Here is a 72,089-nt window from a genome sequence, read left to right as displayed (position 1 = left end):
TCTGTCTCTTCCTGGATAATTGCTCATCCCGGTAAGTCATCTCTCCAAGGATCGAGCAGCTCAGCTTTCCTTCTCTTTTTCTTTCCGTCCCCTCTGCCCGCTCCCTCGTTCCCCGGATCCATCCGATGTCCAGCCGGCCGTAAATCCCGCCAGCCGTGCTGTTTAATGTAACACCGCTAAAGCGAAACGTGTTGGGGTGGGTGGGGGCGCTCGGCCTGACAGAAACTCTACGCCTTTTTTACGAGCCCCACGTGTGACTCTGCGTACGATAGTTTTTCTTCCATGTTAACTACTTTAGACATGTAAAGTTTAACAAGAGCCATAAAGAGAAATCCATTTGTGAGAGCTCAGGAGCTCGAGACCTGAGCTTCGGCATATGTAATTCAATCTCGCTCGCAGAGACATCAACACCAGCTCAGGCTAAAGGAACACATGTACTGATGAGAGGACTGCAGGAATTGCAGAAAACAGAACATCAAGGAGACTACGGCAAATTAGACTTCATATTTCTTTAGACTTTTGCATTGGTTATCTAAGGTCTGATTGTCTTCTTTCAGCCCTACAGATATAGAGCTTTTTGGACAACACACTCCCCTCGGAGGTTATATAATGCCTCTGTTTTGAAACCTAGTGAGCTGCCTTACTGTCTACTGCCTACAGAGACACTAGGGTTGAATCAATACTGAAATTGTGGCTTCAGTACAGTACCATCCTCTGGTCCCATGGTATCGATACTGAATTAAGACCTTAGACAACAAATAAACAGTCTCAGCTGACTGATTAACTGCAAAAAGTGCCAATAAATTCAGTAATTCAATGTTAGTGTTTCATGATTTCTTTTTAAAGAATGAAAATAAGTGTTAAGTTGACAATTAGAATAATATATGTGTATTTAAATTTTTCCTACAGAATGTTGTTTTTTAATCAAAAAAGAAAATGTAAACTGTGAAATAAATGCAAATGTAATGTTTTCAGTGTTGTATACTGGGGCACAATAATATTTGCAAAAAATGTATATTATTATTTGCAATATTTAATGTTGTTGCACTTCAATGATAATTCAATCCCACCATATAAAGAGTACAATATATGTTACTTTTGTTAAACCTAACTACTGTTCGAAAGTTTGGGGTTGGTACATTTTTTTTTTTTTTTTATTTACAAAGTATATATATTTTGCAAGCCTCTTTCAAATTATACTTAACAAGGCTGCATGTATTCGATCAAAAGCACCAAAAAAACTGTGCATATGTGTTTGTGTGAGTGTGCCCCGATAGCCACTATGATCTGAGGCTCGTTATGCACAGCCTAGCATGCTGGGTAGCGGTAAACAGCCTGTGATTACCAAGAGAGCAGGTGATGTGTAACAAATAACTTTTATGCACACATCCCCATTTATACGTTTACATGCACACAGGCCGGTGCAAAAACCTGTGTCACTCTGTTTTAAAGCGAGGGAGGAGAGCTATAAAAGAGAACGCTATAAAGAATACTCATGACTGAAACTCGTTCGGCGATGACAGTACGTAACAAGCTGCCAACCGACGCAGATTTCCAATATAATATACTTATCTCCTGTTACACTTACTAAAGACTTGCACACATATTGGGACAGTTTTGGATATGTAAGATGTGTTTAATTGATTCCCGACAAAGAGCTTACGCATAATGTTTTGAGTCGGCAGCCGTTTATGCTTGCTTATGTTTACTGCTCCTCCCGTAAAATTTTGTCTCGATGAGGCTTATGTCTGCTTAGTTTAGAGATGCATAAACCATGATACCTGTCTTATGACATAAGCTGTTGAGAACTGTGAGAACTGTTTGTTTTACTGACTTTCCTACCTTTTTTCCAAGAATGTACCGGGCCGAGAAGCTCCCAAACACAAATTTGGTTTTTTTGATCTCTGACGCCAAGAGTTCCTGTCTGTCCTGCGATCCCAAACCACTGAGACAAGCTGAACAGCCCTGTATCCTTCAAATGATTCACTCGTGTTCAATCAGTAGAGCATGGTGCTTGAAACAACAGAGTCATGGGTTTGATTCTTAAAGGAATAGTGCACCCAAATATGAAAATTACCCCATTATTTACTCACCCTCAAGCCATCCTAGTTGTATATGACTTTCAGACAAGCCATTAGAGATCGACTGAGTGGTTACTATGTCTAAGTACCCACCCAAGAAATGGGTCCCAAACAGAGGAAACATTTTTTTATTTAATTAGTCCTCAAGTATCTAAGCCTGTCCAACCCTTTTTTTTGCAGCTTTGGCTATTGTCCTTATTGATGTTTTTCAGCTACTGGTCCTGATCCATGTGTGCTGACCCAGAACCCTCGGTACAGGAAAGGACCGGACGTCTGCTTTGACAACAACGCAGATGTAAGTTATAACCAAAATGGGTATTTCTCAACAAATGCATCTTCATCATTCACTGCTTGCTTTTCTTCTTTTTTTAACTAACATCCATTTCCTTTCTGTTTGCACATTGAATGCTCATTGGTTGCTCATCATGCCCGTCACTGTTAGGATGAGCCTTTGTGTCCAATCAGTGGCTCTTCTTCATTGACCTATTACCCATCCATCATTTTGCTGCTGTTTCTGCTTTGTGTTTGATGGTCAGTTTCATCGTTTTGTGTGCTGCCATTTATATTTCGAACTATTTCTTTGAATCGTTCTTAACTCTTTATTGAATTAATTGTAGCATGCTGGACTTTATCTGGTTGTCATGTCATATAAGGGTCTAGATGTAGGTTAAAATACTGTTTATTCATTGCCTCAGTATGGATCTAGAGGCAGGACGCCACTGCTTTCCTCCTGCTGTGAAAGTAGGAAGTGCATTTTCAGCTAGTTCCCTGAGAGATTTTCTGTGGAATAAACATAGGAAACTCCAGATGTGTTTCCATCCTAAGGTTGATGATAAGCCCCTATGCCTCTCAAACCTGGGGCATCCCAGGACTTTCATTGGCAAGCCGTTCACGCACATACTGTAGCACGCAAGTTTCAGAAGACCAGAACATAGACCATCAGTCAGAGTCGTGCATTATATCTACAGCAAGAGTTTTTGCATGCTTGTCATTGATTTGATTTATTCCTTTTCACTTCAACCAAAACATGTTTTGATATTCACAATATATTTTTCATTTCACATATATCAGACTTTCTTTTGATTGAGTTGCATTCTTTATGGATCTTCTTCCTGCTGGAAAAAACAACTTCTGATAGTTGTATATATATATATATCTTTAAACAAAAAGACAAGAAAATTACTAACTTAAAATAAAATAAAAACAACTTAAATATAGACCTTTAACAAAATTTCAAAGATAGTAAAATAACACTGGTTCAACAACATCATCAGCATGTGTTATGTTAGTGTTATTTGTATACCATTGCATTATTTATTAATGAGCTTTTTATTTTTATATTTTCAGCTTTCGTTTTAATTTAGTAATTTTAATATTTTTGTTTAGTGATTTTTTTTTCTTCATTTTTTATTATTATTATTATTGATTTTTTTAATTATTTTAATATTTCTATTTAGCTTTAATACATTTTTTGTATCTGTTTTAATTTTAGTATTTTTACTTCAACGTTCGTCAATTTTGAGCTAAAGCAACATAAAAAAACTATTAAAAATAAAACAATAAAAACAACATAAAACAAAAATTATTAGAAATTTTAGAACTTTTACTTCTATTGTTTATATTTAATTGTATTTCAGCCTTAATGCGATTTTAGTTTTTGTTAACAATACAACACTTGTTAATTAAACCAGAAACAAACCAGATGCGATGTTTAAAAAAAAAAAACTGGTATAAACCCTTAAGGTCTTTGCACACCGAGTCTGAAATTTTCACAGGTTAAAAAATAAATACAACCTCACGTTGTGTCAATCACATTTACTCACTGCCCTCGAAACATTCGTCTGTCATAAAAAAAAATTGGATCAGGTTCTATTTTCTGCGTTTTTGCATCCATAGCAAGCATTTTGATAGGAAAGTATGCCGAATACAAAAGAAAAAATAAAATAAAAATATGAACATTTCAGACTCTGTGTGCAAGGACTTTTAAGCTGCTTTGTCTGAACTGAACTGTCTGGCCTGACTGTTTTATGTAGGTGTGTTTATATGAGGTTGAAATCACTAACGTCTCTGTATTGACCGCAGGAGGACGCGTCTGACTGTGGTGGTGGCTGCAGTTTGAGTCCGTCTCTCTGGCCGATGTTGGCTCTTCAGCTCCTTCTACTCTGGCTGCTTACTGGAACCAGAACCTGTTTGTCCTGACCAGAGCATATCTACAGACTAGAAACAACAACTACTAACTGAACTGCTTATTATACAGACCACAACATAACCACACTTCGACTATATGACCTAAGATTGTTTGTTTGTTTGTTAGTCAGCCCAAAACAATACGACTAATGCAGATTCAAACTCTACTGTAAAATTGACACGACTCTTCAATTCACTGCCAAATACTGCCCTCTCAGACCAACCCGAAAAAGCAACACAGTCAGACACGAGAGACATATATACACTTATCTTTTTGACTTTTTATCACAGGAACCACGTTATGACCACAGAAATGGTTCATGCAAAATGTTTAGTGCCGCACATATAATGTGTCAACAGTGTGGTCAGAGACGGCTTGCAGCACCAGCCCGGATCTGAAGCAGGGTTTAATGGGACAGGAAAGACTGTTCAGCTCTGGAGCTCATTATGAATTCTGCTGGAAGTGAGCTTTGCAGCAGTAGTAGGTCAGTGATGCCACACCCAAGCCCTTTAGGCCCATCAAGGGCTGTTTTTCTTGTTTTATGTTCTTTGATTTGTCTGGTATGTGCAGTAGGGGAAATCTCATGAAGAAATCTGTAAGTCATATTTCACCTCAACATTAAAAGATATGAATATAGTATATACAGTACCATTGAAAAGTTTGGGGTTGGTAAGAATTCTGTAATGCTTTTGAAATAGGTCTTTTATGTTCACCAAGACTGCGTTTATTATTAAGAATACGGCAAAATGTTCTTACAATTAAAAAATAAACTGTTTGTATTTTAATGTTTTTAAATGTAATTAAATGTCAGAATGTTACAATTATTTTTTGCCATTGTAAAAGTGTTTACTGTTATGTTTGATTAATGCATGCTTGCTGAATAATATTTAAGTAATATTTTATCGCATAATATTACATTATCTAAAATAATGTAATATTTATAAAAATATTAAAAAAAGATTTTTTAAAAATCTTACCGACCCCAAAGTTTTAAATAGTGGTGTTGTGTGTATGCTTATGTGTAAATTATTTACAATTTAAATATATCATTATTTATTATATTTCAGATATTTTTTGCTTTTCACATTAGAATAAATAGCAAGGTTTTGGGAGAAAATCATTGCCATGAAAATAAAGTCAGTATAGACTTTCTTTATACAGAAAAAAATGTGTGTGTGTGTGTAATTTTTTTTTTTTTTGAGGTGACATATGACCTGGACATTTCTTTTGAGTTCATTTGAGATTCACCCAATGTGATTTTATCAAATTGTATCGTTATTTTTGCTAGGTCTTTGGGCTTGGCATTCTTTTGTTGCTGATTATAAACATCCCAGAGATCCCCTGATAACTCGAACATCTGAGGTAACTGTAAGCATCTGATATAAACGTTCGAAAAAACTGCCATGTTGAATGTCACGATTCAAGGAAAATTTCATATCAAATCCCATATGATTGCATCATCTGATGCGAAATGCAGACGACCCTAAAGCCTGAACAGGCTCCAATTAGTATAGCGAAGCCTTTTTTGACATGTAGAAAGTCACACGCTTGTGTCCAAGTGTCCAGTTGAATGTGCTTTGTACCCTCCCCATCCCGTCTGCAGGGCCCCTGCTATCAGACGATTGCGTGTTTTACTGTATGTCGTCCAGATATTTCATCTGTCAGATTGTGTTCCAGCACGACAGACATGATATCACAAGCGTGTCAGATATTACATCCACATGTTGAACCACTATGCGAAAACACAGCACATGACAGGTTATAAAAATGCTCAACCCTGGAGAATCGTGCATTTATGATGGTTGAATGTATGTTTGTTTTATTTATTTATTTGATAGAAGGTCCGTGCATGAGATTAGACGATATCAATCAAAACTATTGCCAACGGGGGAACATTTCCGTGTTCCTTTGAATGTTCTGGAAGAAGAACAAAAACCAATGGCAATGCCTAGAGCTATGAAAAATGAAATATGTATCCATCACAATCCAAAGGCCAAGTATCCAGGAATAAAATAACATGCTTCTCTCATCGTTTCAGAGAAGTTTTAACATTTGACGGCTTAAAGGCTTTGTCTATTTTAAAATATAAACGTACAATCAGTGTTTGCATGAGTTCTATGGCTTGATATTCATGCAAAAAATAAATTCTGATGGCTTTATTAGAGTGTATGGAGCTTTATAGTTTTTTTGTTAACGATTTTTTGATGAGGAGGCTGTTAAAGTGATGTAATTACAGTGATGATATTAAGTGCAACTGAAATTAAAGGCGTAAGGTTTAATGTCATAGTGATTGCCAAATGATAATGAAATGTAAAGAAACGCACAATATAGATTTAAAGTAAAGTGTGTTTAGTTTACTGGATGTCCGCAAAATATTGCTCGCGCCTGTGCGTCCATGTCAGGCTTTTTCCCTCAGAATGAGATTAATTTTTCTTTCTGTCTTCACTGATGTAGCATTGAGTTACAGACCTAAATATGCAGTGCATTTATGAATCATTACAAACGTTTTTGGACTCCTCGGAGGCTTTCGGGGTCTGGATTTCTCATCTCAGGCCTGGGGTGGAGGCTGTAGGACGTAACATTTAAATACCTCACTAAACGACGACGTGAGATGTGATTTGATCCAAGAGAGCTGAACTAACTCCCCTCTTTACAAACTATACTGGGTTTAAAATGCCAGCAAAATGTATACAAACCCCACAGAGACCGCTTCACCGTTTGAACGCAAATTGATCCCATGCCATGTCTGACAAAAAACGTCCGCAAAACATGAAACAGGTTAATGACATGATTATTCTAAAACTAAAAACTTGAAATCTGGCAGTGCCTACACGGTTAGTCAAGAACAGCGAATTACCTAAAAGTAGCATTCATCTGGGGATTTTATTGGCTCGCTTCAAAACAAAGTGTTTTCATATGTTATCCATCATGATGGAGTACAAGATTTTTTTTTTTCAACTACACATTTTTTTTTTCTGACACGCTCTTAAAAATAAAGGTTTAAAAATTTGAATAAAATCATAAAGCATTTTTGGTTCTTCAGACTACTTTTCAGTAAATAGTTCTCAAAGGAATTGTTCACCCAAAAATTAGAACCTGGTCGGCGCCGATAGAGTCGACATACAGCGCAGCTGCGCTCACGGCGACCTGAGTTCGATTACCGTCTCGAGGTCCTTTGCCAATCTTGCTCCCCTCTCTCCACCCAATGCTTTCCTGTTGTCACTCTACTCAAACCTCAGGCCATCCAAGAACGAGATGAGTTTGGATCCAATAGATCCTCTGCAGTGAATGGGTGCCATCAGAATGAGAGTTCAAACAGCTGATAAAAACATCACAATAATCCACACAAATGATAATGCTTCTTCCAGTGAAAAAGTCTGTTCGCTGTTGTCCTCTCACATCAAAATGAAGCATGTTTGTTTCTAACTGTTTTAGATTTGTAAACAGATTTTTCACTGGAGAAAGCAATGTTATGGATAGAGAACTCCTTTACAAACACAGCTTTCCGCTTCACAAGATGTTATATGATGGACTGGAGTCATAACTTGTGGATTATTGTGATGTTTTTATCAGCTGTCTGAACTCTCATTCTGACGGCACCCATTCACTGCAGAGGATGTAATGGTGAGTAAGTGATGTAATGCTAAATTTGGACAAATTGTTCAGAGGATGAAAAACTCATCTACATCTTGGAAATAACGAAGTGCCAGTAATTTTCACTATTTATTTTTTTTTGGATGCACTTTTCCTTTAAAAGAACCATTTTTTTGTTAGTGTGAAGAATATTTTAATCATCTAAAGAAACTTTTTCCTCTATAAAGAACCTTTTATGGAATGGAAAGGTCTCATGGATGTTAACGCTTATAGATACCGATAAAGAACCTTTATTTTTAAGAGTATATTGTAGATCAATTGATTAAGAAGTAGTGAAAAAAATACACTCCAAAATCTAAATCATGAATCCAAAAAGTTAAAATCAATACAATCGTTTTCATAAAAAGCATTCCATAAGAGGGGACAGACATTTTTAAGTGTGTTCAGGTTTGCATGGTGCTCCCGCGATGCTCTTTGACATTTCGACCCTCGCATGAAAGGTTAGACGTGTACAGACGTGCCCCCCCTCCCCCTCATGTAAAGAGGAATCGGATGCGTGTATTTATTGTATGTTTTCTGAATGCTGCTCTCAGCTGTTGTGCTGCCTCAGGGCTGCCATGTGTCTGTATTTACTGGTGTTGGTGCTCGGTGTGCTGGAAAGTTTTCACTGAGGTTGCGCTTCTTTTCCTGAGTGTGTATCGAAGTCACTCTTTGATTCGTGTGTGTTCATTGGTGGGGAGGGGTGTAAGGGGTGTGGTATGTGCCTCAAAGCCCTGCCCACCTCACTATATATATATATATATATATATATATATATAATATTCTTTTGTGGAACTTGACACGCCTGAAACGATTTTGTATACATTTGTACAATAATGTTGTTCAAGAAAATAAAACAAAAAAGTTTGTAAAGTTTACAAATGTGTAATTCTTGTGCAAATACAATATATTCACAATAAAAGTTTATCATTACTACCTATGGGTTTAATATTGTAATTTGATTGTTTGTTCATCTATCTATCGATCTATCTGTGTTGTTCTATCTATTGTAAGTGGTGCTAGTGGAGCACTCTAGCAATCCAAACCCAGGCATATCTTTAAATCTGAGTGTTGGTTTATATCAATCATACTGGCAAGCAACCATTTATCAAGACCTACATCTCTGCATCCAAACATCGTATATAGGTTGGCTCTTTTGACTCATACTAGGAAACAGAACTTCCAATATGCTACACATTCAAGCAGTGAATATCTACATACTAATAGTGATTAACTAAGTGCTAAAACAAGATAAAAATCCCAGCTAATACTTAAAACCCTAACAACATGTTAAATCCTATTGGCATTGCAAAACATGCTAAGAACATGTTAAAACATCCTAAAACATGTTAGTATCAAGTTAACATCATGTTAACAGTGTTAGCATTATGGTAAAGACAGTAGCATCTTGCTTAAATGCTGTTAAAAGTATTAGCATCATGTTAATCATGTTAACTTCATTTTAACATGTTATTCATGTTAGCATCTTGTTAAAAACATGCTAGCATAATGCTAGCAACATGTTAACCAAGTTAAATTCATGTTAACAACATGCTCATGTTAGCTGCCTACTGCATCTTCTAAAAATATACATATCTAGTTCTCTCTATCATTCTATCTATTTTTTATATATACAAATAAATCAATACTGTTATTCAAGAATGTGTTGAACTGATCAAACGTGGTGGTAAGACACTTGCATTGTTATACACAAATTATGAAGTGTTTAAAATAAAAGCTGTTCTTTTAAACTTTCTGTGTATCAAAGAATCCTGAAAAAAATCATTCATTTCACAAAAAATATTAAGCAGCACAACTGTTTTCAACATTAGTAACAATAATAAGACTGGAGTAATGGCTGCTTGGAAAAAAGAAAAAAAAAGCATTGGTATAAAATTTCCATTTTACTTTTTTTTTTTCTTTCAAAAACATTTTTAAATTTATATAACGCATACACGCACGCACGCAAGCACACACACTTTACTTAAATGATTTTAGCAAATGGCTGCAATATAACAACGAGTGAAAAATTTAAGGGGGTCTGAATACTTTCCGTACCCACTGTATATATATTCCTGATTAGATCTCCCAATTTCATTCAGGAGGTCTTTACCTTTTTCAGTAAAATCCATTTAAGCAAATATATTTTCATTTTAAATTTTGTTATGTTAGTTTTCACATAATATGTTTTCAATTTTTGTGTCAGCCACTCAAGGAATGCCCACCCAGGAAATGTGACCTCTTAAAAGTTAGCACAACCATGAAACATTTCCTGCTGACTCTGCCCATCTTACGAACAGACGGAGTCAGAGAACGCACCCACACGACCACTGAGAGGACATCCCCGCCGGCAGATGAAACGGCGTTTGATTGAGGATGACGGAGCGTGGACCTTGGTCCAGATTTTGGGAGAGCGAATCTTCTGGAGCTCTTTCCTGGCTTCTTGATGGCTTTTAACAGGCTATCTATGACGACAGGCCCAGGCTGTTATTTCCGACCCATTGAGCAGAAGAGGTCCAGATGCATGTGCGTCTGTGTGCGCGCCACACTCCGGCTTTTAAGAGACTATCGTTTAGTTTCTTCAGTGGTGTTTGGAGAGCGGTTTACTGGATGTGCAGGATGCTTTTAGGGCCGGCGGATGGGTTTGAGATGGTTATCTGGGGCGTGGGGTCACCGTAATCAGATATGCCTTGTCGTCGATGCACAGCTTGTGACCCGGGGCGCAGTTACCATCTCAAAACAAGCAAGCCATGGACCAATAACAAACACGATGTGATACGAGAGACACTCCATTGCTTTGCTACCCGGTATAGATATGACCTCACGACTCTATCCTCTGCAAAAACCTGAGCAGAGATAATCAAAGTCTAAATAATAACAGTATTCATTACACTTCAAGGATACTGGGAGGTTGTAGAAACTGTCAGAGGGTTGAACAGAGATCCATGTAAAGTTTAGGTTATCCGCTGGGATTTAGAAAATTGTGTATATTTATATATATACATATATATTCAAAAACCCTGTCCTTTGTGAGTATCTATGAATATACACATACATATATTTAGGTTTAGTCTAAGCACTGTGTTTCAGTCATTACACAATGGCTGGACATGTGTGATTTGTTTGTAATAGAATCATCAGTCGTGTGGTTTGAGGTGTGCTATTATTTTTCTAAGCGATCGAACTTGCAATATTCGCTTGGCTGACAAACAATCTGTTAGAATTATATTGCAAAGGCATCTGAGGGATCAGATTAACATTAGGCCCTCTAATGTGAGCCAGTACTGAGGTCTTATGTGGGGCCACAGAGGCCTCTGGGGCCCCAACTAGTCTCAGCAACCAATTATAGGACTCGTGGCAGGTCTTGCAGTGGTCACATATGTTGTTCAGATTCATTTTTTTATTTATTAGGTATTATTTGTGAGAAAACGTGCAGATATTTTCAGAAATAGTGCTAGTAAATTAACTTATTTTTCCTAAATCAAATCAATACATGGTGTGACCATCATTTGCCTTTCAAACAGCTTTTACAGATACTTTTTTTTAAGACACGAATGCTTTTATTCACCAAGGATGCATTAACCTGATCAAAAGTGACAGTAAATACATTTATGTTTAAAGAAAATTGAGTGTTTAACTGGTTTTAACATTGCTAATAATAAGAAATATTTCTTGAGCAGCAAATCAGCACATTAGAATGATTTCTGAAGGATCGTGTGACACTGAAGACTGGAGTAATGATGCTCAAAATTCAGCTTTGCATCACAGGAATAAATCATATTTTTAAATATATTCAAATTGAAAACCGTTATTTTTAATTGTAATAATATTTCACAATATTACTGCTTAAACTGCATTTTTGACCAATTAAATGTTGCCTTGATGAGCATAAGAGACTTCTTTTAAAACATTAAAATCTACTGACCCCAAATGTTTGACCCATAGTGTCCACTTGCGCACAGTTTACAGGGAAGTTGTCACAATAGATTTAATTGTAATGCAGTACAAGTACCCAATTGTCTACCTATATACTTAAGATGACTTGTTTAATTTACAGCTGGTCTCTTATTTTAATGCTGTTTTTATTCATATTTGATGCAGGAGGTGTAGTAGCTGCTAGTAAAGAAGGTTATACAACCACACATACTCGCACACAGCGCCAGACTAACTCTCTGGATTCACCTCTGACCTCTGTGCACTGAAACTTAATTGGTCAGTGCTGGTTTGAGATTTGTTTCTGTAAGGAGTGTGAGGGTCACAGATTAGTTCCTGTCTCTTAATAAAGCACAGATTGTGCTTTGAGAGAGTAACAAGTTCGCCCAAGGACACAAGGAATGGTGTGTTCACCTCTAGGTAAGCAATTTTTGAACATTTTGTGTTCAATATTTTGCATCCATTTTGTAAAATATAAGTTTACATTCTTGCGTTATAGGACTGCATGTAACATTTTTGGATTAGTGGAGTCATTGTTTAAATAAAGTGTTGTATGTTTAATTTTGTGTTTTTGAGCAAGAAGAGAGGAACAAAGCAGATTTTACAGCATTGTGGTGGAGAATGTAGGTTGTGTCAAGTATGAAGAAGATACTAGTCAACATTTGAAGTGGATCAAAACCTTTCATCAAAGTTGTCCTAACACCTAAAACCAAAATGTGTTGTTCTTGTCTTGGGACAAATTTGATGAACTTTTTTGATCCACTTCGAATGTTGACTACTGTATACTGCTTTACCAAATAAGTTGTACACAAATATTTTATTTATTTATTTTAATGTTTAGATTTGCAATAATCAGAATTTTTTATATTAGATCTATATTTTATTATATTAGATTATTGCTATTATTATTATTTAGTGCTGTCAAACGATTAATTGCGATTAATCGCATCCAAAATAAGTTTTTGTTTACATAATGTGTACTGTGTATATTTATTATGCATATATAAATATACACACACACACATGCATGTATATATTTAAGAAAAATGTTACATTTATATATTCAATATATTGATATATTATATAAATTATATGAGTATAAATATAATATATACATGTAAATATTTTCAAAATATATGCTGTATGTGTGTGTCTTTATATACAGTGGTGTGAAAAAGTTTTTGCCCCCTTCCTGTTTTTTTAATTGTTTGCATATGTCACACTTAAAAGATTCAGATCATCAAACTAATTTTAATATTACACAAAGATAACCTGAGTAAATACAAACTGCAGTTTTGAAATTATGATTTCATTTATTAAGGGAAAAAAGCTATATATATATATATATATATATATATATATATATATATATATATATATTATATACATAATAAATATATACAATACACACACACATATTATGTAAACAAAAACTGAAAACGTTGAGATTAATCGTGTGACAGCACTAAATTTATTATATTAGATGATATTTTTATATTATATTATTTTTTTTTAGATCACATAAAACACTTACTTTTTTGAGTTGTGCAATTAATGATTTGTGATAATTATTTCAGATAATAGCCTTATCACAAAAAGAACATGTTGTGATGCCACATTTACTTCATATATTTGATTTTGAGTGTGTTTTTTAACATTTTATTTATTTGTATTTATTTACATGTTATTGTCGAATGATCGGTTATCAGCCGAAACGTGAAATAATTATTGGCCTATAGGTACTGGACAAAATACTATTAAACTGTTCTGATGCACATTTAACAACTTGAATACATTAATAATGGCAGTCGAACACTTGAACCGTGACCTCTGCCAGACTCATCTGCAAGCAATAAATGCAAGAGTGCATGAAACTAGCTGCAAGTCTTCAGCGTCTTAATAGTGCAGCTTTAACTCTGGCAAATATCAATGTGGTGCTTTATTAAACAAAACAACAGGGCCCAGTCTTTGTCCTTAGGTAATTTCCGTGCCTCAGTGGCTAATTGTAAAGATCTGTGTAACCACTCAAACTGAACAGCCTTGTTGCACAGAGAGAAGAGAATTAGTTCTAATTTAGGTGTAATTAAATATTGATGAGTATATGTTGTATTCTATGTGCTGTGTTAAAGCAAGAGCCAGCGTTCATGACTGCCAGACCTTTCAGATCATTAGGAGCAACATGTTATTCTCATTACTGAGCTGTATGGTAATTAGTCATTAATATGTAAAGGGCCTGTAACGATCCTCTGGAGCTTTTTTAATGGTAGAATGAGTAAGACAGCAACGTAGAACAAGTCAAATAAACATGCACACTCAATGTGCAAGCAGCCCCTCTTTTCTAGATCTAGTAGACATGCAATAAGCATAACTTCAATTGGCAGTTGCGCAGGGCATGCGCTCATGTGTAAAATCGATCGGAGAACAGAGGCTGAAATATGATTGCGTAATCATCTGCTCTTACCTCATTGACTGTTACGTTTCATTCTCTTTGACTCATTAAATTGCCAAGACCCATATAAGCCATAGGATGGATTTGTAGCCATTACATCTACATTACAAATCCCAAAGTTCTCCTTTATTAGTCTTCTTGTTGCTGTCAAGAGTAATGACATTCCACCATGGGAATTTCTAGCAATCAGGAAAGGGAAACCAGGGCCTCCGTGCCAACCTGGGGAATATTTGATAAAATGGTGCACAATTTAAAACAACAGATTGCAATTTGGTTTTAAAATGCAGAAGATTAGAGAAGTTCTTGCCAACAAGATGACATGAAATTCCTTTTATGAAATTCAACTACATTTTTTAGGTTGGTTTAATGTGATTTAAGTTAAAACAACTTGTACAACCAAGTTGATTATACTTAACATTTTAAGGACGCAACTGAACTTAAGTTTTTAAGTTAAAATAGGGAGAATTCCCAATGGAAAAAAATGAATAATAAATGATAAAAAGTACTTCTGCTTTAAAATGAATAGTTATTCATTTTAATTAAGCTTCCAGTCATTGTGAATATAGTCTTAGATTCGAGTGCATTTAACATTTGGGATGTATTTTCCGCAATATTAATTTGTTATTAATTCATTTTCAAATAAATGTGTTTGTGATATAGTCAAGATCTATATAGTTATATTGAATTAAATAGAACATTTTCTAAACAATAATCTTCTTTTGTGTTCCTTAGGCGAAATAAATTCAGTTTTTGAACAACATGAATGATGGCACGATTTTCAGTTTTTGATTAATTAATTAATTAATTAATTTGTCCAGGTATACCAAAAATGTTAAAAAAGAGAGAGAGAGAGATAAATAAAAAGAAAAGAAAGAAAGAAAGAAAGAAAGAAAGAAAACAAAAACGTGAAAACATGTATCGGTATGTTATTCAATTTAAAAAAAAAACAATTAACAAAAAAAAAAATATATAGTTTAAAACATTATTTATTTACAAAATATTTTAACCCCAAATTTATTCTGTAATTTAAAGGTGCAGTAGGAGATCTTGGAAAATGCTAACTTTAGCCTAAGAAAGAAAGAAAGAAAGAAAGAAAGAAAGAAAGAAAACAAAAACGTGAAAACATGTATCGGTATGTTATTCAATTAAAAAAAAAACAATTAACAAAAAAAAAACAATAAAAAAAATATATAGTTTAAAACATTATTTATTTACAAAATATTTTTTCTGTTTATTCTGTAATTTAAAGGTGCAGTAGGAGATCTTGGAAAATGCTAACTTTAGCCTGATAGCACTGAAAGCGAACATCCCGTCCAAAGCCCGTCCAAAGCCACACCCCCTGATCGCATATAGGCACACAGATCAGATGGTCAGAGACAACATTACTACCAGAGTTGGGTATAATGCATTACACAGTAACGCACTGTTTTCTAATTACTTTTCCTGGTAACATTACAATTTTAAAGAAGTAATTAGTAATTTGTAGTGGATTACTTTTTTTGAGTAACTTACCCAACACTGATTACTACAATATATCATGTGTTATTCACATGGAAATTTAACATTTATTCTGTCTGCGCGAACAGGGTGCGCAGAGGTATGCTAATACTTATGTTGACAGGCAGGTAGGAAAGTCAATCAAAACGCTGATTGGATGAACATTTCTTGGTCCTATGCCTTCCACAGAACATATAAATACAGATAAATACATTTAGACCACTTAATGATTGCTATCGGGATGTGAAGAGACTTTCAACCAGCATAACAAAAAATGTTTCTGAAGACAATCACCTATTGCACCTTTAATTATTATTAATTTCATCATGCATTTAGATATCAATACACATAGAGTGGTCACAGTTATGCTCAATAAAAAAAAATTCAGTTTAATTTATTTGTATGTATAATACATTGGTTCCATAGGATTTATATATACATATCTTACATATACATGTTTTATACATACATATACTTATAGCTGTTCCACAGGTTTTTCCCCAAAATCTATGCAGTAAAAAAATTCCACGCATTCTGTTTGAGGCTAGTCAGTGGTGTGAGTTGGCATTCTCCATTTCTTTGGTCTGTCAGAGCCCAGCTGTGCGCACAGGTCCCGGTGCAGAAGTTCACCGGTGTTCCCCTCAGGCTGGCTCCTTGATTCAAGTCGACCAGGACCTTCTGACTTGTGTGCAGCTGCCTGTAATGGACCCTCCAAATCTGGCTACTATCAAAGGACTAATTAGGGGGATGCATATTGACAGGTGCTTAGGGGGTAGAGAGAGACTGGTGTGTGTGTTTATTGTATGTTTGGGTGCAAGCTGAGGTGGCTGGGGCTTTGTTTCTTTAAAGATTTAAAATGTAGCATTTTTTATCATTTCAAATGTACCCCAGACTATCCCCAAATGGGATGCATTCAAACATTTGCAGTCACCATGTGAAAGATACAAGCTTTATGACCGCCTCATTAGTGTTTGCATTTACCCAGGCTTCTCTGGATTGCCATAAGTGATTGAAACACTTTATTCTAATAGGTCTATTATAGACACAGTAAAGAAAGAACAACATGTTTGTACACTGCGCATACATGAGCAAGCTCACTCTGTCCTTCTCGCATAGTTTCTCATTCTAAGTCAATATTGTTTTGTACTTTCACATGTATGTTATTCAATGTGGCCGTATAATAAATCAGTCACCATTTTGAATGTTTTGTGATTTGAGAAACAACTTTAAAACTTTGTCACACTTTAAAACAGTTGGTCTGTTTTAGAGCAGGTCTGCTGAATAATTTATTTATTTATTTATTTATTTATTTATTTATTTGGTGAGACTTCAGCCATTTTACCTGCTGTTTTTTTGGCTATACCACATAAAAGTGTTTTTTTTTTAACTGATCTGAGAAACAAATAACCTTAGTCCCCAGTCATTACACTTTAAAACGGTCTGATCTGTTTTAGATCAGTCTGCCGAATCCTCACACCTGAGAACAGGTTTCCAAATAAATGTTCCATTGTAACCATTGTTTTGTGTTTTGTGTTTTGTTGTGTTTTGTTTTGTGTTTTGTGTTTTGTGTTTTGTGTTTTGTGTTTTGTGTTTTGTGTTTTCTGATTTGTTTTCTGTAGATCTATGAGATTTGTTCACCTGTTTCCCCTACTGTTTTTCATCTACCTACAGAAAGTCATAAGATATTTTTTAATTGCTGTTTTGTGTTTTGTGTTTTGTGTTTTGTGTTTTGTGTTTTGTGTTTTGTGTTTTGTGTTTTGTGTTTTGTGTTTTGTGTTTTGTGTTTTGTGTTTTGTGTTTTGTGTTTTGTGTTTTGTGTTTTGTGTTTTGTGTTTTGTGTTTTGTGTTTTGTGTTTTGTGTTTTGTGTTTTGTGTTTTGTGTTTTGTGTTTTGTGTTTTGTGTTTGTGTTTTGTTGTGTTTTGTTTTGTGTTTTGTGTTTTGTGTTTTCTGTTTTGTGTTTTGTGTTTTGTGTTTTCTGATTTGTTTTCTGTAGATCTATGAGATTTGTTCACCTGTTTCCCCTACTGTTTTTCAACTACCTACAGAAAGTCATAAGATATTTTTTAATTGCATTAATTGAAATAAATATGATATTTTGTTGGAAATTGTTTTCCCATGGCAATTTTTGAATGAAAAGTTATGAAGGTTATTTCCTCATTTTTCTTCATGAAGCTTTCTAGTCATTTTAGGAGCAACAAAGGTAAATTGTAATGTTGTTTGATCTTTTGTGTTTATATTAGTGTATAAGTTTTTTATTTGTGTAAGTTCTTGGGATGTTTGTTAGGTCATGTGACGTGAATAATCTATGGTAAAGGATGCCACTTCCTAACACTACTTGACACAAACACAATAGCTTTGTCATGAGACCGTTCTGTCGACTCTACATACAATGTATTATGGCTTTCGTGTGGTAACACCCATAAATATTTGACCTGACGTGCACATTTTTGCCATGTGAAGTAAATGTACGTGACTTTGAGAAAGTTCTGGAGACTTCTTGTCCAAAAGAAAGCACAATACTGTTTATAAAGTAAAACAAAAAACATCCTAAACTTTGCTTTGGTGAAACTACTTCAAAATGACCAAATTCATTGTAACTGAAACAAACTCACTATTCACTGTTCATAATGTTTATAAATGTTTATTATTATTAAACTTCCTCTAATAGACTGATTCCTACACTCTTAAAAATAAAGGTGCTTCACGATGCTGTAGAAGAACCTTTTGTCTAAATGGTTCCATAAAGAACCTTTAACATCTGAAGAACCTTTCTGTTTCACAAAAGGTTCTTTGTGGCGAAAGAAGGTTCTTCAGATTATAAAAAGGTAAGAAAGAGATGGTTCTTTAAAGAACCTTTGACTGAATGGTTCTTTGTGGAACCAAAAATGGTTCTTCTATGGCATCGCTTGAAGAACCTTTTGAAGCACCTTTATTTTTAAGAGTGTATATCCATTTCAAAACGTTTTTTGTTAAAAAATGAAAGAGGCATGTGGTTTTTAAAAAGTACTTTATGTTTAAATATGGTTTTGTCGTCAATCACGATAAGTCAGTTTACAGATTTCTACTAATTTATCAAGTTATTTTCTGTCTTTTTTCACAGGGATGTGCATCACAAGGAAGAGTGTCAACTCTCAGCTATCTCTAATCCAGAGTGAGAGTCACACACAGGAAGTGTGTGTTTATTTGGAGAGGACTCTTCTGTTTACTGTGCCTGGAAGCTTCACCATGCTCAAATGCAGCTGTATGCTTTGTTTGTAAGTGACTGCATATTATTGTATCATTTTTGTGTTCCACATACCTGTTCAACGTTTTGAGTATGTGGGGGGAGGCGAAACTGAAGTGTGTCTGCATGTATTTTAGGAGGGGTTGCCAGGATATTGTGAGTTCTTGGAGGTCAGAAACGGGTTCAGGTAATTTGCTGCAGCTGAAGCTAAAACGTGCAGCAGATCTGAATGACAAATCTCTACAAAGCTGCAGGAAATCTATTAGCACCCTCAGGAACTAACCTCCTATGCTTTTTTATGCTTGAAAATTGCTCTGTCTGTCTCTCTCCATGTGTCATAATTTCCATCTCTCCATCTTAGTTTTCCACATGGGGCACTTTGCTCTTAATACCATCATCATTCTGTCTGTAAAGACTGTCTGCCTTGTTTTCTACTCCTCCTTATTACAGCAGCGTTGTGTGTGTGTAGCATTGACTTCAGATGGCACTCTTTCTGACCGTTCGCAGACCATCTGATAAATGTTACACACATAATATACATCCTCAAAATGGAAAGTTTGATCTGATTAGCTAACATTATGTAATTTCCAGAATCCACAGTGCTGGTTTTTATCAGTCTGCTGTGTTTCTAATTACTAAACTGCTACGCTGGATTTGAAAGTTTGCAAGGTTTATGTCACCCAATTATACATATATTTAGCAGGTCTGTGCACAACCCAGAATTGAATTGAAAATGCCTTTCAATTTCCAAATCAGTTTCTCAATTTGAATTCAATTTCTGAAGTGGCATACAGTCTTCACTTTTAATAGTTGCTTATTAGCATGCATATTACTTGCATATTGGCTGTTTATTAGTACTTATAAAGCACATAATGCCATATGCATGACCATATTCTAGATCTTTACTAGACAACTTACAACTTACTATCAATAAGCAGTAATTAGGAGTTTATTACTAAGTGAAAACTCTTAGTTAATAGTGAATGTATAGTGAATGTATAAAAGATGAACAGATGGATGAATGGATTGATAGAATGATAGATGATAAATGGATGGATTGATGACAGATGGATGGATGGATGGATGGATGAATGGTTTAATAGATGATAGTTAGATGGATGGATAGAATGATAGATGTTAAATGGATGGATGGATAGAATGATAGATGATAAAAGGAAGGATGGATGGATTAATAGATGGGTGGATGGATGGATTGATACATGATACGGATGGATGGATAGAATAATAGATGGATGGATGGATTGATACATGATATGGATGGATGGATAGAATGATAGATGATAAACGGATGGATGGATGGATTAATAGATAGGTGAATGGATGGATGACAGACAGACAGACAGATAGATAGACAGATAGATAGATAGATAGATAGATAGATAGATAGATAGATAGATAGATAGATAGATAGATAGATAGATAGATAGACTTTTTGTCTAAATGGTTCCATAAAGAACCTTTAACATCTGAAGAACCTTTCTGTTTCACAAAAGGTTCTTTGTGGCGAAAGAAGGTTCTTCAGATTATAAAAAGGTAAGAAAGAGATGGTTCTTTAAAGAACCTTTGACTGAATGGTTCTTTGTGGAACCAAAAATGGTTCTTCTATGGCATCGCTTGAAGAACCTTTTGAAGCACCTTTATTTTTAAGAGTGTATATCCATTTCAAAACGTTTTTTGTTAAAAAATGAAAGAGGCATGTGGTTTTTAAAAAGTACTTTATGTTTAAATATGGTTTTGTCGTCAATCACGATAAGTCAGTTTACAGATTTCTACTAATTTATCAAGTTATTTTCTGTCTTTTTTCACAGGGATGTGCATCACAAGGAAGAGTGTCAACTCTCAGCTATCTCTAATCCAGAGTGAGAGTCACACACAGGAAGTGTGTGTTTATTTGGAGAGGACTCTTCTGTTTACTGTGCCTGGAAGCTTCACCATGCTCAAATGCAGCTGTATGCTTTGTTTGTAAGTGACTGCATATTATTGTATCATTTTTGTGTTCCACATACCTGTTCAACGTTTTGAGTATGTGGGGGGAGGCGAAACTGAAGTGTGTCTGCATGTATTTTAGGAGGGGTTGCCAGGATATTGTGAGTTCTTGGAGGTCAGAAACGGGTTCAGGTAATTTGCTGCAGCTGAAGCTAAAACGTGCAGCAGATCTGAATGACAAATCTCTACAAAGCTGCAGGAAATCTATTAGCACCCTCAGGAACTAACCTCCTATGCTTTTTTATGCTTGAAAATTGCTCTGTCTGTCTCTCTCCATGTGTCATAATTTCCATCTCTCCATCTTAGTTTTCCACATGGGGCACTTTGCTCTTAATACCATCATCATTCTGTCTGTAAAGACTGTCTGCCTTGTTTTCTACTCCTCCTTATTACAGCAGCGTTGTGTGTGTGTAGCATTGACTTCAGATGGCACTCTTTCTGACCGTTCGCAGACCATCTGATAAATGTTACACACATAATATACATCCTCAAAATGGAAAGTTTGATCTGATTAGCTAACATTATGTAATTTCCAGAATCCACAGTGCTGGTTTTTATCAGTCTGCTGTGTTTCTAATTACTAAACTGCTACGCTGGATTTGAAAGTTTGCAAGGTTTATGTCACCCAATTATACATATATTTAGCAGGTCTGTGCACAACCCAGAATTTAATTGAAAATGCCTTTCAATTTCCAAATCAGTTTCTCAATTTGAATTCAATTTCTGAAGTGGCATACAGTCTTCACTTTTAATAGTTGCTTATTAGCATGCATATTACTTGCATATTGGCTGTTTATTAGTACTTATAAAGCACATAATGCCATATGCATGACCATATTCTAGATCTTTACTAGACAACTTACAACTTACTATCAATAAGCAGTAATTAGGAGTTTATTACTAAGTGAAAACTCTTAGTTAATAGTGAATGTATAGTGAATGTATAAAAGATGAACAGATGGATGAATGGATTGATAGAATGATAGATGATAAATGGATGGATTGATGACAGATGGATGGATGGATGGATGGATGAATGGTTTAATAGATGATAGTTAGATGGATGGATAGAATGATAGATGTTAAATGGATGGATGGATAGAATGATAGATGATAAAAGGAAGGATGGATGGATTAATAGATGGGTGGATGGATGGATTGATACATGATACGGATGGATGGATAGAATAATAGATGGATGGATGGATTGATACATGATATGGATGGATGGATAGAATGATAGATGATAAACGGATGGATGGATGGATTAATAGATAGGTGAATGGATGGATGACAGACAGACAGACAGATAGATAGACAGATAGATAGATAGATAGATAGATAGATAGATAGATAGATAGATAGATAGATAGATAGATAGATAGATAGATAGATAGATAGATAGAATAAGTGTGCTTGTAAATATGTGTGTTTATGTGCACAGCAGCAATAACACATCCCTGTGTTGACTGAAAGGTAAATTAGTCTGTTGTCTGTAGCTCTTTACATCTTTACCACATCAGCACCACACTGAATGACTCATTATATGTTTGTGTTCACTGCACATGGTCTTCATTAGACACCAGACACACACTAGAGTGAATTAGTCTGTTGTTTTGTTTATTTGTGGGAACAAGGGCTAAACACATAGACCAAACCACATGTGGCAAAATCGCTGTTTGTGTTCCGATCCAGATATCAAGCCTGTTGCAACTTCAGCAGATTATGAATATGATTCATGCGATTCACTTTCACAAAGTAGCATGTTATGTGGGAATCACAGCTGTACCTTTGTGCAGTCATAATGAAATAACAGATTCCACATGGACAATTTATGAACGTTCCCTTTAATTAAGGATCGTTTTCAAAACGTCTTCTGAAAGTGACCTTTAGATGTGTGGTTCTGACCACCCTGAACACATGAAATTCACTGCACTTACTCACTGATGTGGCTGTGAAGCAAATTCCTTGTTAAATTCCCAATCTGATCAATGTCTTTTCTCATCCTATAAATGTCCTTTAATGAATGTTTCTTAATTTATTGCCAATCTCCGCATATGTGTTGCACACAATTTTTGCAAACTTAGACGCAACTAAGTGGCCTGGTTGACCACAGATCTCATAATTCTGACTTCAACAGTGGGATTCTTCTGATGTCAGCTTGTGCAATCTACATGCATCTGCTCTTAGTTATGGTGGTTCGAAGCCTCTTTACGCAGACCAAGGGCTCCTGACATGTTGATCCATGTTGCTACATTGTTTTTGTGTAGTAGAGAGTCACTCAGATGTTAGCAGAGAAGGAGATAGACAGCACTTCAGGAAGAGCAGACGAGTGAAGGAACATTCATACTGACAGTGATTTGCAGCAGAGAAGCATCTAGAAGTCATTCATCTTGGCATGATGCGATAGTTGAGGATGTTAACTTGAACAAATAAGTAACTTGGAGCAGCAAATACTAGTAAGGGTGAAGTTAGTGGAGCTCAAATTATATATACATACAGTATGCATATATGTATAAATGAGATGATGAGAGGAGAATTGCATTTTTGCTCTCATCATCTCATATATATAATCATCTCATATTGTCAGCAATAAGACAGAGTTTGCACTGTAATCATTCCTTTGATTGATCAGAATATGTCTGGGACATGTTTCACCCCAAAATCAAATGTAATCAATGAAAATGTATCTTTTTTTTTTTTTTGTATATATATATATATATACAGGTGCATCTCAATAAATTAGAATGTCGTGGAAAAGTTCATTTATTTCAGTAATTCAACTCAAATTGTGAAACTCGTGTATTAAATAAATTCAATGCACACAGACTGAAGTAGTTTAAGTCTTTGGTTCTTTTAATTGTGATGATTTTGGCTCACATTTAACAAAAACCCACCAATTCACTATCTCAACAAATTAGAATATGGTGACATGCCAATCAGCTAATCAACTCAAAACACCTGCAAAGGTTTCCTGAGCCTTCAAAATGGTCTCTCAGTTTGATTCACTAGGCTACACAATCATGGGGAAGACTGCTGATCTGACAGTTGTCCAGAAGACAATCATTGACACCAGTGTTCGAACTATACCGTGGACTTCGGGGGAGCCCACTTTTCTTTTTTTTTATAACGGGGGGGTTTTGATTTGTGCGCTTGCGCGTGCCTCAAAAGAATGACTTACAAAGATACATAACAGCTACAAGTGTATGCACTACTTGCTTTATGCAAGCACTATATAGGATAAATCACTATACAGGATTTACCCTATTATACTTTATCGACACGAATTGATAGGTGAAACAACAAACAGCCACCCACAAATAGTCTATAAACAAAGCATCAGGCTGTCTTTGAGTTTACACGAACAACGGGTAAAGTTACTCGTCGTCAGGCTACAGAAGAATACCATAATTACTCCATTCAATTAGGGCTAAGACATCGAGAGTCACGCAGACCTATAACACCCCAGCCACAACACATAATTGCGAATTACATGCCTTACCTTAACACAGAATCGACCACAGAGTCCAACGTTAATATTTTTTCTACAAATCTTTGAGTTAACATGTACTAAACATGAGTGGAATTTGCACCGCTGCGTCCCCACACATTGAAGGTCATGACAAGAATAACATGTATAGTTATATTTATTATTCCGTACCACCTCAGCAGTGCCACAAACTGATCACCTCCATGCCACGCCGAATTGAGGCAGTAATTAAAGCAAAAGGAGCTCCTACCAAGTATTGAGTACATGTACAGTAAATGAACATACTTGCCAACAATTCACTAAAAATGTTTTTTATTGATCTTATGAAGTATTCTAATTTGTTGAGATAGTGAATTGGTGGGTTTTTGTTAAATGTGAGCCAAAATCATCACAATTAAAAGAACCAAAGACTTAAACTACTTCAGTCTGTGTGCATTGAATTTATTTAATACACGAGTTTCACAATTTGAGTTGAATTACTGAAATAAATGAACTTTTCCACGACATTCTAATTTATTGAGATGCACCTGTATATATATTATTACAATTTAAATCTACTGTTTTCTATTCTATTTCAGAATGTAAATTCCAGCCCAAGAAATATGTCTCATTCTTATTTTTATAATTGTTGAAAACAGTTCTGCGGATTGAATATAAAGTTTAAAAGTGCAGAATTATTTACAATATGTTTTATTTATTTTATTTGTGTGTGTGAGAGAGAGAGAGAGAGAGAGAGACAATATTTTAATACACGAGTTTCACAATTTGAGTTGAATTACTGAAATAAATGAACTTTTCCACGACATTCTAATTTATTGAGATGCACCTGTATATATATTATTACAATTTAAATCTACTGTTTTCTATTCTATTTCAGAATGTAAATTCCAGCCCAAGAAATATGTCTCATTCTTATTTTTATAATTGTTGAAAACAGTTCTGCGGATTGAATATAAAGTTTAAAAGTGCAGAATTATTTACAATATGTTTTATTTATTTTATTTGTGTGTGTGAGAGAGAGAGAGAGAGAGACAATATGAAGGTTTTATTGTCACTTTTGATAAATTCAGTGCATCTTTGTTAAAGTTTTTTTTCCCCAAAAAATATTTATTGACTTCAGCCTTTTGAATGTGTATATATACTTATATTGCAGTATTTAATTATTAAATTAATTATTAAATGACAGTAAATAGTGGAAATATTAAAAGGATCGCCTAATAATTGGGGAGTAATTGAAAAAAAAATGTCCTGACACATTCCGTAATGAAAATTTTGTGGTGAAATTAATGTGTTTAATTGTCTTGAAAATGTTATCAAAACGTAAAAAAAAGCTTAATGACCCTAAAATAGTCTTCATTGTCATTATGCAAAATATAATTTTGTGTGTTTTTTCTGTTAATTCTATGGGTCAAATGTAATCTGGATATGTCGTGAGATTCACCCAGAGGTGTGGAGAGATGTGAGGACAGGATGTGGAATGACACGGCTGGAAACAGTGTTAGATACACGCACACAGTGACTGATTGCTCCCATGAGGCCGTCAGGCATGTCGTTTGGCATTTGTAGTTTGTACCTCCATCATCAGAGGAAGGAGAAGCAATACGATCACAGAGTCACGGAGGACATTCAAACACTACTGCTATTAACTAAACTAATACAAACACAGCGCGCTTAAACAACCAGCCATACACAAACATGCCAAACTGAGTGAAAAATTGATATCCAAACATGAAAAGCTCAAATCCATCCAAGCAAAACAGCCTGGGATACCTGTTTAAAAATGAACGCACCACAAATAAACAGATGGAGAGTATTTCCATCACGGAGCACAATAGAAGAGCTCTTTCTGTTCCAAGAGAAGAGGAGAGCATCTTGAGTGTAGTGCTGTTTAATAAACAACTCGTGCTTCCAACCTGCTCTCATCCCTCTCTTCCATCTGAAATGCGTGGCATGGGAAGATGAGTTATGTTCATCATGACATCAGTATTGTAAGCTTCTGATTACAATGAGTAGATGAGCGCCATCTCTCAACAGAAAGTAGTTGCTCATTTAAAACTTCATATGTTGTGTAGTTCTGAGAATTTTCACAGATGTAGGACTTTAATGTGCTGCTTGCTGGTATGAATCCATAAAACTAATTGCAAGAATAACAGCTGAAAGGATCATATAAATACATTATAGATTATAAGTACTTCAGACTTAGCATGATAACCAATTTCTGCTGCATTTCCTTAGTATTTATTTAGTTGGTTTAAAGTTTTAACGTTAGTTTCTTTCTTTTTCTTTCTTTCTTTCTTTTTCTTTCTTTCTTTCTTTCTTTCTTTCTTTCTTTCTTTCTTTCTTTCTTTCTTTCTTTCTATCTATGTTCCATAAAAAGCACAGAAATAGGTGTGTGTGTGTGTGTGTGTGTGTGTGCATGTTAATGTGGTTTATGAGGACACACATTTGTATAATAACATGGGTATGACATAGGTATTACAACGAGAAGGTGATTTATGAGGACATTTTCAGTGTCCCCGTAATTCAAAAGGCTTATAAATAATTCAGAATGAGTTTTTTTGAAAATCTAAAAATGCAGAAAGTTTCCTGTGAGGGGTAGGTTTAGGGGTAGGGTTGGTTTAGGGCAATAGAATATACGGTCTGTACAGTATAAAAACCATTACGCCTATGGAGAGTCCCCATAAACACAAACCTGCGTGTGTGCGTGTGTGTGATCTATCTATCTATCTATCTATCTATCTATCTATCTATCTATCTATCTATCTATCTATCTATCTATCTATCTATCTATCTATTTGATGCATATTTCTTTGGCTATATCAATAATGAATTACAAAACTGTCAGTTATTTATTTTTATTGCTTATTCATTTATTCAGTAGCCTAGATTATGTCCTACAAAAACGCAGTCGTTTGGCTAATATCAATAATCAATTGTATCTGTACACTAAACTGTGGAAACTGTATTATCTATAATATTTTGTCATAAACTAAGATTGGCATGGTAGATTTTTATACAGTAAAATGACAGCATGTTTGTGAATGATAACGTGAAAGTGATTAAAAATGTCTTGCCCGAGTTCATGACTAAAAGGGTTGTCGATAACCAAATGTAAAATAAGCCATTGCGTCTTACGAACTAAAACAACGTGAGTGGCCCAGAGTTGATCGATTCACAACTTTCCTCGCGAACACCCTCAGGGAGGTCAGTCAGCATCACACAGCTGTGTTGACATCTCCTCAACACTTTCCATCCGCTCCAATAAATTACACAGGCAACAAATATAAACAATTTGCATTGATTTTACTTCCCGGATCGGTTCAACAGCCTCGGTGTCTATCAGGAAACGCGATAATATTATGTGGCGGAATGGACAGTGGCGAGGGGACTTTAAATGGGCTGAGGGAAAGGGGAGGGAGCGCGTGAGGTAGAGTCCCTCAGCTCGCGCTCATCCTCAGTCAGTCCACTGCGCGCTCGCTCACTGTCCGCGAGAGTCAGCTGCAGCCACTTAGAGACTATCTCTGACAAATAGCCTTATTCAAAGGAGGAAAACGCCAAGACTTCTGACATCTCTTGTGTATTTTGAGAGGGGGGTCACATACAACTATCCAAAGCGACATGTGGATTTACAAAATTCTGCTCTGTGTGGCCGTTTTGGTTTACTCAGGTAAGTTTTTTCCTTCAGTCAGAGAAAGCGTCTTACTGGGTCTCATGTATCATAGTTTACAGTAATAACTGTATTATGTTTTACAGCAATAGCAATAACTGTAATTCATGGTTTTAGGGAGGAAACTGAGGTTACCATGGTTCATTTTTTGTAACCGTGTTCTGGAGATGCCCAACACTGTCTCTGCTCGAGCTTACGCGATACTGTTTATGGGTCATTCCTGTTGGTGCCTTTTGAGATTTGAAAAATTAACAAAGTATCTTTGTTTCATGAAAGTAACACATTCAAGTTTTTGAAAGTCGTCATGCAGATTATGTTCACTGACTTGTATCTACTAAGTAATACACCATTTCAAACAAATGAATGCTGAGTCTGCTGGCACAAATGTCCACCCTGCAATGGACAAATAAATAACAGCATAATAGACTTCTAATGTAAACTTTGTTTTACAAGCTATTGTTTGATAAAACTTTAATAATATATCATTAAAATGTGTTTATTTCCTCAAAATCACTGTTTGCTTACAAGATAAAGATTATTTACAATATGCATATATCTAATAACTGTGGATAACATTATGTAAATATGTAAATTGTTACTGCATTATCATTGAGTATATGTATAGGATATTTAAAGTCTGCATGAAATCAAAATAAACTCTGTTTACATTGTTAGCACACATTACTAGCCTTGTGGTGAACAATTATATGTGCAATTAAATCTACAAAAATAAAAATTCTTTGTAATCTTTAGTCAAAATCTGAAATTTGCTTGACATGGCATTCCTTTTCTCATGATGTCAGTTTGACGGCTTGGACTGAACATCCTTAACAACTTCCCTCCTCCAATCTTTAGTCTGTTGTGAGCTATATATATTGAGGAGGTGTGCTAAAATCAGGCCCGCCTTCTTTTTTATTATTCAATATTCTTATTTTACTGTGAAGTACAACACAATATAAAAAAAATAAATCAGTTGCAACTTCCAGTTCACACAGACTTTAAAGTTTCTCTATGTTTCTTCTTTTGTATAGTTTTTTTCCCACCAATAAAAGTACAACAGTTCCAAAAGAAGCCAAGTCACATCTCTGCAAACACAGACAAGCAAAGTGAAACGAACAGAAAACATGTTGTTGGACTATATATCAGCAATATTGGAACATCCCTCAGCCAATCAAATTTGAAGACCAGTGCTAACTATACATAATTTTTTCATCCTTATTAATCTCATAAATTTCAATTGTTTCATTTTTCAGCTATTGAAATACATTGGACATGCCATCAAATTGTAGTTCTTGACTCAAATTACACATGTATCAAAAGCGTCACAGTTCCCAAACATTGTATGAAGTTTCACTACGGAAAACTTCACAGATGTTGACATTCATGGTGAGTGGGCTGTTTCTTTGCAAAACATCTGGATAAATGCGTCACCGACAGTGTGGATGGAGCCGAAGGGAGAGATGAAGTGTTGGAGTGTGGCACTATGAAACCCTTCTTTTGAAATCAAAACCGCTTTATTGCACAGAGCCTATTAATTATTCTGCGTTTAGTCATTTAGTTTCTAATCTGCAGTACTTCTGTGACATTGAAGTATCATGTAGCTCGTTGGTTGCGCAAAGTTTAGAACAGCTTAGTTTGTATTGATTTTATAGTAATACATTCTGTATAATGGGGCGTAACAACCTTTGTTCAGATATTTGGGCCAAGGAGATGTTTAGAAAACCTTTCTAACCTATCCAACCCTCGGTGCTTGTTGTTCTGTTCAGACTTACGTTCTAATAATATTCAGAGTTAGTCAAGAGCTGGAGTCTTTTCAAAGAGCATGACTGTTGGCTTTGGGTCAGTTTTAGAGCTTAGACGGGGTGTAATGTTCCTTGGTTGGTCTACTATCAGAATTTAGGGCTTGTTTCACACACAAAAAACATGCCTGATCTCATAATGTGGTTTGTGGCTGTGAAATTGGTGCTTTCTAACCATGTGCTTGACAGATAACTCAATTCTTATGACTGCAGCTGGCATGGATGGGCTCTGGTGGGGATTTGAGAAGGTTTGGTGCTGCACACAAGGATCAGAGCCAGATTTCTTTGGCCTTCGGAATTCTCTCCACCACCTCATCAAAGCAGACCGTGATTGATGCCTTTGCATCCTGCTATATACATAAAGCTAATTTATTGCTCCACTGCTTTTAATAGCAAATTATTTTTTCCCCCTTACTGTTACATAGAGCTTAGACGGGGTGTAATGTTCCTTGGTTGGTCTACTATCAGAATTTAGGGCTTGTTTCACACACACAAAACATGCCTGATCTCATAATGTGGTTTGTGGCTGTGAAATTGGTGCTTTCTAACCATGTGCTTGACAGATAACTCAATTCTTATGACTGCAGCTTGCATGGATGGGCTCTGGTGGGGATTTGAGAAGGTTTGGTGCTGCACACAAGGATCAGAGCCAGATTTCTTTGGCCTTCGGAATTCTCTCCACCACCTCACCAAAGCAGACCATGATTGATGCCTTTGCATCCTGCTATATACATAAAGCTAATTTATTGCTCCACTGCTTTTAATAGCAAATTATTTTTTCCCCCTTACTGTTACGACTCAATAAGGTTATGATCCAATAAGTATTCTACCCACCCCATAACTGACTAGTCGATGTGTGACCTTACTAGTAGTAAGTTGTTGCACAACTAGGGTCTTTGTGAGTGTAATAGCTGTGTTTCATTTGAAGGCAGAATTTTCTGGAAAAACTGACTAAAAGTTTAGTCTGACCAGGACAGAGGGTTTCCTTAAAGGGATAGATTACCCAAAAATGAAGACTGCACCATCATTTACTCACCCTCACGTCTTTCCAAATATCTATGACGTTCTTTCTTCTATGGTACTCAAAAGAGGATATTTGGAAAATATGTGTATATATATATATATATATATATATATATATATATATATATACACTGTATATATAAAAATCTATTTAGTGGGTTTTTTAGTTTCTGAATCTGACTTTTGCACATATATATTATGTAACCTAAGGTGTGTCTGAATGTGTGTTGTCCTTTAGACTTCATGAGAGAATGCATCATTGGCAATGGACTCAACTACAAAGGAAAGAGATCGGTGACCAAGAGTGGAGCCCAGTGCCAACTCTGGAATTCCAAAACGCCGCATGAACACAAGTAAGTGCTTACTCATCCTCTTTAACTCCCATTCTTGGTTTGGTCTCTCTCTCTCTCTCTATGGGCAATTAAACTCAATTACCCACTATGTGCATTTTTGTGGCTATCAAAAGTCTTGTGGAGTGTAGATAGCTGTTAACATCTCCTTGGTATGTTTCAGTTTATTTATTTATGCACATATTACGCTATTAGATAGCTAATGGCAAAACAGACTCTGTGAGTCGTAAAAATCCCCATTAGTCTCTAATGATGATGAATGTGCAGCTTTATGCATGTTGTCTCATTGGCTTTGATTCGTTAGAGGGTTCTTGCTGAGTCTAAGTGTGACAGTCAGTGCAACTCAATGATTCTCAGAAGTGGAGCGCCGACGGAGACAATTAGGTCAATGACAGGAACGCCAATGAGCGGCCGGCACATTTCCAAACAATTGCTTCCGTTCTTGCATGACCAAAAATAGATGTTTGTTTACAATTATGCCTATGCATAAATACTCCAGGGCACGTTTACCCCAAAATATACATTTTTGTATACACTTACATCTAAAAATAAACACCAAGAAGCCATATGAAGCCTGGAACAGATGTCATGTTTAGAGGATTTGAGGGTTTGTGCGTAAGTGGGAGTTTGACAGAAAGCAGCACAAAGCTAAGATAAGATACCTAATGCAGAACACATCTTTGAGTTCATTACGGCTACAGGAATTCATTAGGGACACCACATGGTGCTTCGATTTACTTCCTGTACTGCAAGTCGATACGATAGATCTGCCCTATTTTTTGGCCTTTACAGAAGTTTTATGCACTTTTCTTAAATCCTGAAAATGTAATTACCTTTCAGAGACATTGAACCCTTACCACCAACTTTCCCGCTCTAGGTATTTCCCTCTCTCTCTCTCCCCTCTTTTTTCTTCAACTCTTTTTTATCTCTCTAATAGACATCAGTTCAGTTGTAAAGCCAGCTTTTGATATGCTTGCCTCTGAAACATCACAGGCATGCTTTATCGGCTCAAAAAAAACAATGGACCTGAACGTTCTGAAATACCACACAGGCCTGTAGGTCAGCTAATTTGTCACAGATTGCATTTTTATCTGTATTCATCAATCATCATGAACTTGGTTGATTTGTATTGTGAATGCCAGAGGCAATTACACAAACGATAATTACCTTTTGGCTTAATGCAATGATTTATTAATGGTTTACAAATATTTGCATGGCAAGGGTAAAATACTTTTTGAAACATCTCAGAGTTTTACCATAAAGAAATAGTACATAAAAAAATAGGTTTTAAATAAATATTCCAGTCATAATTGTGACCTGTATTGGACTATATGGAATGGGTCATCCCATCATGGTGGTCACCATGTCATATATACTAACTCCTAACTTTATTGCAATAACCCACTAATTTGAGAAGATTTTGGTTTCAGAATAAATGGATTATTAGATGAAAGATAAATGTGTAGTTCTGTAATGGCATTGGTAGCCAAAAACATTTGTTTTTGTGTGATGCTGCTTTCATAACGTTCAAATAGCCAAAGTAAAACGCTAATAAAACAACAATGCTCATAATGAGCGTATTCTAACTCAAGCACTGTGCAGTTTTTGACCTTGTCTGACCAAAGGCTTTACACTACCCCATCCGCTTGCCAAAATCATCATTTAACTACATTCATTTGTTGTTTTAAGATTCAACCTTTGTACTTTTTCCATAAGTAATAAGAAAAAAATGAAGATGCAACAATTTCCCCAGAGCTACATGCACGCTAAGCTCTTGCATCACAATGAAATGCAGAGTAGCAGCTGTGTTCTGATGTTAAAGATATTGTTAGTCATGCCACTCTTATTAATATATATAAGTTATTGAGATCTCCTGTTACACTTGGCTGGAAGTTACAACTGTGTCATATGACATCCAGTTAAATTTGTGATTCTTAGTTCAGTTATAGTATCAGATGTTATTGTAATAAAAAGACAAAAAAGCGAATAATTGCAAAGGATTGCTAACATCAATAAAAGAGAATTAAACCTCACTCTGCAGCTAAAAATGTCAAGTAATGTGTCAAAGAGTAACAGTATGTTGTTCAAGAAATTTGGAGCAATTTTGCTTGTGTATGATTCACAAACATCACTTCTGTTTCATGTTTTCTTCTCACTCCATTAGTTTCTTACCCCTGAGGCACAAGCACAGAGATCTACGGGAGAATTTATGTCGTAATCCAGACAACACCACAACAGGTCCTTGGTGCTTTACCACAGACCCCAAAATACGGCACCAGGACTGCAGCATCCCACAATGCTCGGAAGGTGAGTCCAAGACCAGCAACCTTTTGTATTTTATTGTTCACAGTATGCTCTTTTATAGCTTTTAATTGTTTTTTTTAGATATTTGTACTAAAATGATTTAGTACAACTGACTGTTGACATAATGTAAGAATATAGAGCTATGAAATGAATGTCAGTATTATTAAGATCATTTGGTCTTTAAGATATGAATTGCTGAAATTTGAAAATCGTTGAAAATTTCAAATTTAAATCTCAGACATTTAATGGTAAACAGTTTCTTGGCAAAACTGAGCATGTTTTTTCATTTGTTCTCAGTTGACTGTTTTGGAGAAACAATTTTGATGTTAAAACGATCTCACTTGTGATATCTCTTTTTTAAGCTGTTTAATATGAGCACTTGGTTTGCATTGATTTTCAGTCCTTTAAAAACACCTTTTTAATGTGAATTGTTCATTTATTAGATTCAAGACTTTATCTATTGATGGAGAATGAAAGTGCTTGATTGTTGGGGTGACTGGAGATTTTTGTTAATAGGAGATCACATTGAGTCGCATGCATAAAAAGGGGTTTTCTGCAGAGATAGCGATCAGGCCAACAAAGAGATCCTCTTGTCTATTCGAAGAGTTGCATGATGAAATATGGCTGGGAGGGTTTGTTAATAAATTAGTGTCCCATAATCAAAAACACACACAAACACAAGGAAGGAAAATCATGCTTTCATGAGAGTGGCTGACATTAACATCTGCTTCTACTACAGCAATCTGCTCCTTATACTGTGTGTACTGTACAACTAATAACACGATTTAGAGAGATGACTCTAGCTGAGTGACTATGACTCTCTGACCCCGATCTGCTGTGATATTTGGTTTGATCCTACAGTGACTAAGCTCTTTACTAAGTACTGTAATAATTACATGTTGCTTTAACCTTTGATCGTACAAAATCTTTTAGAAGCTGCAACTTACATTTGGGGTTAAAAGCAAGGCCTAATGGGTGGTACGTCTGCTTAGTAAATTGAAGCATCAGATGATTTATTTTTAGACAATCTGAGGGTCACATGTGGCTCCGTAATTGCTTGTCTTCTTGATAAATGCGATTACAATCCCTGCAGTCATTAATCGTTAGTGATTAGTCTATGCGTAACAAACATGTACACTAATTTACTACCAGGATTCGGCCACAGTTGCAGTCGTCTAACCGTTTAACATGACAGCCAAGGTTGAACCCTGTTGAACTTGAGTCATCCTCTACAAGCATGCTAATGTCGCTCAGCTGGACTCTTTTGGGCCTTGTCCTGGTTAAAATTCTTACCAGCCATGTTCGTTATCCATAGTGGAATGTATGACGTGTAATGGAGAAAGTTACCGTGGACCATTGGACCACACGGAGAGCGGCCGGGAATGCCAGCGCTGGGACCTTGATGAACCACATAAACACCTATTCCACCTTAAAAGGTATGAGACCTACCAGAAAATGCAAACAGTAAGGGACAACTTCAGTCAGACTGACTTCAAGTTAGGATTTTCAATCAATTTGAGAGGCTTGGCTAATATGGCATACTTAGAAAAATGCAAATCTTTTTCGTTCGCCTGTTGGGTACTACTGATGATGTCTAAAATCATGCGGTTTGTTGCAAAAAGGTGTGCAGTTACTTTTCTAAGTGATGAAAGTTATGGTTTTGCACCTGGAAGACACAAAATCCATAGACTTACATTAAAAGGATAGTTTACCTAAAAATGAAAATCATGTCATCATTTACTCGCCCTCAAGTTGTTCCAAACCTGTATGAGTTTCTATCTTCTGTGGAACACAAAAGAAGATATTTTGAAGAATGTTGGTCACCAAACACTTTCTGGTCCCCATTAACTGTCATAGCATTTTTTTTCTCCATATTTTGAAAGTCAATGGAGACCAACAACTGTTTGTTTGCCCACATTCTTCAAAATATATTTTTTTGTATCTTTTAGGTTTGGAACAACATGAGGTTGAGTAAACAAAATAATTTTCATTTTTGGTGAACTATCCCTTTAAAGAGGAACCTGAGACTAATCTAAAATATTATAGGAACTTTGGGGGTGGCCTGATTTGAGTTGAGACCCAAAAACCTTCTAGAACTCCCTAGCAACTACATAGCAACAAACTAACAACCAATCAGAACATGTTAACAAGCCCATAGTAATGCTGGAAACCCTGAAATCCACTCAAAACACTTGCGTGAGTTTTGCATGGCAAACTTCACTCACATTTTCTTCAGATGTTAAGGTGATTAAGTTTCAAAGAAAGTATCAGATATCATTTGAAAAACTAGTCAGTGCTTTGATAATGCTTTGCTAAAGAAAGCTGGGGTCATGAGTGGATCATTGGCCTCATGTCATTTAACATTAATTGTGGAAAACAACTTAATCTGTCTGAAATCACAATGTGTGCAGGCATCTTAAAGTGATGGCCAACAGCAGTCATGAAAAATTACACTTTGTTTTGGAAAACATCATCTGTTTTGTTCATGTTGGACAAAAATATGTTTTAAAGTTCCTTGCACATCTTTACTTAATTACACACCTACTCTGTGGAGAATCGCAACTGAAAGAGTTGACCACATTGCTACCTGATGTACATGCACTTTCCATTCAATGGCATTTTCGTTTGGCATAACCTTTCCAGTGGCCCATTTACATCTTTAGTTCTGGGAAACAAAAATATCGTTAATCTTGAAATAAATGTCCGTTTGTTTTGAATACTCTCCCTTAAGAGTCTCTAAACACACAAAGTCTATTTTTTTAATATGTCAGATTGCATACATGGTAAATGCTTTTGAATTTAGCCTAATCCGGAATGGCATTTGTGAGCAACTTTTAAAAATATTAGAAAAATCAATACCGTTTTTTCCCACTTGACCTCATGGGAACTGTGTCATGCCCCAGTTTGATATAAATCACTAAATCAAATGACTGCTTTGTGTGAACCTACCAAAGAGGCAAATTGTCTATGATGTCTTCAAGCAACCATAAAAACCCTTTGAATATTACAAGACAGAAGCTCTTCACCCTTTACATGACGAGTGATTATAGACAAAGTTAGTGTAAATACAACATTAAAACCAATTCAATAAATCAAATAGTTATTTAAGATTGACTTTAATTTATCTAAAAATGTATTTAATAGGAAATGAGCATGCAGAATTAAATACTGGGCATCAGCCAATATACACTATTGTTTAAATATTTAATTAATATTGTAAAATATTTTTACAATTAAAAATAATTGTTTTCTGTTTGCTTTTAACATACATCATCATGTGATGCTTCTTGACACATCATCAGTGTACTATACTACTATTCAAAATGTACTAATATGAAGAGCAGAAGCTGGTTTGCGCCCGGCCGGATGTGCCTTTATGCTTTCTGGTGCTTACGTCACCCTGCTCGTGACATCTCGATGCTCCATTGGACGGATTTGACACGTGCTTCAGAACGCGGTCACGCAAGGGCGTTCCCAAAGCGTCTCGACGCAGCTCGAGTTCCTGAAGGGGAACTAAAAATTGAAAGAAAAAAAAAGTGACCTGTATAACTATGAGTCTTCACATGTATGCAGAGTGATGAGCTTCTGTCTTGTGCGCTTTACCTAAGAGGTCCTGTTGTACCAGTAGCAGAGAGCATGTTGTGTATTTTCTGGAGGTTATTAGAATTTTATCCCACCTATAAATCAAAGTTTCCGTAGAACAATGATAGTTGATATGTGGCGTGTTAAGTGTGTTCGTTTTGCCCTTCCTATGACAGATACCCTGATAAAGGTCTAAAGGACAACTACTGCAGGAACCCAGACGGGCGCCAGAGACCCTGGTGTTTCACCACCGATCCGAGCACTCCATGGGAGTACTGTAACATCAAACAGTGCGGTGAGTGTGCGCGTCTGCATCTAATGTGTAAGATGAAGAGACAGAGAGAAGAACAAAAAGAAGCCAGAGAGAAAGAGAATGAAAAGAGGCAGAGTTTGCCAAATTTACAACTTCCTCTTCCTGTAGCCCTGGCTCCCCTTTCGTTTGGGACCCTCACAGGAATGTTGTTTGTAACCGGGAAAGAGAGAGAGGAGGGTCCACCTATAAAACTCTCTCTCCTCTCTTTCTCTTTCCTCAGTTCTTGCCCCGTCTTTTCAGTACTGTGCCTCCGTGTTTATTTTCCCTCATCAGTGCAGTAGAGCGTTGCCTTATCTGCATGAGAGAAATGTGCTTGAGTTTCAAGTGCTATGTAAACCTTCCACGCTAAAGACAAAACACGCATGTGGGTTTCAAACCCCCAGTTCACTCACACACAAGCGCCCAAAAACCTATTATTATAATGACACCCTCACCCCTCCTCCTTGCGCTGCCTCCGTTTATTTTCATTAGCGAGGTGACGGCATGTTGGTTCAAGTGGGAAGCGAAGCATAAACTCAGGCGTCCGACGATCGCGCTCTTCACCATTCTAGACCAAGCCACGGGGGTTGCATTTGTATTTCAGAGCTATTTGGCAAGTCTGTGTCGTAACCTTGAGCAAACTCCTGTGACGGATTGTCAAAGATCACCGTCTTGGGAGGAACTTTTCACCACGCTCTTTCCTGTTTGGCAGAACGCCGCTTCTTTTCAAACACCTCAGCATCTCAATAAGCATGTCACTCGTTTTTCACCTGTGGAAACCATCATAGGTGCATCTGGTTTTACAAGAAGTGGCTTTCATCCTCTTGCAGAAGGAACATTATACATAACAAGACTATTTGATACTCTATAAATCTAAACATGCTCTTAAAAGAGACAATACTGCTCTAACTTAACAATGTACGAACATAATCCCAGGTTCTCTCAAAGGTATGAATAGACATTGTTCCAGTAATGTTAATAGAATGGTTGTTCAAATCTTATCTGGTCTTTAATAACGTTAAAACATTAGCACAAATTATTATACATCATTTATACATAATTCATGAAAAAAAATTTTTTCCTGAAATGTTTTATTTGGATGTTCGTCTAGCATTTTTTAAATGTTACTCTATTGTTACTACTTTACTAGTTTCAAAACATGTTCAAAATGTTCAGAAATGTTCAACATTCAAAAAGTCATGTTCCCCGTTTCTTTATTGTCTTTGCAGACCTTCGCATAAACATGAAAAAAAAAACGGTTTTAAAACATTTAAAAAAATAGACATTCTGAGAACTTTCAGAAACAACGTTAATTTAAACGTTAAAATTTTTGTTAGCTGGGATAACATTGCATACGCTGGGATCCACTGTAGATCTCTTCAAATTCTCAGTGTATTGGATGCATTTGAGAGTTTGATTTTGGGTTTTATTAGCATGACTTGGCCTATATCCCCATACCGCTAGCCTCATTAGCAGACTGAAGCACTAGCAGTTTATTGGAGGTAAACATAATAACTGTCTCCAATGAGCGTAATTTATTGCAATGAGATTCATGGGCAAAAACAATATATATCTGTTGTGCACTCATAAAACGCTTACGTTTTGCCCTAAAAAAGCTCTGTAGGCTACTGTTTTAGCATTTGTCACAGACTTAGTGACTGCTTTGACTCATTCAGGAAGCATCTCTCTCTGTTAAGCAGGATAAAGCTGTTGTTATTCCTCCCTCAGGCAGCACAGTCTTACAGTTAACAGTGAATCTATGATTCAGCGCTCATCATGCCTAAGGAGTGATATTATGCTTCATTCTCTCACTCTCTTTGTCTTTCTGTTAATGTTTTTCACTGTTTACTCAGATTCAGACAACGGCGGTGGCATTGACAACACAACAACTTGTTTCCGTGGACGTGGAGAGGGTTATCGTGGAACGGTTGGCATCACCCCCGAGGGAGTGACCTGTCAGAGATGGGATGCCCAGTTTCCCCATCGACACTCTTATACTCCACAGAATTACCTTTGCAAGTAAGAAAATGCTCCTAAAACATATGCATTAAGCATTGATGTATAGTTCAAATATTGACTGGACTTTCTTGCGTCATGCACATGTTAAGCCTTTTTACTGATTTGCATAATATCATAGGAAGTTTTACATGGGCAAGCACAGTCAAAAAATAAACTAAAATGAACATGCAAAATAAAATATTCAATACTGACTTATAAATATTCATTATCAACCTAAATACAAAAATTACAGAAATTATTTTTATATATGTAATTAACCAGTTCTGACGCCCAGTTCCCCATCGACACTCTTATATTGCAAAGAATTACCGTTGCAAGTAAGAAAATACTCCTAAAACATATGCATTAAAGGAATATTCGTCGCTAGAGGGCGCGTATTCAAAATAAACAAATAGACAAATGCGTAGTTTGATGATGCCGTGACTGAGTGTGGAATCATGGGAGTTGTCGTCTTCATCCCCACAGCCGATGCAATCCGACGGGACTCGGGCAGAAATCATGTTCATGGATGAGATAATGATTTATTAACGTAGTAGAATGAAGCAGGTTGAGGCTGCAAGCTGTCGAAGCGAACCGAGGCCGCTGAATGAGCGTGACACACGGCTCGAAAGCAGCGGAGCTTTTATTATGCCACAGTCGACCACTTCCGCTCCTTCCGGTCGTACATATGTGGGGGAAAAAAAGCAGTGCTGTTTTATCATACTAGATACATTTGAAGGTTCTGTTATAATGCTACTCTGTGTGGTCGTCACCGGTCTATTAAAACGCACAACATATTAAAGCGTCTTTGGTGTTTCCATGTTTTCTACATGGAAATCGAGGGGTTATGACGTCATTGGCAGGCGACACAATGACACTATGGACACGGTCCGTGTCACTAGTTAAAATTGCTTATTTCTCTGGATTTAAACATTCTTCGAAACATTTGGGGTAATGTAAGTACACAAGTCAGCAAAATATATAACACTGTTTTAGTGTTTTTTGGATATTTTAATAAAAAAATCGTACATATTGTGCCTTTAAGTGTTGATGTTTATTGATGTCGACTGAACTTCCTTGCTTTATGCACATGCACAGCCAAACTTTGATGGTCTTTTTATTGATAAAAATGGGTGAAAAAATTCCATGAACATACCTTTAATTGAGGAACACGACTAAAAGTTTTGCTTGGACAAACACAGCCAACAAATGAAATAAAATAAAAATAAAATAACATTTTAAGATGAACATGCAAAATAAAATTTCCAGTATCAACTGATAAATATCCAGTGTCAAATTAAATACAACAAAAATGAGAAATTGTTTTTATACTGTATATGTAACCAGTTCTGATATATTGCGCAAAAATACATATGTTCACCAGGTATGCTGGTTCCATTCTGTCATCACTAGGAAAATCTAACCTAAATGTTTCTTCTCCCAGACTGTTATCTGTCATCATACATGTTTATATAAAAAAAACTGCAGATAATTCTTCAAAACCTGTAGTTTTTAAGATCAGTCTCAGTCTGTTCAGCATATGCTCTGTCACACAAGATGTGTGATGTGTATATATGATTAAATGTACTCATCTGCACTGCAGGGATCTCCGGGAGAACTACTGTAGGAATCCTGATGGTCGACATCTCCCATGGTGCTTCACGACTGACCCCAATGTACCTGTGGCATTCTGCATCAACATCCCTCGCTGTGGCGTTACACTATCTGACCCTGAAGGTAAGAGTCATTCACATTATTCTTTCAAAAGTTTGGCATTGCTGGTAACTGTTGCATGTTACCAGCATTACATTTTCCATTCTCATTCACACAGATATGCATGAACACAGACCTTGAAAAAATGTTTTAACCATTTAGACCGCATTGCTCTTCATAAGAACTCAAATTTATTACAGCATATAGGCGCGTTTCCATTACCCTTCAAATTGCGCAAATTGAAATTGAAAATACGCCTAATGGAAACGCGTCAAATTCGCCAAAACGGCCATATATCGCAAAATAGTTTTTACGCTCGCATGAGGTGGTTTTTCAGGCAAATCGAAAAAGGATTAATTCGCAAAACTGCAATGGAAACGTTTTTTTTTTGCATTTACAGGTCACATGGCGTATGTAAAAATTCATATGATCATTCTTCAGCGTACTATAACCTCCAAGAAACACTTCATAAGTGGCTGCGCTCCAGTATAAGGGGCTTTCCCTACTATTAATACTTAGACAATTTACACTGCACACGTCTGCGGTGCAGTGTGGCTCTGATACGGCCACTGAAGCTGATTACGGCCACTCAATGCTTGTGTTTGTTTTTATACAGGCTATGGTTTATTCCAGCCGCGCCACGCACGTTTCTGAAGCAGCTCTGTTTGCTGCTTCTGTAAAGATACATGCATAAGCCTCCTTTGAATAAATATAGCCAAAATCCGTCAAAATCCCACCAAAATCCGTTGCCATGACTTATCGCGAGAGGCAAAAGGTTACGGTTTAGTCGCATAACATTGGTTAATGGAAACGCCGTCATTTCGCAATACTTTTTTATCGACATTCAGAAAATATCGCCAAAGTTTTGCGCAAATCTGTAATGGAAACGCGCCTTATGTTCTTAAATAACGGTAAAATTATATATATATATATACACCACTTTTTTCATGTCATCAGTGTCTGTTTGTTGCACACAGTCAGGCATTGGGAAATACACTATCTTACACAAGGCTACTGTGTTTTGAATTCAGTGAAGCTACCATGGAAAGGCATTGCCTTATTGGGTAGCCTATGTTCAAGAGTGTCACGTGTTCTCAACCATATTTGTCATGCACAAGATCACATTGTTGCACTTTTTTTCAGGCTTACAGACTAATCTAAGCTCAGGGACATTAATATACAGATACAATATCAGCATCCTTGATTTTTAGAAAATCCAGGGAGAAATTTACTGTTTTATTGAAATCCAAGGCATATTGATACTTTTGAATGCATTTGAACATTTCAGTGAAATTAAATGCCCTTGTCCGGAGACATTCAACCCTCATGAAGTTCTGTCACATGTCTGACCCTGGCTTTGCCTCCTCTCCATCTAGATGTGTATTTCTGTACTGCAAGCGAAAATTCCAGTACGCCAGGCGAGTTTACAGACAGCGATCATAAAACCCATTACACTTATTTGCTTTTCAGAAACATGTTTATAATCTACTGGCCTGAGCTTGTTTTCCATGATGTTATGGCTGGCGTTCTTCCAACTGTGTTTCTCTGGCTGGGTAAAAAAAGAAGACTATAACTTTTGAAGTAGTTCCTTCTTTGCATATCAAAACGATCCTCAAAAAACTTCCTTGACTTTGTTCTTATTAATCCTCCCCAGCAAGACATAATATCTAAATAATTGCTATTCATGATGCTCAAGAATGTCGTAGCTCTTTCTCCCTTCTTTTCACTCTCTTTCATTTGCTCTTTCTTGGCTGTCTTGGCATCGGTATACGGTGGTCCCTGTAGTCCGATCTCCACGGCCACTAATGGGGGCTGTTTGAAACATGTGCAGGGAGCAGGAGCCGCAGTGTGGGAATGAGACAGCATGAGTCAAGCATTAATCACTGCTGACAGCTTCGTGTGACTGGCAGGGCCCAGGAGATGCTTCAGAGAAGGACTCGCACAAGCGCTGATGTTAAGATCGATTTAGCTGGTGTTCCAATTGAGGCCGTTGGGATGATCGTTCGACTATTGTGGTGCACTGGGAGCCCTGCTGTGTTTCCATAAGCAGTGTGTTTCCACAAACCTGCTGTGTTTCTTTAAGCACTTCGACTTGCAGAGTTTGATAATAATTTTGAGGCATTTAGGTTAACAGCATTGATTAAAAGCAAAGTTCTCACTGGGATCATTAAAACATCTATATTTAATCATGCTGCATTGCATTCATCTTTCACTTTGTGCATATTGTGCATATATTTAGAAGTTGCCAAGCATATTATTGCTTAGTGAGTTCGGAAAACTTGAACTTTGGCACAATAATTTTTTATCAAAATTGCACCTAAAAAGCCTTATAGACTGTAGGTTTTATTTTTCTGTATGTAATTGATTTATCCTATTTGTTTATGAAATATTTTTTGTATTTACTTTTTTTCCTCTTTGTCATGAAAATAGCCTTCTGCAGTGGCATAAAAACAACTGATTGAATATACTTTGGTGTAAATTAAAATAGAATAATAAAGAATGTATTAAATGAAATTAGACATGATGCCTTGGCAGCTAACTGAAATAAATAAGTTAAAGTACTAAAATTACAAAAACTAAAATGTAAATTCATCAAAAAATCATTTAAAGCTAAATTTAAATAAAACATTTTTTTTTTTTAATGACAGAATGGCATAAAAAAAATTACTAAAACTAAAATTCAAAAGGAAACTGAAGATTTAATATTCAAAATATTAATAAATACTATAATAGTATATAAAAAATACTAAACAGACAACTGGTTGAGGAAAAATGTGATATTAATTTCTAAGCAACTTTATGTAGAGTTTTTGCCTGAAAAATAGTCAAATTAAATTTTAATGAGGGACCAGACCCATATCTACGTAAGTAAAAAAGTAACAAAATATCATAGTGAGTTTTGCATCGGCAAGCACACTCACAGAAAATTTTGTTGTTTACTATTATTGCACAACCCCTTTATAATATCTGCTTTAGTTTGAACATTTTTTTTGTCTGGCTATGTTGTTTCAGAGTGTTATACGGGCATTGGTGACACATACAATGGAAAACGGGCAAAAACACGCTCTGGCATCCCTTGTGCTCCATGGAAAGACCACAGTAAAAGGTAAGAGCTGGCCATCCATGTCTACACTGCAAAATAAATGTCTGTGTGTATTCATTTCAGAGTAAATATTAGATTTTTTAAATCACTTGAGCTTAAAACTGAATAAATAGCATGCACAGATTCAAAGACAAGAAACTGATTTTTTACAGTCCTTCAGTATGGACACACATTTAGTTTTGTCTATGAATTTTCCATAGTCTAGTATTAAGCAGAACCATCATTTATTTCGGTACAGCGCATAGATTCAGTCATGGACATTCACTCAGTTTCCATGGAAACCAAACTAGGTCCACATCTTGCTATTCAGGATCTCAAGGACAATCCCATGATGCCTTTGTGCCGCTTTGCAAGGTGAACAAACTCCATTTAGTCATTAGGTTCAAGGGTCAATCACAGCAAGTTGTCGTTAAATTGGTGAGAGTGAATAAATGGGACAGATGCTTTGTGAAATATCTCATGTTTTTTAAAATATATGTAAGCAGATGGAGCTATCAAATATGCATTCACAGTTACTTACAGCCATTCTGGAGTGTTAAATAGCAAGGGTTTATATTTGTTCCTGCCAGATGTGGTCTATTTCCTCTAATGCAGTTATGATTTTGCCTGTGTTTAATATGCATTGGCACATTATCAGTGAGCGTGCGTGTGTAAGTCTCAGAGGAGTCGAGCAATCGTTTCCGCAAAAGGTCTGTGTTGTTTCTGCCATCCACACTCACCCTGAGATGTGTGGCGTTAAATAACTTCCTTTTTTTTTAATGACAGAATGGCATAAAAAAAATTACTAAAACTAAAATTCAAAAGGAAACTGAAGATTTAATATTCAAAATATTAATAAATACTATAATAGTATATAAAAAATACTAAACAGACAACTGGTTGAGGAAAAATGTGATATTAATTTCTAAGCAACTTTATGTAGAGTTTTTGCCTGAAAAATAGTCAAATTAAATTTTAATGAGGGACCAGACCCATATCTACGTAAGTAAAAAAGTAACAAAATATCATAGTGAGTTTTGCATCGGCAAGCACACTCACAGAAAATTTTGTTGTTTACTATTATTGCACAACCCCTTTATAATATCTGCTTTAGTTTGAACATTTTTTTTGTCTGGCTATGTTGTTTCAGAGTGTTATACGGGCATTGGTGACACATACAATGGAAAACGGGCAAAAACACGCTCTGGCATCCCTTGTGCTCCATGGAAAGACCACAGTAAAAGGTAAGAGCTGGCCATCCATGTCTACACTGCAAAATAAATGTCTGTGTGTATTCATTTCAGAGTAAATATTAGATTTTTTAAATCACTTGAGCTTAAAACTGAATAAATAGCATGCACAGATTCAAAGACAAGAAACTGATTTTTTACAGTCCTTCAGTATGGACACACATTTAGTTTTGTCTATGAATTTTCCATAGTCTAGTATTAAGCAGAACCATCATTTATTTCGGTACAGCGCATAGATTCAGTCATGGACATTCACTCAGTTTCCATGGAAACCAAACTAGGTCCACATCTTGCTATTCAGGATCTCAAGGACAATCCCATGATGCCTTTGTGCCGCTTTGCAAGGTGAACAAACTCCATTTAGTCATTAGGTTCAAGGGTCAATCACAGCAAGTTGTCGTTAAATTGGTGAGAGTGAATAAATGGGACAGATGCTTTGTGAAATATCTCATGTTTTTTAAAATATATGTAAGCAGATGGAGCTATCAAATATGCATTCACAGTTACTTACAGCCATTCTGGAGTGTTAAATAGCAAGGGTTTATATTTGTTCCTGCCAGATGTGGTCTATTTCCTCTAATGCAGTTATGATTTTGCCTGTGTTTAATATGCATTGGCACATTATCAGTGAGCGTGCGTGTGTAAGTCTCAGAGGAGTCGAGCAATCGTTTCCGCAAAAGGTCTGTGTTGTTTCTGCCATCCACACTCACCCTGAGATGTGTGGCGTTAAATAACTTCCCTGTTTTATGAACAAGTTCCAGGTCAAAGGTCGACCTTTCCAGAACCCCGCCAGCTCACTGATGCAAAGCTCAGGGATTGTCAGGTTGCGTTTGTCTTCGTTGAGAAAATAAGACCCTCACGGATTTCTGAGGAAGAAAAACACGTTTTAGTGCAGGACCCCCATTCTGAAGAGCTCTAATTGATGGTAAATGTGGAGCAGTTGGAGTGACTCAATTCCCTAAAAATTGCAGGCAGGCCAACCCAGCTGGAACGGGATTCTTTAGAGCCACCCTCTGACCCCTTTCCTCGCCCTAACCCTTCTCCATGAACACATCAAAGCCAATCAGCTGCTTTATTTGGCCCACAGCCTGTGAGCTGCCACGGCCGGGTTGCAAAGGTCACTGTTAGACGGGCATTAGGCGTAGATTGTTTACATTGTATGAACCCTAGAGTAGCATGCCAAGAAAATCATTGGTGCCATGCATGTGCTCTTCATTGTAGCACTTTTGGTCTCTGGTGAACGTTTGGAGAATTGTAGCATCTGTGGATCTTCCTGAATCTGAGTGATAATGTGGAAAAGCTTGGGGAAACATGTCATGAGTAATGCACAAGCTAAATACTTCACCTTGCCTCCTGAGAGGAGCTCCACACAGCTGGGGCTTAAGATGAACTTTTGGGAAGAAGATGTTTTTTGGACTCTTCTTCTAAATGGATTTAGATGTATTGTTTTGTTACAAACACTGGATTGACTGCTTGATTCGTGTTAAACGACCTGGATTTGCCTGAATGATGCACCTGTTTTGAATGTTTATATTAATATGTTAATTTTCACTCTGCACATCTTCTGTTGTAATGATGAGATTTGTTTTTGTTCTCAGTAATGAAAGAGATGTGGACTTGCTGATGGGTGAACAGGCGGGGAACTTCTGCAGAAACCCAGACAAGGACAAACATGGCCCGTGGTGTTATACCAACAGCTCATCCATCCCCTGGGATTACTGCTCTTTCAAACCCTGTGAGTGAGCAGCATGTTGTCTGTGCTAACATTACAACCTGATTGAGACCTTTGGGTTCACTAAAAATGCTGCTTGAAACATGAAGAGTCTAACACAAGCTGAGGAATATGGGGCTAATGTAAACCACTGAACCCAAAAAGTGAAATGCTAAAAAAATATTGCCTAAAATAGAATCAAATTCTGTATTTTATTCATTTAGAATGAACTATGTCACCATACAATAACCAGAGGTGCATAGTTAGATCAGAACATAAAAGTATAAAAAAGAAACCATTAAAAGTGTAAAAGGCTACATTTTGAAAATCAAATTTATTTTGCTGCAAAGTTGCAAGTTATCGTAATGTAAGTTATTTGTTTAAAATGGTTACTTTTATTAAATTAGTTGAACCAGTTTGTGTCTGAAATGCAGCTAAACAATTAGTTTAGAACCATTGTGAATTAAAATCACCAATGTCTCAATCAGTCAGACAATGAATGCACTGATTTGATTGTGGTAAAAATAAAAAGTCTCTTATGAGAAAGAAAAGTATTTTATTTGCTTTATTTGATTCAAATTAACAGTTTTTTTTTAAATAAAATGGTAAAATATAATTTATTCCTGTGATGGCAAAGCTGAATTTTCTGTAGCCATTACTTAAGTCTTCAGTATCTTTAGAAATCATTCTAATATGCTGATTTGATGCTCAAGAAACATTTCTTATCATTATTAATGTTGAAAACTATGAAAGCCTGTTTCCGCTACAAAAAGAAAAAGGTAATTGCGACTTTTTGTCTCACAATTCTGACTTTTTTTCTTGCAATTGCGAGTTTACATCTTGCAATTCTGACTTTTTTTCTCAGAATTGCATGATATAAACTCGCAATTCTAACTTTTATTCTCAAAATTGCGTGATATAATCTCACAATTGTGAGTTATAAAGTCAGAATAGCAAGATGTAAAGTCAGAATTGTGGGATATAAACTCGCAATTGCGAGAAATACAGTCAGAAATGACTTCTTTTCTCAGAATTTTGAGATATAAACTCGCAATTGCGAGTTATAAAGTCCAGTTCTGAGGAGAAAAAAGACTGATATGTTTTTAGAATTGCGAATTGATATCATGCAGTTGTGAGGAAAAAAACTCAGAATTGGCAGTTATATCTCTCAATTTTGACTTAACTCGCAATAGCAAGTTTATATCACGCAATTCTGAGAAAAAAGTCAGAATTGCGAGATGTAAACTTTTTATTCAGTGGCAGAAACAGGCTTCCATAGAAAACAGATGTGTTGCTTAATATTTTCAGAATTCTTTGATGAATAGACATTTTTAAAACATTTCTTTATTTAAAATACAAATCTTTTCTTCAACATTATAAATGTCTTTACTGCCACTTTTGATCACTTTAATATGTTCTTGCTGATAAATGTATTAGTTTCTTTAAAAAAAAAAAACCTTGGACCCCAACCTTTTAAACAGTTAAGAACTCGGTCACTCAATTGTTCGTAGCATTTAACAGCTCTCACACACTTGTGTTGGAAGTTTTATACTTAAGTACAAGTAATGTCACTAACTTTCATTTGAGCCCATCTATCCTTACTTATATTAAAGCATGACTGTTGATTTCTTTATACATTACAGACAATAACCATATTTTTGACCATTGTGTACCCACATATGCTTTTTTGTTGACTTGCACTCTCATCATTGACACCGCAGACTTGTGTTGAGCATGTAGGCCATGTGTTACGAATCTACATACGGCACATCAATCACTCACACACACATGTGCACACTTTCCACAGAGGTTTCAGTTTAATTAAAGAGTGTAAAGTCCAGGTGGCTCAGACTGTCAGCACTCCCTCTGTCTCTGTCACACATAAGTTAAGCTTCAGTGCTGCTCAGGTCTAACTGGTCCCACATGCTGGACCAAGACTAGTCCTATGCTAAAGACCTCACACACTTTAACTCAAATTATACTCTAAACAGCCATCACTGGTGACCACATCTTTTTTTCATTTCTCATGCCTATTCATTGCTTAGAACAAAAATAATCTTTCTTTCCTTTTCCTTCCTTTTTAGGTGAGCCCTCACATAACAGTCTACCACAAAAAGGTAATCATGTCTTTCAAGTGTTGTTAAGATGTGCAGATTTCCATCTGATATTCTTTTGCTTCAGATTACATTAGAAAGATTATTTCAAAAACACATTGTGAATTTGTGTGTTTTTCTGTGTTCTGATAAACTTCTATGTCACCTCTCATTTAGTCTTTTCTCTTCTCTTTACAGATGAGGGTACAAAGATCTCATGTTTTGTTCACAAGCAGGTGAGAATCGTCGGTGGTTGGCCTGTCCGGATTAAAGAAGGCAGCTGGATGGTCAGCATACAGAGAGGGTAAGCAATTGGCAAAATATGTAGATAACATTGTTAAATAATATCATTAACAAACATTATTTGTGGTGCACTAGAATTGGTAACTCTAAGACTTACCCATATGTATTTATTGAAAGGTGAAGAATTACCAGTATGTAATTTTAGTAAGACTTCATTGACTATAAAGCATATTTATTTGGAATTTCCTGCTTTAATTATTTTATTCCACAGTTTTAGTCAGAAATGTCATTAATGGACAGTTTTTAAAATGACTTTTTATTATTATTTTATTATTTTTTATTAGTGATTATTTATTTATTAAACATTTTAGATTTGTAAGTAAATATATCAAGCAAAAAGGGCTTATATAATTGTATATAATTAATTTATACATTAATTTATATAATAATTAATTTTTTAATTGTTTAAAGAAAAATATTTTCTATAATGTATAATTATATATTATAATATAAGTTTTACTGTTATCATGATTATTTTAAAATCTACTCTTGAGACTTCCATGTAAATAGCATTTTCTATTGATGTGGCTTTAATAAAAAAAAAAAAAAAAAAAAAAATATATATATATATATATATATATATACAGTGCCCTTCATAAGTATTGGAACAGTAAAGACAAAATTGCTTTGTTTGCTGTGGAGTCGAGACATTTGCAAATATGATTAAAAGATGAATATGAGACAAAACTACAGAATGTCACATTTTATTATTAGCTGCTTCAACACATTCATGTTTTACCAAATTAAAAGGACAGCACTTTTAGAGTTCATCCCACTATTTTAATGTGAGCATAAGGATTGGGACAGATGAACTTAAAGCAGATGTACAGTAAAAGATTAAAAGCTACTATTTTGTTGTAGATCCCTTGCGTGCAATCAGAGCAGTGAGTCTGCGACCAATGGACGTAACCAGACTCTTGGTCTCATCCTTTGAAATGCTTTTCCCAGCCTTTAATGCAGCCAATTCCAACTGTTGCTTGTTTTGGGGAGTTTCTGCCTTTAGTCTCCTCTTCAGCCGGTGAAATTCATGTTCAATCGGATTTAAATCTGGAGATTGATTTGGGCAACTTAAGACTTTACTTTTTTTGCCCTGATAAACTCCTTGACTGAACTGGCAGGGTGTTTTGGGTCATTGTCCTGAATACAAAGTGAAGCGCTTTCTGATGAGTCTGGTGGCATTTTCTTGAATATTGGTAGCCAAGATGGTTTTGTACCCTTCCAAATTCATTCTGCTGCTGTCATCATACATTAAGTCATCATTAAAATTGAGAGAGCCTGTTCCAGAGACAGCCATGCATGGCCATGACACCACCTCCACCATGCTTTACAGATGAGGTTGTATCCTGGGGATCATTTGCAGTTCCCTTTTTCTCCACACTTTAGCTTTCCCATCACTTAGAGAAAGGTTAAACTTTGTCTCATCTGTCCATAAAACTCTGTTCCAAAACTCATTTTTTTTGCAAACTCTAATCTTGCTTTTCTATTTTTGGTGCTGGTCAGAGGTTAGCATCTTGCTGTGTAGCATCTGTGATTCTGTGTCAAAGTCTCCTGCGGAGATTAGATTGTCAGAGCATCACCCAGCTTTCTGGAGGTTGTTGGTGATTTTACAGACATGTATTTTAGGGTTAATTTTCACAGCTTTTATGATTTGTCTGCCATCGACTGCTGTTGTTTTTCTCAGGCGATCAGGTCATTGTTGGCTGCTGATGTCTCCGGCGGTCTCCAAAATTTGTCCATGCCCTTTTTTTTTGCTATAGCTCTAATTGACTTCCTCTTTCCTTTTAGCATCCAAATTGCTTGCTTTTCTCTCAGAGTCAGCTCCCTCGTCTTCATCCTGGTTTGTGTGTGTCGTCATCGAATTCAAGACTCAGAATGCAGAAGCAATGGATATAACTGATACGACACATTCCCTGCTTTTAATATCTGAAGAATTAATGCAACAGGACACATCTGATCAGTCAGAAAGACCTGTGAGGCAACTGTTGCAATACTTATGCTCACATCAGATAGTGGGATGAACTCTAAAAGTGCTGATCTTTTTAGCTGGTAAAACATTTATGTGTTGAAACACCCAATAATAAAATGTGACATTCTGTAGTTTTGTCTAATATTAATCTTTTAATCATATTTACAGATTTCTTGACTCCACAGCAAAAAGAGCAATTTTGTCTTTACTGTTCCAGTAAGAGTTAAGTTACAGTAATTTTACAGGGTGTTTGCGTTTCCCAAATCTTTGTATCCACTTTCTTTATATCAAGCAAGAAGTATACACATTTTCTGTTTTCCTAAAAAGCAAATCGCAGGCAGATTGACTGTAAAATTCCCTCCAAATAAAGTGCAGTTGTCCATGAAGTCAGTGTTCAGACAGCTCCTCAGAAGTAAAGCCCTGCGCTGTCATGTTTTATAATGTGAGAGAGTCATGTTGGAGATGCATCACTGTCTCATGTCTCTCGGTCTCTTCAGGAGCACTCACTGGTGCGGAGGTTCTCTGGTCAGGGAGGAGTGGGTGCTGACAGACAGACAGTGCTTCTCGTCATGGTAATTATCTCCAGCCTTGCTGCACAGTCACCATCGTGCCCTGGCCGTGACCTCTGGATTCTCAGGGTCACAGGGTCAGTGATCAGTGGGCTTCCATGATTTGTCTTGAGCATGTAACCCAACAAATCAAAGCTGCAGATGTTTTAGAACATGCATCTTATAGCATGAGACATCCATATATCTACATATCCACAAAAAGAATATAGAGGTCATATCACGGGGAATCAAATTTAGCTTGAACTTTTGAGATAAGAAGATTCATTTTACTACAAAATCATACTGTAACATCCTTCCTAGTCTATTTGTTCCTATTTGTAAAATCAAAGCTGCAAAAACCATTTATTCTGAAATGTTTAATTGCAAAGAGGCTGCAAATTTTATTTTGTACTTTTTTATTTTATAAAAATTTTTATTTTATTTTAAAATTTTATTTTAAACATGCAGTTTTCTAGTATATCTGATGCACCTCATTATAAAAAGAATTACTGGAAGAAGAACTGTTGGCATGAAAGACATAGAAAATGTCCCATTTAATGTTAAGGATCAGAGAAAATGGTCATACAAAACTAAATTACTGGCACACACACACACAAATTAATTTCTGAATAATTTATGCCCAAAACTTGAAATCATACTTTTATGATATGCTTTTCCCCCCTAGTGTGCCTGACCTATCAGAGTACAGAGTTTGGCTTGGTATATCCCATTTGAACGAGTCGGGTGAGAATGACTTCCACAGACAGGAGAGAAGAATCTCTCAAGTCATCTGTGGCCCGGAAGGCTCTAGTCTCGCTCTGCTCCGACTGACTCAGTAAGAACTGACGATTAATCAATATGTATATTATTAATATATTCCATCTCTGATCTTATTCCTTTGTTGTTGATGAAATGACCTCTCTGTTCCTCTTTCACACAGACCTGCACTCCCAAGAGAGCGTGTCAGAATTATTCAGCTGCCCGTGGCGGACTGCAGCATTCAGGAGGACACCATATGCTCTGTGTATGGCTGGGGTGAGACCAAAGGTGGGTTGAACTTAAGAGCCAGTCTTCAGAGACTCCCCACCACCTGACAGCTTTATAGGCACACAACATTGCTGTCTTGCTTCCAGCCTAACACAACAACCACCCAGTGTCTTCAATTGACCATAAAGTTTGGTTCTTATAATTAGCATGAATCCATTACCCAAACTTGTGTGTACACCAAGGAACAGCACTAGAATACATTGTAAAAATGGAAGCAGGGTTGGAAATTAACCAGGGCTTGGGGGAAAAAAGTCACAAAAATGCTCCAAATATTTAAAATGTGAGAGCAAAAAAAAAGTTATAGTTTTGTTGTGAGGCAACATTAACAAACAGCTTCCAAAATAATTCATGTTGATGATGAAATTATTTTGGAACTTTTTGCGGTTTGGAACTACATAGCGTAACAGTGTGACAGCAGGAGGGAAAGCACACAAATCTGAGTTCATATTCAAGTAGATGTGCCAAATATAGTCTCTAATAGAGTGTTTTCTGGCTTTCTCAGGCACTGGACACGAGGGAACATTGAAAAGAGTTAATCTGCCAATAGTGAGCAATGAACGATGCCAGCAGCTTCACAAAGGGACAATTCCGATCACTAGTTCAAAACTGTGTGCTGGTGGCAGGAGAGATGAAGGAGTATGCGAGGTGAGTTTATTCACTAGATTTACTCTCTGCAGGATGTGCTACCATTCAAAAGTTTGGGGTCAGTAAGTGTTTTATTTTTATTCATTTGGTCAGAAATGAATGATTTTAATGCAATAATGCATTACATTGCCAGTAGAGACTTCTGCATTGTTTTAAATATATCTATTCAAAATAAAAGTGATTATTTTGCATGTTCTATTAATCAAAGAATCCTACACAAAAAGTATATTGGTTTTATGCAAAAAAAATAAAAAAGGCAACAAAACTGTTATAAACAAATAAATGCAGCTTTGGTGAGACTTCTTGAAAATACTTTTAAAAAATCTTCCGACCTCAAAACTTTTGAATGGTTGAATGGCTACTTATTTAAATCGCTGACATATTGAGACAAATGCAATCTTGTTTTCTAACTGAAACACATTAAAATGGTTTTGGTTGCACTTTTACCTTTGTTATACCTTTTACCTTTTGTTTTTTGTATTTTTCATGCTCACAGAAAGACTATGGCGGCCCTCTGGTATGCCAAGAGAGTAACAGTAAAGTCATTGTCGGCGTGAGCATAAACGGCAGAGGATGTGCTCGACACAACCGACCGGCCATTTTCGTGAACGTGGCCTTCTATACTGGATGGATTCATAAAGTATTCAGAAATTATCCAAACTCAGAACTAAACAACTGATGGAGAATAAGCAGGCTTGAACATACGATTTGAGAACAAAAATTCAGAATCTCCATAAATCCGACAGGTTATTTCTTGATTTAAGGGTCACCTGAACAGCTCTTTTTGAAAAAGTTATTGGGAACTTTCCCAGCTTGGCCGAAAAACATATATTCAGAAACTACTCGAAGAGCTAGAACTACGACTGAAACTATTGCTCTGAATTCAAGCAATTTGTTCACCTAATAATGCCAGAACCGCAGAGCAAGGCGCCGAGAGACAAAGTCTCTAAAGGCTAAATTTGCAACTAGCCATACGGAAAGATAAAGACTACTGGACCGTGCGGACGAGCAGCCAGAATCTGTTTCAAGAATCAATAGCAATTCCTGGCCACCAACCAAAAACCTCAAGTCCTCGGAAGAGAAATCTTGCTGCAGTGCGCTACAAAGCATTCGTATGTACATTCAACCCACACATTACCCATCAAACTAACAATCTGGACTTCAGTTGGGATATTGAATTCAGAGACCTAACCCAAGTTTGAGTCTGGATTCAGACCAGGACTTGATATATGGATACAAACTCTCAGATCCCAAAAGGAATCTGCCGTTCCCTCCTTTAGAAGCGTTCAAAGCTGACCGACGTACACATTTCGGCCGCTCCTCATCGAGAAAGAGGGCTGTTATGATTACAAGTGCTTGTTGATATAAAACGCTAATTAACAGTGTCATTCAAAAAGCCCCTCGATAAAGTATTAGCTGTTAGCTGTTAGCTAAATGTAGAACATCTTATGGGTAAAAGTATACACAGAAGGCTTTTTTTGCATTTGTGCTCCTGATAATACTTGAAAACACACATGAGAGAGGTCACTGTGTCCCTCAATAACACCTCGTGTCGCCATTACAGATTGTCGTTTGGTCAGCGTAGGTGTTTATATAGTCAGAGGTGTTCCATCCATTTCCAGTGTTGATATTTTGTCCGCAAGCCTGAATGGAGATGACATGACCTGCTTGTAGTGACATGCAGCAAAAAATCGTAGTTGTCATAACATATCAGCATCTGAGGTTCCCATACACTCTGTTTGGTTTAGAGCGGAATTCATAGGAGGATTTGGAAATGTGTGTTGTAAATACTGTGGTCATGGGAGTGGGGTAATCACTCCCAGTTCTTTCGTAGGTCTCATAGACCTTTATAAGAGGTTGGCCTCCTCCATTCCAGTGTCTTCATTGGGTGGTTTTATATATTTGTAAATATATCTGTATTAATTCCAAATGCACAGTTTGTCAGTTGTGAAACTCAAGAACGAGTGTGATATTTTATGTTTGTGCGCATGTGTGTAATGCTGCAAAGATGCATTGAGGCCAAAACGTGCATCTCTGCAGGACAGAGAGCAAAGCAAGCACACATCTTGTGTTCTTGTAGACATCGGAATAAAGGGGAAATTTACCGATTAATTTTGCTGTTTTTCAGATCAGAGCCGGTGTAAGATAAATCCGAGTGATTTTCTTTCTTGTGTGGTCTTGGATCGCTCATTCCACGAGCGGCTCGTTCCCTCGCGCTGGCCTGCCTCCAAAAACAATCAGCTTGGGAAATTACCTCCAAAAATCATGTCGGCTTAAACAAATAGCTCTCTGAGTGATGGCTCGTAAGTGTTTGTATTCCAACCACTCCCGATGCTAATTATGTTGGTTAAAATGAAGGATGAGTTTAATTTGTAAGAGTCCTGAGGCACAAGTCCTTATGTAAGGACGTTGTTGAACACATTGAGATTAGTGTTACTAAAGAACAAGACAAGGCAAAAGAGCCATTTGGTGTTACCTCATTTGGCTTTAACATTTATCAAAACAAATGTTTTCGTGTATTAGAGTTTTTTTTTTTTTGCTTTGGAACAATACGAAACCTGTGTTTGAGGAAACCTAGAAGCTGCTGGATGATGAAGCGGCTTGTTCTGAACTTTTTGGTAAGACTCATTGAGGGCCGAATTCACTCGCAGTATTTTGGTGTGAAAACCTACGTCGCATTCCCTAACCATAATCCAGTTTAACCAGGCGATAAAGTCATTGTCATTATTTTCAGTGCAAACATACTTCCTTTATGGATATGCAAATTAGGCTAATTATGGAGTGTGTATTATTCACAAAACCCACCAATATTTGCCTGCTGCAATTAACGTCCCGGTACTGCAGTTAAATGAAATTTCATTTTCAAGAGCTGTTTGTGTACATTTTCTTTTGAACATGGCAGTACAGATTTAGTTTACACTGCCTTTTTGAATCAGGTGCTAAAACTTGTGAAGAAAAATATGCTTTGTTAAATCATAATTATGACATTAAATGTCATATTTATGAGATAAAAAAAATTATGACAAAAAAAAACATCATGATTGTGAGATCAAAAGCCATAATTGTAATTCAAATTATATAATTGTAGTTCAAATTACATAATGTATAATTATGAGATAAAATAAGTGATTAATAAGTCATTCATGAGATAAAATCATAATTTTAAGATAAAATTCATTGACATAAAAAGTAAAAATTATGACAAGTCATTACTGAAATAATTGACAAAAATATGTAATTATAACATAAAAGTCATAATTATGAGACAGTTGATCATATTTGAGATACTCTAAATTATGACAGGAAATGTCAGTTGTGAAAAAATATTAATTTTATGACAGTCAAAAATTTGAAAGGCATAATTATGAGATAAATCATGACGGAGAAAGTCATAATTATGAGATAGTTGATCATATTTGAGTCATATTTGAGATACTCTAAATCATAACAGGAATTGTCAATTATGAAAAAGGTGAATTTATGATAATCAATTATGACAGTCAAAATTATGACAGGCATAATTATGACATAGGAAGTCAGAATTATGAGATAGTCATAGTCATGACAGAAAAATATATTTGAGATAAATTATGACATAAAAAGTAAATTATGCCCAAGAGTCATATTTCAGATCAAGTTGAAATGGACATAAAAAAAATTATTATAAAGTCATAAATATGATATAAAAAGTCAAAAGTATAAATTTTTTGGGTCAATTTCAGTTAGTTTTTGACTGATGACTTTTATCTCATATTAACTTTTTATGTTATGATGTTGAATTTTATCTCATAATTTTGACTTTTCATCTCGTAAATATTTGTTTTTCCTTTTTATATCATAAGTCCTAAGTATGTATCATAAGTATGATTCAACAAAGCATCTTATACTTGTACACATCTTATACTTATACATGTGGCAGAAATGGGGCAGAAATACATTAGGCAAATAATAAAAAAAAACCTTGCGCACTTCAACTCTGAATTCTCCCCTTAATGTCTGAAAAGGCCTGTGGCCCCCCAGAGTTCATGTGTGTTTGATCGATTGCTCATCTCTCTGATGTTTGTATGTGAGAAAGACGGCAGGTGAATGTATAGTGAGCTGCTACGGACAATGTAAAGTTGTAAAATGTTGTCTTTGTACAGTGTGTTTAATGTCTCACCTATTCATGTACAGTAATATTCATACTCAATGTATTATTCGCCTCTTATACCGACAACAGTATTTATCAACTTTACCTGTGTTTGTGTTTATTAATATATATATATATATATATATATATATATATATATATGTGTGCCTTTACTTCAGCATATCCGGCAAGTATCTCTCGAATAGCAATAAAAAAGATGAAGAAAGCGAGAAAAGAATAATAATAATAATAATAATAAAGAAAGTTTGCCCACACATCACTGAAAATGGAAGGATCTTGCTGACTTGATAGATGGAAATGTTTGTATCTGTCTCCCAAGTGCTTTAAATATGAGATTTTGTTCATCATTTAGCAGATGCCCTGTCATCAAAACCATTTTATAGTATACTGAATCCACAGATGGTCCAGAACAGCCTGGGGTAAAGCGCACCGAATTGAGATTTGTTTTACCCTTGAGTTTTTGGATCCCCGTTTATATCACACAAATGCAAAGGTTCAAATCCTTTGTCACACAGAAAAGTATTTTAAGAGTCTGTGCTGACCCTCTCCCTTTGTCCATTTACTATCACTTCAGTGTGAAATTCTGCTGCCCTCTTCTGGAGGGTTATCTTCAACAGGATATGTTGACTCTAAAAATGATTTTCTTTAACTCTGCATGATCTGTTTATATTTTCTGTGGTGCTTCATAATGTGTAATTCGTAATCAGAATTATACCTCACTGTGTGACTTGTTAATGAACTAAATGATCCAAGGCCTAAGTACCAGAATATCACAGAGACACTTTTTTGACTTGGACAAGTAGACAACTACCCAGAAAACCACACACACACAACAACAACAACAACAACAAAACTACATAGCAATGCCCTAGTAACCATTTAGAATACTTAAGCAACCATATAGCAATGCCCTGGCAATTGCACCATGGTTGTGAGTTCTGCATGCATTATTCACTTTAAGAAAACGTAAAAAGCGAGTTTATGTTTGACTTTCAAAGTCTCCCCTGCTGAAAAATAACAGCAAAAACCAGCCTAGCAGGTTGGCTGGTTTTAGCTGGTCATCCAGTCTTGTCATAGCTGGTCAGCAGGCTGGTTTTAGAGGGGTTTTGACCACTTGTTTAGTTGGTCAGGCTGGGTGGGAGACTAGCTGGAACAACCAATTAAAACCAGCTTTGCCAGGCTGGGAGACCAGCTACTTCCAGCTTAAACTAGCCAACCAGCTTAGGCTGGTTTTAGCATCCCAAGCAGGGTCATAGACACAAAAACGTACTTTTCCCCCAAAATAAAACGTCTATATTTTTCCAACCAGTAGAGGGCAGTGTTGTTTGACACCCTGTGCTTCTGCTTAATGGGAAAACGTTATTGGTTATCATTTGGACTTACTTATCATTATCATTTGGAGTTTAAGAATTCAAAGACACTTTTTTGTTTTATTTTAGCCTATCTTATACTAAAGCAGAGTGGTGCGTTTCTATAAAGATAAATGCCTCCTTTCACTCGAGCATCCTGGTCTGAAGCCAAAATGTGATTGTTTCAGTACATTAACTGAATCCATTCATATTCCTTTTACTACCCACACAAGTGTGTGCAAACAAACAAATTAGCGATATGATGCATTGTGATAAATTTGGTTTATTGGTTCATTTTAGAACTTCAGACGTTTAGCTTGCAGTCAAAGAAGAATACAGAACCACAATTACAGGGAAGGGGTTATTTTAGGGGTTTATTTTGAGGTGCTGAATGTACCATTTCCTGAGAGTTAATGCCAACAGCACCCGGGGGTCGAATAAAAACACTTTTAAAAGCGCTGACCTGTTTCCTCAGCCTGTTTGCTCATAAAGCTAAGGTGTTAAGCACCGTTTTTATGGAGAGGGACGGGCCGGTTTAGATGGAAAGTGGCTTTTTGGGAAGACACTCTCCTCAGGGAAGCGGCAATAGATTAGAGAGGTGTGCAGTCACCTTGTGTTCAGCAAATCCAGGCCCGTTTTCCTGAGTTAACCTGGGGCTTTACAGGCCTTTGGGGACGGACACTGCAGGGAAAGCGGCAAAGCTAATTAGCAGAACAGCGGCACGGCGGGACAAACCGTCGGAGGGTGTAGTGTCAGTCTGCGACTGCTGGGTGGCGTTGCTGCCACACCAATGATGAGACGGTTCTAACTTATCCGCTAATGTAATAAAGGTATCTGAATGATTAGTTTTGAACAGCTTGGTTCCTCTCTCTCTCTCTCTCTCTCTCTCTCTCTCTCTCTTTGATAAACCCAAGCAATTTATGTTTCCAGCCAGCAAGCAGTGGAAAGGAGTGATGTACTTTGATCTCTCTCTCCTCCATTCAGTGCGAAGGTTGACGCTGTGTTTGTTATGCTGAGGCTCTGTAGTGTGAGTCGTGTTGGCCTTGGCTGGGTTTTAATCAGAGGTCTGAGCTCAGGGACAGCAGCCAGTACCCTGCAGGGGTGGCATTGCTAAAATTGAAGGTGGACAGATGAGTTAAATACAAGCTACACAGCTCAGCTGGATCACACAGGACAAGAGCTCTTCACACAAGGACCAGGAGCTCAGCTCATATAGCAGATCCAGTGGCATCTGGCACCATATTTTTGACATTATTTTTGTGAAATAGAATTACAATTTAAAAGAAGTGTTTTCTATTTGCATATATAAATGCAATTTATTCCTGTGATGGCAAAGCTGAATTATCAGCAGCCATTGCTCCTGTCTTCAATGTCACGTGATCCTTTAAGTGGGAGAACTTGCACAATTGGTGGCTGACTAAATACTTTTTTTCCCCACTGTACATTTATATAAGCTATATTTTAAAAATATAATGAAACCGAAAACAGATTTACTTCCATTATTTGGCATATTTTGAGTGAAACGGGATAATCGTTGAGAAAATGAATGTTGGTTGGGACTTGGTTTAATCCATTGGATGACTGGAGTATGACTGACAGGTGGTTTAATGAAAAGGTTTGAAAAATAATAGAGTATGGGGATGTTTCCAAACCGGAAAATATTCTATTTCAAAATATCATCTTTTGCATTCCACAGAAGTAAGAGCAAGCCATACAGGTTTGAAACAGCATGAGAGTAAGTTAATTTAAACATTAAGTTAATTTTATTCATTGTTTGGGTGAACAATTCCTTTAATAAAGTAAATATGGTCCATTTTGATGTTACATTGACTGTAAATGCATTCTAATTTCTCATTTTAAGCCAAACCAATTAACGTTGTTCACATAATACCACTATGTATCATAATTTTCATTGTAATTAAAGCAATAATCATCATTATCACCGTTGTCACTGACACCATATTGTGCTCTTCTGCCGTATATAATGTCCTTGCAGTCCTAATGGAAAGTAGAGGACGGAGATTCTAGTTCCTGATTGGCTGGCAGCTGGCAGTGAGATGTAGTTCAGATAATGAATCAATCTCGTTGTCCATATTTTCTTTTGTGCTCTCTCTAATCTCCTGACACTCGCTGTAGATAGTGCCATATATTAGCTGATTAGTCCGAGACAATGTGTCATTGTTGTCTCAAGATCGTAAATTGCGGCCCACTGCATGTGTGTGGCCTTGTGATCGTGCAGCAAATCAACTAAACTCATTAGTCCAGCATGGAAGACTCCAAGCAAACTCTGGCATCTTTGATTCCATGAAGAACCTTTAACATCCATGCAAACTTTCCACAAAAGGTGCTGTATAATGAAAAAAAAAAAAGTTTCATTAGGTTTTTAAAATATTCTTCACACTAAATGAAAATAATGGTTCTTTTAAGAGCTGTTCACTGAAAGATTATTTGGGGAACCCAAAATGGCTCTTCTATGCCTACAAACCCCCCTTTTGGAAACTTTATTTTTAAGAGTGTCGGATTATAAAAAAGTGTAGAAGTTTATGTTCTTTTCTTTCTTCTCTGTACAAAGGCGCTCTCTTTACAGCATAACACATTGGTGTTTTGAAGAAGTATTAGACTTCAGTCAGTGTATATGCCAGCTCAGTTGCAGGCGGTATTGGGGGGAGGAGCTTTCTCAGTCAAGAGAAAATTTGATTGGACGAACATCAGTGCAGTGCAGGATGAGTCATCAAGAGTCATTTCCCTGACTTTTGCTAAAAGTTAGTCAGCATCTAGGAGTGCACTATCACAGGGCTTTTCAAACCTTTTGATTACCAAGGACCCCCAAATATGATCTCCTTTCGAAGGACCCTTTTCCTAAAAAAAAATGTATTCTGTGTGCGAAAATAGCAAGGTTGATATTATATTATATTATATTATATTGGAAGCCCAGTTCCACCATGCAATAAAAAAAGAAATAAAGTATTTGAGACTGTATCTCATAATTCTGACTTTTTTCTTGTATATATAAACTCAGAATTGCAAAATGTAAAACTTTGCAATTAGCCTTTTTGTATTTTTTAACCTGTGAATAATTGGTTTTATGTTTTAATTTCACTAAATCTAAAACAAATAATTTAAATATTATCTGAAAATGATCTTTATTTCTTTATTTAGTAGGCGTCTTTTTTTCTAGCCCTTATTAATATTAGATGTATAATTCTCAAATATATTTTTAATTCAAATGCATGTTTTAAAATTTATTTTTACTGTTATTTATTTACTGAATTGTTTATTTGTTAATGCAATTGTTTCATTGTTAATAATGTTACATGTTCTACATAAGTTCAGATTCCCTAGTGTCCCTTTGCATTGTAATCTTACTATGGCTACAGCCCGTCTACCTGCTGTTTGGTTAGTTATGTTATGTATGCTTTCAAGCCAAGCTGAAAGTATAATTTGCCTCTTTAGTGTATATTATTATGTGCACACTTTTCAGAATGTTCTTGCACCCTGGGGTTGAATGATCGACTCACAAGTCGACTACACAATCACTCAACACATTGAACGATTGTACTTTCATCCCTCACAGTCTCATGTTCGTTCACGTCAAATTGAATATGCCATCTGCTCTGTCTACAGTCTGGCTTGACATAAATATAACACGCTTTGCTCCTCGGTTCCTCGTGCGATGCTTTCCCACATCCCCCTTTAAGACATTAGTGCCCTTTCTTCCAATTTCCCATCATCCCACACTGGGATTCAACATGCAGGCTCTGCCTTCCAGCTGAAGTCGGTGAGAATTCACTCCTCGCTTCTGCCTGTCCGATGCTCTGAGGTGTAAAATAATAACAGATATGTGCTGTCTAAGGTTGAAAACATCCACGTTGATATCGAGCGGAGGAAAATCAATATGTGTCGAGCACGACTATCTCAACCCGAGACCCCGGGCTGGCGTTTGAAGGTGTTGTGGGCGCCAGGCGGAGGATGAATGTCAGTCAGCAATCGGTCGTCATGGAGACTCAAGGGCCAGGTGGCAGGTGTCCTGAGGTCATCACGCAGCCAATCAGGGCTTAATGATGTGTGAATGAGACTGACCGAGCCATCACTCTATTAGCGCAGAGAAAGGTCTGGATCCGCTGCACCAACTTGTGGAAAATAGCAGTGAACTGTGGAAATGAATGTTTTAACCAAATGTAGACATCTGTAGTCCGGCTTTATGAATACACCGTGGCACCAATATAGCAGGGAATTCATCTGTCAGACATGTTGAAATGCCAGCTGTTCTGAATGTCCTGTGGCCTGAATCGTAATTTAGGACCTGTCAGTCTGTGCGGCTGAGTAGAATGTATTGCTGTGAAGACATACAACGCAAAATGGCAGCCTATAGGTAGAAATGGTTTTAAAATGAGTGCAAGATTGTATGAATGGACGTTTATCTTTAACGTTTATCACAATTTGGAATCATGGGTGAATAAAATCTGGAATACAAGTATTAGAAGTAAGTACTACAGTAAGTGGCATATTACCACCAGTGTTAGGGGTAACTCGTTACAAGTAATGCGACAAGTAATCAGATCACTTTTTTCAAGTAACTAGTAAAGTAACGCATTACTTTTTTAATTTACAAGAAAATATCTGAGTTACTTTTTCAAAAAAGTAATGCCAGTTACTTTGTTTTCCCATTTATTGTCTGACAGCTCTCCTGTCCCCATATTGGGAGAAATCTGAAGTACAGAGGCGTTGTGTGCGCTGTGTGAACATGATGTTACTGTAGCTCTAGACTAAATGTGAATGTGCATTTGGAATTGTTGCCTAATCGTGAGGAGCTGACAGAAAAATATGTCTTGGCTCATTAGGATTCTAAGCTCAAAGAGAATATTTTGGTATTACGGAAAGGGTCCCATCTCATTAAGCATTTTTATATGACGTTATTAGCCCACACCAATTCTCTCAGCACTGATTTGTCCCCTTGCTGCCCCACTGTGAGCTCTAATCACCCACAGTCTCTAAACCCAGAGCTCCAACGCCAGCGCCTGGATGTCCGAATGCCAACCCTGCTCTCCTGCTCTGAAGGGAGCACTTACTCAGCTATAATTATGGTAAGAGTCCTACTGCATTGCTCTCTTCCATGCTCTCCAGCAGAGGCATCAGGGCACAGCGAATTCAGATTGTTCGGAAACAGTGAGGAGATGCAGAATTCCTGCCTGGATAGCTGGCAAGAGGCTAACTAGCTCTGACAGTAGTAAGGTCATCTCTGAGGCCTGGCCGTCAGCTGGTGCCAAACCTAATGCAACCTGAACACTATGGGAACGGGAGAGTAGACTGCAGAAATTCCCTCTCTCGCTATCATCAGCATGCATGGACAAGTGCGGGAGAGTTTATGCATGAACGTGGGATTGGTAACTATAAAACGAGTGTGTGTACATGTGTGTGAATTTGGCCATCTCCTATATGAGCGGGCTGCAACCAATTAATCAGACAGGGAGCTAATGCGGCTAGATGGCCCGTGGCATTGTGGTACATGAAGGACATGAGAGATACTGGCTCTGTCTTCATAACGAGATACTGAGGGTATATTCACTCTTATATATTCAGTTCAGGTGTCTGAGAGCCATATGCATTAATATATTGATGTAAACTCTAACCCCAGGAAACAACCTGAAAACATCTTTGGAGGTTTGTTTTAAAGCTTGTAATGCAGTTCACATACTGTATGGAAAGCACACAATATTCCTTTTATTTTAACATGTGTTTCATGCAGAATATTTTTGGGTGCTTGCAATGACGCGTGAAATTACAACAAAAATATAACACTTTTCTATTCCATAAATGAATGTAAGCTGAGGCTGTTAGTAGATTAAAAATTAATCATGATTGATCTTTTTTGTAATTAACATGACTAATCTAATGTGATGATATTTCGTATTAAAATATTCTATTAATATAGTCTATTAATGCTTTTGCTCTCCTATGATCACCAATGTTGCATTTATTTGATCAAAATATAGTAAAAACTTTAATATTGTGAAATATTATTACAATTTAATGGAACTGTTTTCTTTTTGAATATATTTTAAAATGTCATTTATTCCTATTTTATAAAGCTGAATTTTCAGTGTCACACGATCTTTCAGAAATCATTCTAATGTGCTGATTTCTACATTTATTACTTATGTAGAAAAAGTTTTCAGTGATTTCTAGGATGATGCTAAGGGTCACTGACTCAGATCGCCTTGTTATGCCAGTATAAATAAGTGAGTCATTTGAATCATTCATTCAACTGATTTGTTCAAAAATGATGATTCATTCAGGAGCAAAACAAGCGACTTTCACTTAACAAGTGTCTTTGTGAGTGAGTCATTTGAAAAAATTTGTAGATGTTGCCAGATGTTTTTCTTAGTCTATACACCCAAATTCATCAAAGGATTTTCAGACCACTGAAACTAAGCAAGATCAATCTAACTTTTTTTATGTTTTTGTCTACAAGGGCTTGCTGTCAGGAAAGTCAAGGAAACCAACTACAATTAATCTGCCCTTCGACAAGCTTTGGGCCTCTTTAATTGAACCTGGGACCCGAGGATCGAGCTACAGTAGATACAAAAAGCGTGTTGTGTTCAGTTATGCATTATGAATTGGTTTATTTCAGATATAATCACACTGACTTTCAGCATTTCTTAATCATAAGGTGTATTGTGCAAATCAATGTTTTCTACCCAGAAACAGATGCACTGAGCCTCCCATTCAAGAAAAGTCATTGCGTTCAAGAGCACTTTATGTAATATCATCTCATTACATCAACTCTTATGAAGTAGATTTTTCCAAGCAAGGTTTACAAACACATGCATTTATCATTTTCAGATGAAGAGCTGAGTCATGAGCTGTATACCACTGACCCATTGTGACTATCTCTCTCACAACCTGTTTCGTCTGAATGACAGTTGCATCACCCAGCATACATCTGCTGTATAGCTGTATCACTGCTGGAGCTGACATCAGCAGTGCCTGTAATCATTGGACGAGGCGTTCGCTTTCCAGATGAAGTTGGCTCAGAGATGTGTAATGCGCTTATAGGGAGGGAAGGCCAGATTAGCCCACCTCTTCCACAACATCTTTGATTTCAGCATGGCAACATGTATAATCACATGTCTTAGCTGAAATTGCATGCATGCTGATGCTCTTTATGTGGCGGTTGTTGCATTATGTATTAGCAATTCCAGGGTGTAACAATACTTCACGGATGCAAAACATGGCACTGATTCTTCAAGAGAAGAAATGATTAGTTGATTTGAATTTGGAGTGGATTTACTTCAACTGGGTTTTTACATTTACATTTTTTCATTAAAAAAGTGGTGCTTTCAGAGTTTGCCAACACAATGTGATGCTGTTTTTATGTATATTTTCTAGGTGATTGCAAATGTGTTGTTTGTCATTACTGGCCTGTGCATTAGTGGTGACAATTTTCATTGACTCTTTCGGCAGGTTACATCGTTATGCCAATAGGGGGTGAAAAGTGACTGTGTTTATGAGTGAGTCATTTGATTGATTCGTTGAACAGATTCTTTCAAAATTGCTGATTTTTATTTTTTTTTACAGAAACGTAACAACTTTTTTAATGAGTGAGTCATTTGCTTGATTCATTCAACCGATTTGTTCAAAACCGCTGATTCATAGGAACGAAGCCTAATGAGTGAGCCATTCGAGTCATTCACTCAAAAGATTCGTTCAGAACACCGAATGATTCAGGAAAGAAACATTGGTCAGTTCTTTTGTGGCTTTGTTTGGATAATTTCTTTGGTGGAGAAACACAACTGACAATACTGACAATGTAAGTTACTCAACATATTTAATAGACTAATGTCACAGTCACGTGCTATTTTTCCAGCAGCTTGCGTAAGGCACTGGACAACAGCATTTTTGCTATGAATAAGATAAATAATAACTGCCTTACAGTTTAAGTAACCAATCACAATTTTGATGTAAACAGTGCTTTGTTGACTAGTGAGTGCACCGTGGCTGTAAGAATCCATAACCTGTTTGTTTACTCTTGAACAACCTGGAAAATATTAGGTACAACTTGTGATCCCACTGTTGTCAGATGTTATTCCTGATTTGAAATATGTTTATCTAAATATAATGTTAACGAACAGATATAGAGATTTCAGTCAGACAGATACTGCTCTTGGATGACTGGATAGGCTTATAGACCTTAGTTAGGGTAGCGCCATATTACATTTTTGACAAGGCTCTGAGGGATACAACTTCTTGCTGTCTAACTTTTATGTCTGTATACTTAAATAAATCTAAATCTAAATAATAGTGATGCTTTCCCTCACAGTCACACTGGATCTCAATGATGGGCCCCAAATAAGCTTTACTCTGTTTCAGAAAGCATGGAGGTTTCCTGTATCTCAGAGCTGTTATGGTTTAACTACAGCTGCCAGGAATGAGAGTTTTATGAAGTCTCTATAGAGCTCCAGGAAGGATTGAAGCCAACAAACCTAAATTACTCCTTTGTTAATTCCTCTGCCCGTCTGTCATACACCCCTAGTGATTTGAGAAACAATAGCTCCAAAGCAACCACAGCCATTTCCAATCATGTGTCAGGTTTCAAGCACACCTGCAGCAACTTATAATATTGCATTTCACGCTAATCACATTTGTCATCTTTTCCCCAGCACTTTGTTCTGTGACTGAGCCACTAGCTTCGCTCATCACCGGATGTGTGAGATAGACATTGCAGCTAGTTTTGACGTTTTGTGGTCATTGTACCTTCTGTGAGTTTGAGAAGAAGATATTGAATAAGTCAAATGGGTGCTAACAAACGCTCAAGTGTATTACTGCAGTAAAACTATACACCCCTGCTGCTTGGAAATGCTCTTAGAGATTTCTGAGCGATTGATAAAATGCTTTTAACAGAGCAGAGCAGCGATAAGTATGGACTGAAATCATATTAAAGCAACAGTGTTCTTACTCTTGAATGCTTTTTCTGATTTCCATTTCAGTCACTGATTTATCTGATTATCTGATATTTCTTTATGGCTAGGCTGTATATATAATGCATTATAAAGTAGTGCATAATCAGTGTCGAGGTGTAACTCAAAGAACCCTGCTAACTTAAAGGAACAATTCATCCCGAAAATGAACATTTTCTGAAAATGTACGCACCCTCAGGCCATCTGTAGATGAGTTTGCCTTCATCTGAACAGATTTGGAGAGATTTAGCATTAAATTACTTGCTCACCAATGGATCCTCTGCAGTGAATGGGTGCCGTCAGATTGTCCAAACAGCTGCTGGTAAAAACATCACAATATTCCACGACATGACTCCAGTCTATCAGTTAATGTCTTGTGAAAATCCACGTGTTTGTAAAAAAACAAATCCACAATTAAAGTATTTTAACTTTTAACTTTAAAGGAAGTCCATAATCAATAATAACACGTCTTCCAGTGAACAAGTCCATTCCCTGTTGTCCTTTCACATCAAAAATCCACTAACATGTTTGAAGTTAAAAATGTCTTAATGATGGATTTGTTTATTGCATACATGCAGCTTTTCACTTTATATTAACGGAGTCGTGTGGATTACTTGTAGATTACTGTAATGTTTTTATCAGCTGTTTGGACTCTCATTCTGGTGGCACCCATTTACTGCAATTAAAGCTAAAAGTTTCCAAATCGGTTCTGATGAATAAACAAACTCATTTGCATCTCGGATGACTTCAGTTTTTATTTTTGGGTGAACCATTTCTTTAAAAACAGCTCCATTAAAAAACAAACAAACGAAAAAGCACAGTAGTTAATGGCAATTTATAAGACAATCAGTATTGTAACTACCTTTAAATGTACGTATAGTTTGAGAAGATATCAATGTAACTCCCTTAACACTGTGCCTAATGCCTTATAATACACATCGCATTATATTTTCTCATAAACAATGGATGTTGATGAAAATGTGATGTAAATAAAAATGTTGTTGCTGCTAATAATTTAATTTGAATATTAATAGAGGAAATGGAAGCCGGTTGAAAGGAATGACGTTTATGTGCCAATCTCTTTGACTGACAGAGGAATGTTTACATGAGGCATTTTTCTTTGATTTTCAGCCTCTTAAAGATGTTTTCCGTTCCTCTGCTCAGCGAAGCGTGAGCAGCACCTTTTCAGCCAATGAATGCAAAGCGTGTATGTGTGTAATCAAGTCTGTCAAGTATCTCAGCATCCTTCTCAGCTTGAATCACACGAAAACAACATCACTTAAATCAGACACTAATCAAGGCCTCAAAAACCAGATGAGATAATCCTCCAGTGAGTGGCTGTCTTGAATCACCCTTTTCCAGAATATCAAAGCATCAAACGAGCAGTTTTATGCCATTAGTATGCTGTTGTTTGGATTCATCAGACCTTATCTGTTTCACTGTTGTATTGCTGCATTTCTCATGATATATGTGTGCTTGTGCTTTAGTCAGGGTTGGGGAATAATAGCATACATCACATGAGAACATTTTCTCACTCAGTGCCATATTCTCACAGAGTTTTATAACATGTAATATAGTAAACGCATGTATTTTGTAATATGTAGTGAAAGACATTTTAAAAGTAACCTTCCCAACTCTTGCTGTAGTATTGTAGCCATGGCTTTGTAAAAAGTTTGTAATCATGTAATCGTAAAGTATTGTCCAAATGGATTTTTATTTGATTCAAATCCTAATTTTCTTCAACAGCACACTATTTGAATTTGAATATCATCTTCCTAGGGGACAGTTAAAGAAAAACAGGGGGGCCTAGGAGTTTTGAACTCATAAAATGTATATTTTTAATTGCTTATACTATAGTGTTCTAAAGAGGCACTTTCCTTTTGAGAACAGGGTAATTAGTTGTCAGTTGTTATTAAAAAAACATTCCTTGAAACAAAATAACTGTTAATACATTTTATACAGCAAAACAACAAAAACAAATAAAAAGGTCAAACACAAAACAAAACTACTAAAGCTTTAACTAAACAACATTAAATCAGAAAATATAAAAAATAAAATCTGATTGAAAATACAAAAACTATAATAATATCTTGATGCTAAAATAACACTGATTGGGAGTCATTAGTTCTTTTGGAACTGTGTGCCGTATTTTATTTATTTATTTATAATTTGAACCATATACTGTAGGTTAAATCTAACAAAATATGTCAAAAATATTCAGGTTACATTAAAAAAATAATTAAATAAAAGATCAAAATAATTATAAAAATATATTATTTTATGATTATATTATTATAATTTTTTAAAATTATTATATTATATTTAAAAAATGTAAAACGGTCTATTATTATTACTATTATTATTAAATGCTTTCTTAATTGTTACATTTTCATGACAGCATACCCCTACATTTTCACTACTGTTATACATCTGGGCATTTTTATTTTTAAATTTAATTTGATTCTCATTGACTATGTAAATAGGCTTAATTTATTTAAGTAAATATAAATGTGTGTGTGTGTGTATATATATATATATATGATATATATTTACATCGGAATACTCTACAATATCTGTTGCATACTTTTGGGATTTTTCGGCTAGGGCTGATAGGAATAAATCTGAATTCAACATCAGACAGCTCAGGTAGACAGGGAAAATAAGTGTAGATGATCTTCTCTTGCCTGTGAGCGCGTGACCTTTGCCGAGCTCCAAATGCATTCGGTAATGCACCAATACCTTGTCAGCCCTTACAAACCATCACTCTTTCAATCACATCTCTTTCTCAAATCACGTTCCCTCACCCGAAAACACACAGCGAGGACAAACGCAGTGGCTCCTGCACTCGGCGGTGTGCCCAGACTTTAGATGCCGCTCTAGATTACCAGAGCTGCAGATCTTCCCGAGTCTGGGGAGCTGAAGCCTGACGATGCGACCTGTAACGGTACTTCTTTTTCATCACATCCCTCCAGGCTCCAGATCGATGGCTGCACTAAGTCACTGTAGCGATTGCCTGGTGGATATTGATCATTTAGTATTTAATCTAAGCCTCATGCAGAGGACAGTTGGGGAGAGTGTGTGGGATGAGACACCGCACAGGGCCTGATATCGCTTCCAGTTACAGTAAACACACAGCTAATGGACTTTATCACCATTAATAGCGCTCAGACCAGACATGATTTTAATAATGTGTGAGTGTGTCCTCAGTGTTAATCAGCGATAGGGAACGGATAGTCTGTTGGTCATGCAGCACGATAAGCGGACCAGGACCGACTTATTACACGGCTACTCAAAGAATAAATAAATGCGTAGACATTAAATATTGATTCGAGTTCATTATAACTGGTATTTGTTAAAAACAGTCTATTAATGTACAAAACAATCACCAACCAGACGAACACTGCAACAGTATTACAATAGGCTAATATAGGGAAGTTCTCTGAGGTAATTTTCACTACAGTTTATAGGTCTAAATGGCGCAACGATTAGAATCAAGGGACCCACTTTATATTAAGTGGCCTTAACAACTATGTACTTACATTTAAATTAATAATTTGGTACAATCCACTTATCGTGTACATACATGTTTTTACATTGTACTTATATTTTAAAAATACCTGCATGTAATTACATCTGTAATTAATTTTTGTAATTACATTTATAATTACACAGTTGACCCATCCCTTACACCTTAACCTACCCTTAAATACCCATACCAACAAACCTGTCCCTAACCTTACCCGCATCCCACCTCAATA

At 36.4% G+C, this 72,089-nt stretch overlaps 2 protein-coding genes across 2 annotated transcripts in view; both read left to right on the top strand.

Moving 5' to 3' along the window:
• Nucleotides 1-5,006, top strand: part of LOC107559841 (voltage-dependent calcium channel subunit alpha-2/delta-1-like) — a 108,768-nt gene extending 103,762 nt beyond the window's left edge. Inside the window, exons 37-39 of the mRNA XM_016243846.1 lie at nt 1,855-1,967; nt 2,294-2,376; nt 4,164-5,006. Coding sequence (XP_016099332.1) covers nt 1,855-1,967; nt 2,294-2,376; nt 4,164-4,280 — 313 coding nt within the window. The 3' untranslated portion in view covers nt 4,281-5,006. The remainder of the gene's footprint in view (nt 1-1,854; nt 1,968-2,293; nt 2,377-4,163) is intronic.
• Nucleotides 5,007-28,120: 23,114 nt separating this feature from the next.
• LOC107559839 (hepatocyte growth factor-like) lies at nt 28,121-56,806 on the top strand. The gene is made up of 18 exons (XM_016243831.1): nt 28,121-28,169; nt 30,182-30,295; nt 31,230-31,344; nt 33,506-33,648; nt 34,961-35,081; nt 37,404-37,522; nt 39,373-39,538; nt 41,121-41,254; nt 44,243-44,329; nt 45,463-45,556; nt 47,161-47,297; nt 49,358-49,390; nt 49,565-49,670; nt 52,133-52,207; nt 52,869-53,018; nt 53,124-53,230; nt 53,733-53,875; nt 54,372-56,806. Exons 1-18 carry the CDS (start codon nt 28,121-28,123, stop codon nt 54,552-54,554), a joined length of 2,076 nt encoding a protein of 691 aa, XP_016099317.1. The 3' UTR covers nt 54,555-56,806.
• Nucleotides 56,807-72,089: the final 15,283 nt, after the last annotated feature.

Source organism: Sinocyclocheilus grahami, unplaced genomic scaffold, assembly GCF_001515645.1.
Source record: "Sinocyclocheilus grahami isolate Dianchi unplaced genomic scaffold, SAMN03320097.WGS_v1.1 scaffold22.1, whole genome shotgun sequence".
NCBI classification, from domain to species: Eukaryota; Metazoa; Chordata; class Actinopteri; order Cypriniformes; family Cyprinidae; genus Sinocyclocheilus; species Sinocyclocheilus grahami.
The sequence above is the reverse complement of the archived record's forward strand: the minus strand, read 5'-3'. Positions and strand labels throughout refer to the sequence as shown.

Coding starts and splice junctions, on each gene's coding strand:
- LOC107559839 (XM_016243831.1), top strand. CDS start 28,121: ATGTGGATTTACAAAATTCTGCTCTGTGTGGCCGTTTTGGTTTACTCA. Junction 35,082..37,403: donor CACCTATTCCACCTTAAAAG/GTATGAGACCTA, acceptor TTCCTATGACAG/ATACCCTGATAAAGGTCTAA. Junction 41,255..44,242: donor TACACTATCTGACCCTGAAG/GTAAGAGTCATT, acceptor ATGTTGTTTCAG/AGTGTTATACGGGCATTGGT.